We start from the raw sequence: 72,089 nt of genomic DNA on the forward strand, positions 1-72,089 counted from the left end.
AGGCAGACAGACTACAGGTGACATAGACATTACACTACTACACAGGCTAGGACACGGCTTGTCATAGTGTTTGTAGTATAAGGCAGACAGACTACAGGTGACATAGTCATTACACTACTACACAGGCTAGGACATGGCTTGTCACAGTGTTTGTAGTATAAGGCAGACAGACTACAGGTGACATAGTCATTACACTACTACACAGGCTAGGACATGGCTTGTCACAGTGTTTGCAGTATAAGGCAGACAGACTACAGGTGACATAGTCATTACACTACTACACAGGCTAGGACATGGCTTGTCACAGTGTTTGTCACCTGTAGTCTGTCTGCCTTATACTACAAACACTGTGACAAGCCATGTCCTAGCCTGTGTAATGTCTGTCTGTCTGCCTTATACTGCAAACACTGTGACAAGCCATGTCCTAGCCTGTGTAGTAGTGTAATGACTATGTCACCTGTAGTCTGTCTGCCTTATACTACATAGTCATTACACTACTACATGGGCTAGGACAAGGCTTGTCACAGTGTTTGTAGTATAAGGCAGACAGACTACAGGTGACATAGTCATTACACTACTACACAGGCTAGGACACGGCTTGTACAGTGTTTGTAGTATAAGGCAGACAGACTACAGGTGACATAGTCATTACACTTCTACACAGGCTAGGACAAGTCTTGTCATAGTGTTTGTAGTATAAGGCAGACAGACTACAGGTGACATAGTCATTACACTACTACACAGGCTAGGACACGGCTTGTCACAGTGTTTGTAGTGTAAGGCAGACAGACTACAGGTGACATAGTCATTACACTACTACACAGGCTAATGCACGTCTTGTCACAGTGTTTGTAGTATAAGGCAGACAGACTACAGGTGACATAGTACGTCACAGAAACAAGGGGATAGAGTAATGAGTTGAACACACTCACATTGTATATAAGCAGACCAAAAATGTTTATTTTGGCTATGTACATAAAGCTATTATGTTCTGCATCAAGAGAAGTATTATTCCAGGGAAACATGTCAAAATAATATTCAGTTAGAAATGAGAGACTCCAATTCCTGTGACATTTCCACATGATGCTGAAAGAAGCAAGACATTACATGGGCACTCCATGTGCAGTATAAGAGGCATGTCTTTCAGGTGAGGCCTAATGTAATGGAAACTCCAGTGAAATCTGAAAATAATAAAGCAGAATTATGTCCAATTGGTGGGAGGGCTGTAGCTGTTTTAGGGTATGACCTTAGGTAGTCAGTGAAGAAACTGATGAGTTAAAAGAATGAGAGGAAGGATATGCAGAGGAAAAGAGCTGAGGTTCTAACTACAAGCTGATTCACATACAACTTTTCATTACAATACATTAGAAGAGCTTAGCCAGCTCATGATGTTTTATAGCAAATGATATATGCCATATATTGCTGACAGACTGTATTATAGCTTCTAGGTACGGATAATAACTGTACACTTCTTCAGAATGCATAACGACAGTTTGTATAGTACAGAATAATATTGCTATTAGGAACACAGACGTTTGTACTGATTTACTTGACTAGAAAACAGGCCAATATTAGACATGCAACAGCTTGGATCACTGATACAAGCATTCCAATAGCTCCTAGATACAATAGCTTTCTCAGTGCAATGTTCTTAGCAAACTGACAAACAACAAAAAAGTTAACTCCTTTATGTAAATATATTTTAGATGGAGACTGCCATCCTTCCTTCCTTCCTAGAGCCTCCCATTGCATACTGTACATTTTTTTAGTCTGGGTTGTCTCACACCCTAGCTGCATGATTTGCTGATGTGATCAAGGCATTTTATCCTTAGGTATGCAAAAACTAATCTACACAAACACATACTTCCTTTTGGGAAAAGTCAATGTCCTTTTCTCCTCTTCACTAGAATGATAACAATTCTGTGCTACCTCACCCGTTTCCTTGCATTTTTGCAAATCAGTGTGCTGTTTTTCCTGTAAGCTATATTTGATTACAAAAATATATTATGTTGCTTTGCTTTTAAGTAAGTTAGGAGGAATTTAAATAATTATTTGTAAGATATGCATATATATATTTGCAGTTTCTTAAAATTAGGTGGAGCTGTAGTTAGGAATGTCTGAATCTTAGCAGCTATAACATATATTTGCTCCTGTAAAAAATGAATTTTTTTTCACAGTCTGCATTTAAACATAACTGAATATACTGATCTGGAGATGCAGTCTGAAAATGGATGTGACATTCTGTGGTGTCAGGCATGATTCTTCTGAAGAAGTATAAGATCAACAACAAATGCGATGTCTGACACCATTAGCCCATAACAGAATGGAAAATAAAGTGATTTTAGTGAGATTACACATAAGTACTTCAGAAAACAAATATATGAAGCATAATCTTGAACATAATGCAGAAGTCCTGGACACTAAGTGAAGCAGACACAGCTGCCCTCCCCAAGTTATGTCATCAGTGATAGTGCTATTGCCTTTAAGAAGCTCTGGGTGTTATAATCTTTATTATGTTGGAGGACATGCATAAATTGTTTGTGGCTCACAGTTAGTCTCCTCTTCTTCAGAGATGGAGGAAAGACAGCCCATATTCTAATTCTCAACTTGTCTACCCTGTTTTTTCCCAAGCGAGTACAGACATCAGTAATGGAAGATTTGAAATTCTTCTTCCTAATTGGCACCTCAGATGCCTGTGTCATGCTTTAACTTAATGTTTTGTGCACAGTAGAATTAAATAATTCAGAGCAAAAATATTCAAAAATGAAACTGAAAAAAAAAGGTGGGAACCTTGCAGTTTGCAGTTATTCTTGTGTGAAACTTTCAAGGGCTCAAAAAATGTACCAGTCAATGAAAGATCTTTTCCTTATGAGCCATTACCTCATCTTCCTTCAAAAATGCTAAGGCCACTAGATTTGTAGCAGCAAGATGAAAAGTAACAAATATTCCATACCGACTTGTTAATCCAAAATTTTGCACCTTACGCCATAGGTCCTGTTAAGTATGGAACAAACACATTTTCTAGGCAGCACAAAAAAATATTATTTTTAATACTTTTCATTGTGACTATTTCAAAGTTACATAAAATGGATTTAACACGTGCAACATAACTATTACTTGTAAGCAAATCAAATCTGCATTGCCATATGAAATTGTAGGATTTTAAATATTTTTAACCACACAACAACAAGCAAATCAGCCACTGAACTCAAAATTTGTCGAAGGATATGTTTAATACCAAAGATAGTTTAAAAACATCCACAGTTTAGCACTTTCATCTGTTACATTAAGACATCATCAGAACTATGAATGTACTGCTTCTGGAAGCCATTTTAAAATTTAAGTGCAGAAGACACACCTTTCATGTAAACCAATCACAACTTGTAGCTGAAATCAGTATGAAACAGAAAAAATAAAGTAACAACACTAACTAAAAATAAGTCAAAACTTTTAAAACCTGAACCAAAATACATAAATACAAACTAGGCAAAAATAACTAAACAAAAAATGTTTGTTGAAACACAAAATCATATTCTGCTGGCTCTCCTTTTCAGTTCACTGCTGATAGAAATACAAGCCAGCACCTCATTTTTTAAAGTTTCTTTGAATATGACCAGATTAATTGTCTTGACACTGACATCAGAAATGCAGTTAATTAGGAATCCACTACCAGGATTTACAGGAAGTCCACTTACTGTAACACATTTCTTTTTCTCACCAGTCGCCACCCCTTCCATCAGAAGAGTGAGGTGGTAAAAAGTCAATTTATCAGAACCTCTCAGTTGACATTAGATGATGTGGTGTGTCTTGAACAATTTGACATTCTAAGATCTGTGTTTTTGGACCATGGGTACCCCCCACCACTTCTGGATTCAATCAGAGATGAGATATAGGCAGAGAGAAACACTAAATATGCCCCCATCATCAAGAAAGGGCTAAATTAGCTTGACAAGAAAGACAATCAAACAGGTTTAATGGCCAAACTAATATGGTCCTGCATTATACTGTGGATGTCAAAGACATTGAATAGATTTTGAGGAAGAACTGGTTCATGCTACAGTGTGATGAAAGCATCAGTGAGTTTTTTCTGCACCATCTTTCACCTAGAAAAATGAATCTAACATAAAATCCATTATTGAAAAACCTATTGATCATCATAAGGGACTTTTATCTATTAGGAAATGTGGGCATTGTCATCTGTGCCCTTACATAAATACTTGTTACAATGGCACCTTGTTAAGTAGATTTGATTCTTCTGTGCTTGATGGAGCTTACAGTTGTTTTTCTCAAAGCGTTATTTACCTGGCTACATGTACATCTTGTCCTGCTTTCCATGTGGAAAAAACTAAGAGCACTTTAAATAAGCGCATCTATCAACATGTTTACAGTATTCAACGTAAGGACAGTATAAGTGCACTGGCCAGGCATTCCACTGTTTGTGACAAATTCACCAAGCTTACATTTCTAGTTCTTGAACAAATACAAAATTCTCCTTATGTAGGGGACTGGCAGAACAAACTGCTTCACCGGGAAATGTCATGGCAGCTTAAGCTGGATGGTATCAACTTTACCAGTTTAAATGACAGTATTTCTATCAGCAGTGAACTAAAAAGGAGAGCCAGCAGAATATGATAATGTGTTTCATCAAACATGTTTTTTAGTTATTTTTTGCCTAGTTTGTATTTATGTGTTTTGGTTCAGGTTTTAAAAGTTTTGACTTATTTTTAGTGTTGTTACTTTAGTTGTTTTCTGTTTCGCAATGATTTCAGCTACAACAAGCTGTGATTGGTTTACAAGGGAGGTGTGTCTTCTGCACTTAAGTTTTAAAATGTATTTATTTATTTATTTAACATTTGTTGACCGGGACAGTCCGACTGGACAGCAACTGTCCGTTTGCAGTGGAGGCCTGGGGAGCAAAGCTCCAACATCCAGAAATATCATATAACAGAAACAATGAATAGTATATGTAAGACAGTGTCACAAGAATATACGATGCAAAAGTTTAAGGAGAGTAGTTCTAAGAACAACAATGTGCAAAGGTGGTTAAGTACAGAGGAAGGGGGAAAAAAGCTATTTTACATTACTTACAAGTTTGTTAGAGAGAATCATAAGCAAGTAGTCGAGGTGATGGAGGAAAGATATGGTGAGTTAAGGGCAAGGAAGGATGATAGTAAGAATAATCAGGTTTGATACATGAGCAGATTCATGTTTTAGCTAGGTGAAGTTTCAGTTTGTTTCTGAAAAAGACCAAATTATTTTCAAGCCTTATTTCTTGGGAGAGGGAAATGGCTTCCACAAGCAGTACATTCATAGTTCTGATGATGACTTAGTGTTACAGACAAAACTGCTAAACTGTGGATGTTTTTAACCTACCTTTAGTATTAGACATATTCTTTGACAAGTTTTGAGTTTGGTGGCTGATTTGCTGGTTGTTTTGCTCTTATTACTTACTGTTTTCTTTCAATGCCAGAGCTGCACTCTTGTTTCTTCCAAAAGATTTTTAACCGTTAAATGGTATAGAAGTGTTATGGTCTCTGTTGTACAACAGTAACTGTCTAACCCCTGAATACTATAAAGTTGCCTGCATGGGTTACCTTTTGTTAAAAAAGTTCTGTTCATAAGACATATAGTGGTGAGACTTAGATCCTGAAGGCTATCATGTATTGTGAAAGCTAGTATGTGGTTATCTGACCGTATCCTCTAAAAATGGATATTATATTGAGAGAAAGTTATCCAATGTAATCTTCTGAACTAATTCTCTGTAGGGACACAGCCTAAGCTACACAATTTACCATTCATTTTGCCACACCCTATTGACTGTTGCAGTATGGCTTTCCTGCTAGCCAGGGAAGTAGCACGATCTAGGGAGGTCGCGGCCATAGCATTCTCTATAACTAAGCATAGTATGTCTCTGGATAATTCTGCTCTTTCTTTTATGTTTTGACAGGCCACATACCTATGAACTTCTGCAGGATCACTGACATAATTTTGGGCAACAGATGTGACAAGCTCCTCACCATTACTAACACATGTTATTTCTCACCCATTGCATTAATCCCTTAACTTAGTTTAAAAGTACAGTAATTAAGTGACTTACATGATTTCCCTAAATGGTGTATGCAACCATCCAGGACTAAGATTTCCTTTCCTTTTTATGACATCTTGGTCTGATACGTGGAACCATGGGACCCAGGAGTGTGTAGCATAATATCCAACATGATGTCAGAAAGCAGGTTCTGCTGTACAATATGAAAGTGAGTACTGATTCCTTATATATATGCAGACACTGGATACTGGCAATGTGTGTCTCATAGTGATCTGTTATGTGTAAACATAATTACTGAGACAGGAATATTAAGCACTACATAGCTATAACTGTTGCAAACATGTTTATATATATATATATATATATATATATATATATATATATATATATATATATATATATATATATATATATATACACACACACACACACACACACACACACACACACACACATAAATATATAAATATATAAATAAATAGATGAACATTTTTATATATATATATATATATATATATATATATATATATGCATCTATTTTATAACTTTTGTTTTACAGTTCTGTTGCTTGTTTTCCTTTGATCTTAGTTATGCCAAATACACGGCATGTATTCTTAAATCACCATGTTAAAGTTTAACTTGTTTGTATAATCCTAGCTTAAATTGTTTGTATTAATATGGAGCTTTTCTGCCCGGGCTTCTGCTGAAAAAGGGCTTCAGCTCAGTTGGACATTCCCAGTCAACAAATGTAAAATAAATAAAACAAAAAAAACCAAAAAAAATATATAAATATAAATATATATATATATATATATATATATATATATATATATATATATATATCATAATTTTATGCACATTAATTTGTTTATGACAAACTGGCAGTTACTTGACTTATGTATTATAGGTTTTGAGGGAGCCTCCAATGGTTCTTAAGCTGGTGAAAGAGATTATCTGTGCTGCGTATTTCTTATTGCTATCTTGCTTGTAATTTGATTATTAAATATTCAGTTTTATGTACATTTGAGCTAATTGTCTCAATATTTTCATACTCAATCTTTATATGTATATATATATATATATATATATATATATATATATATATATATATATACAGCAGTCTACATATAATGGACAAAATATCAATGCCTGTAAAGACAAAATCAAAAGCACGTGTTTTTGTGTGGGGGGGTGTCTTCTGAACTCCCCATACTCACTGCTAATTATCTATACTTACTCTAAGATTGTACAATCCCTGGAGCAGGTTCTAGTGGAACTTGACAAGGTGTAAAACACAGGCTCAGTGGACCCCAAAAATATCCTGGGATGCCTTCTAAATAGCTTGAAACATGGCCTGTGAGCACCACTTGGGTCACTTTTCAACTATAACCTCAAAAGAGGCTTTACACTATGAGAATGGAAGACTGCAACAGTTATTCCACTTCACAAGGGTGGCCCATCAACTGACCCTGGACACTACAGACCCATTACTGGTTTAATATGCAAAGCCATGGAACAAATTATCATGGAAATGATAAAAAAAAGATGTAGACAACCTTCAGACAATGGACACAGCCCAGTATGGCTTTGTCAAGGAAAGGTCATGCCTGGTAAACCTGGTGGACTTCTTTGGGAAGGTCACCAAAGCAATGGATGAGAAGCAATGGATGAGAGAAAAACAGGGCATACCACCATCCAGGACCTGGCTAACATGTTTGATACAATACACCACTGAGGTATAATTGACAAACTCACAGAATTAGCATAACCCCTGACATTACATGCTGGATTGCGAGCTGGCTCACAGAGTATGCAGAAAGTAGGTTTTATGAGACTACCTACACTAAAAAACTGCTCACCAACAGGGCACCTTGGAGCTCCATGCTGGGAATTCTCCTATTTGGCATCTACTTCTCAAAGGTAAAGGCTAATGTCAAGCGTCTTTTGCTGACCAAGTTTGTAGATGACTGCAAAGTAGGAGCTATCATAGATTACTCCATGACACAAACATTGTGCATGAGGGTCTAATATAGATAAATGACTGTTATCAAAGTCAAGCAACAAATGCATAATAGTGCCTTTTGGGGAAATGGCCAATTAGGTTAATTACTCCATCAATAAAACACCCATAAGAGTTGACCCAATAGTCAGGGATTTGGGAAAATATGTAGACAGTAATCTGGCCAAGGTAGTGAGGAAAATCATTCTATGTCTCCCAGCTCATAAGTAATGGCATGGCATCCAGGTCCAACTTTATATTCGGCCCTTATCAGACCCATCATTGAGTATAATGCTCTCTTCGGTATGTATCTGACCAGAAATATGCAACAGTTAGAATGCCTTCAAAGATTCCTTTACCAAAAGAATCCAGGATTTAAACACATCGCCCTGTATGGATCCCCTTAAAGCCCTATCTCTACACTTGATCTCCTACAGGCTACTGAGAAGTGAGCTATGTCTGGCATGCAAGGCATCCCTCAGAGCCATCTCTGAAAGACCTTTCACATATCTGGAAATTGAGCAGCATTAGAACCACTTGATCCAAAGATTTAAATGTTGCTTGTGACATAAATAGTACATGTTGTCAGACAGATATGTGTTTCAGAGGATCCCCAAACACTGCAACAGGATCCCAATCCATGTGAAGCAGGGTCCATCTCGTACCCTGTTTAAGCGTACCCTTGACCAATGCATTGGAAGTCAGAAATTCACTTGGGTCTAGCCCCCATGCCTCTGACAGACAGAGGCAAAAAGTAAACATGCACAAACTAACACCCCCAAACATAACATTTAGAGACTTCCTAAATAACATAACCCTCTCCTAATAAATACTTATGAAACATAGGGACACAACTGGGTTATGTTGTGTGGCTTGCCTTTTAACAGCCCTGGTAGTAATTAGCTCAGTATATACCTACAAATCCATGAGAAAAGGCATATTACCCTATTAGGGGATTGTCTATCTCTCACATGTTGAGCAACAAATGTCAAGTATTGAGAATTTCACTCAAATGTACTAAACTTTCCATGTTAGTTAAATATTTGCACAGCTCTATGACATAAAGGTTTGCACCATATTAGTTAAATATTTGCACCACTCTATGACAGAATGGTTTGCACTATATTAGTTAAATATTTGCACTGCTCCGTGACAGAATGGTTTGGACTATATTAGTTAAATCACATCAATTGAAAAACAAACACTGGTAAAGTCAAACCAAGGCAGCTCTCCGGAATCAGCAAACCTTTAATAGACCAGCATCAACAAATAACAGCACCAATACACTTAAACACTTAAACAAATAAAAACAAAATAATTGCGAGCTTTGAGAAGCATCCATATAAGTGAAAAACAACGGATTAACTTAGCGCTTTCACCCGTTAGTCAAGTCGGGCATCATCAGAGTAAACCAGCATAGTGCTCCTCAGTTACTAAAATAGTTTCAAGTACTATTCCTGCCCTCGTAATTAACCAATCACATTAGTTAAAAAAATGAATTGGAAACAATGTAACCAGTGTAAACAGTATACATTAAACATAGCCACATTAAAAAAAAAAAAAAAAACGCTGTCAATAAACAACATTCTACACCATACAATGTAAATAAAATTAATACAATAACAATAAAACATTAGATACTTAGTTTTGTTTTTTTTAAATCAAATAGATAATGATTTGTATTTTAAAATGCTAGACAAGGAAATATAGTCATTAATACCTGGAGGTTTTGAAGCATCTAACCTAAGTTGCCACATAGTCTCCCTCACCTCCAGCAAAATCTTGACATTACCCCCTCTGTCGTTATCAGGTATTCTATCTACAACAAAAAATATTTTTTTTAAAAATTAGAACAACTTATACTGTGCATATATAGGGCATTACTAGTCTTTTTATTTCTAATGTCCCTTAAGTGCTCTAGAATTCTTAACCTTAATTTTCTTATAGTTTTCCCCACATAAAAAGTGGGGCAACTTAAACAAGTAGCAACATACACTACCCTCCTGGTGTTGCAATTACAATATCCTGGACACTTAATAGTTTTGTAAAAATTGTGAACTACCACATATGGGATAAGGGACTTAATTTTGTTCCCGGGTTTTTTGTCTCTGAATATGCCCTTGCCCAGGATGTGGCGAATTTTTGTCGGATGTTAAATCTCAAGGTGTTTTTTGCCAACACTACTACCGACTTTGCTGGTACTTTCAAGTTTAAAAAATCCAGTTTTAATCCCCCTATGGTTCATTTAGTGGGTGTTTTCATGAAAAATATGTGCTTAATGATGTGCATTGTCATCTTAAGGATTTTTCACATTGTACAACAATTTGTCTAAGGATGAGATTTCCAGTTTGGAGGAACTGGTTAATAACAAGAATCTGGTTGTGATTTCAGCTGACAAGGGGGGAGCGGTGGTGGTCCTAGATGAGGCAGCTTATAATCAGGAGGCTATGAGACAATTGCGGGATGAAGACTATTATATGTACATGCCCCTGGATCCATCTCCACAATTTCACCATCAAATTGGTGAGTTTTTGACTCAAGCTGTGGAGGAGGGGATTATTACTACATATATTAAGGAACAACTTATGGTAACCTCCCCTAAAAAACAATATCTTTATCTTTTGCCTAAGATACATAAACATGCCACCAATCCACCGGGGAGACCCATTGTTTCTGGACATGGGTCTATTACTGAACCCCTTTCTGAATATCTCACTTTTCATCTTAAACCCCTGTTGTCACATATCAGATCAAGAATTCAAGACACAACCCAATTTTTAGACATTATTAACAACACACAACTTGAATCCAGTTGGTTATTATGTACTTTAGATATTACTTCTTTATACACTAATATACCACATTGGGCAGGCCTGCAGGCTTTGGATTATTGGCTTAATAGATCAGGGCTTTATAAACCAGGATTTAACACCTTTTTGATTTGTCTTACGGAATATGTGCTCACCAGCAATGTTTTCTATTTCCATGACCAATGTTTTTGGCAAAAGAAAGGGACGGCAATGGGTGCATCTTTTGCACCCATATATGCTGATCTCTTCATGGCCTTTATTGAGGAGATCATCATATATGATCCTAATCACAATATTTATATGTGTGAAATGGACATTTGGCGCCGTTATTTGGATGATTGTTGGTTGGTGTGGAGGGCAGATGAGGAGTATCTCAGGGAATTTCTTGATTATCTTAACAACAATGTATGGGGCATTGAATTTAAAATGTCTTTCCATAGATATAAAATATGTTTTTTGGATGTGGAAATCACCAGGAATTCTGATAATACATTGTCCACTTCCATCTTTAGAAAATTTCCTGAGTATAACTCCTTATTACATGCCTCTAGCCTCCACCCACAACATATCATCCAAAACATACCAAAATCACAATTTCTACGAGCCAAGAGGATTTGTTCCAATCAAGCTTCTTATATCAAAACTCGTGATGATTTGGCTTGTAGATTTTTAGATAGGGGCTATCGTCCGGGGATCATTAACCAGGCCAAACAATGGGTTGCCAACTTTAACAGGCCTGATTTATTACGATATAAACATCAGAATAATAATGAACATACACAGCCTTTACGCCTTGTCACTACTTATGGACGTAATACTCAGGGCTTCATAAATATCATTCAGAGACATTGGAATGTTTTGTTGGCTGAAGATAGATTAAATCCATTTCTTAGGGATAGGTGTCTTTTCTCGTTTAGAAAGGGTAGATCTATAGGGTCCAGACTTAGCCACTATAAAAAGCATGTTTGCATGTCCACAGGTAGCCATCAAGTCTCTTTGATGGGGGGGCCTTTAGTGGGTTGCTTTGCTTGTGGCCATTGTGCATATTGCATGCGGGTCTCCCATACTTCTGAATTTACCAGCAAAAACACCTCTGAGGTCTTTGAAATGAAGATATGGGCTAACTGTAGCACCAATTGGGTTATTTATTTGGTGACATGTACGTGTCTAGCATTTTATGTGGGACAAACTTCTCGCTTTAAGCGAGAATATGTGAACATTTAAGTGCCATCAAAAATAAACGTCCAAATAATGCATTATTTAAACACACTTTAAAGCACACTACTGCTAATTTTAAATTTATGGTTATTGATCACATTAGTGGGATTTGTAAAGACAAAGATGGTTGGCATGAGCTACTGAATTTTTTGGAAAGAAAATGGATAGTTAAACTGGGGGCTTTGTTTCCACCAGGTCTTAATGACCATTTTTAATGTTTTGGTGAATGGATTTTTATGTTTTCTTTTCTTTTGATTGGTTAATTGTTCTATATCAGGTGTGTAGATTCATATATAATGAGATGTTCCTTCAATGCATTGTTCTCATTTCTATTTGTATCCACTGAAGAAGGCTCTGTGGAGCCGAAACCGGTTTGGATGTATTGTATGTATACTATCTTGACATAACCCTGAGGTTGTTTCCTTTGGGTTTATTAAATGGTTTTGCCACCTTCTCATCTTGCTGGCTTTCATTTTTCTTGTTGGTTCCTGCTGCCGTGCAAGAGGGTTTCACGTGCATCTGTTTTTGCAGTTGGATTCTACCACATATGGACCATTATTAATAAACTTACAAACACTACATGGACCGCATTTTCTCATTTTAGAACTCTTGTAGGGTCCAGTGTTGTTGCTCTCTTTTTCCATCAGCTCCTTTAAATTCATACCCCTACTGTATGTAAATAGTGGCAAATTCCCTAATACACGTGTAGTGTCCTTATCTAAGATGCAATGCCATGTGTCCCTAACAATTTTAGTAATATAATCTGATTGCCCGTTGTAGGGTAAAATCATAGCTTGTTTTAAATGGCCCATGTCAGTGGGTAGAGTCAAGTTGTTCTCATCATGAACCTGTTTCAATAAACCACCTTTTAAAATTGGTCTAAAAACCAAATGTCTTTTAACCTCTGTCACTTTTCTTATCTTATTCAAAACATCAGTTGGATAGCCTCTTTCTAAAAACATGTTGACAAGACTTGTTAATTCCAAGTGAAACTTTTCGTCTTCACTAATTAACCTTGAGAGTCTTACCATTTGACCCTTTACGACATTCCTTTTCTGAAACTGGGGGTGACAACTTTGAAAATGTAAAAAATTATTTGAATATGTTTTACGGTAAATACTAGAATCCAATTTTATACCAACTTCAAATTCATTAGTGTATAGTAAGATGTCCAAAAAGTTACAAATATTACCGTGAACCTTGTATGTAAATTTAAGAAATGTTGTGCTGCTGTTAAGGTAGTCGACAAATAAAAATCTTTTAGTCGACTCACCCATGACCCCTCTATATTTGGAATACCTAAGATTCACAAAAATCAAAACGACCCACCTTTCCACCCTATAGTGTCTGCCAGGGGTTCTAAAACTAAAGAATGGCTTCATATGTGGACTTCCACTGCAAGAATATTACTAGAGATTTGGCACACATTTTAAGGGACTCATGGCATTGCCTAGAGGTGATTAGACAGACACACTTTGATGAGCCCTTTACAATGGTGAATATAGATGTTATCAATTTTTTTCAGTTATCCCACAGTCACAAGGGTTGGAAATGTTTAAAACATGTCTGGAGAAATTTAGCGGTTTTCATTCAGTTAAACGTTCACTATTGGCAGACCTTATGGATCTTATTTTGTCTAACAATTTTATAGGTTTTGAGGGAGAACTATATAGGCAAGTTACAGGGGTCGCCATGGGCGCCAAATGTGCACCAATATATGCTAACTTGGTTTTGGCACAATGGGAGACAGAGAAGGTGTTCCCTACAGAATATATGCACAACATTGCATTGTATCTACGTTTTCTTGACGATGTTTTCATTTTTTGGAAAGGGCCAATTGATGAGGTTCATAAATTTGTCGACTACCTTAACAACACCACAACATTTCTTAAATTTATATACAAGGTTCACGTAATGTTTGTAACTTTTTGGACATTTTACTATACACTAATGAATTTGAAGTTGGTAATAAATTGGATTCTAGTATTTACCGTAAAGAAACATATTTGAATAATTTTTTACATTTTCAAAGTTTTCACCCCCAATTTCAGAAAAGGAATGTCATAAAGGGTCAAATGGTAAGACTCTCAAGGTAAATCAGTGAAGACGAAAAGTTTCACTTGAAATTAACAAGTCTTGTCAACATATTTTTAGAAAGAGGCTATCCAATTGATGTTTTGAATAAGATAAGAAAAGAGATAGAGGTTAAAAGACATTTGGTTTTTAGACCAATTTTAAAAGGTGGTTTATTGAAACAGGTTCATGATGAGAACAACTTGACTCTACCCACTGACATGGGCCATTTAAAACGAGCTATGATTTTACCCTACAACGGGCAATCAGATTATATTACTAAAATCATTAGGGACACATGGCATTGCACCTTAGATAAGGACTCTACACGTGTAATAGGGAATTTGCCACTATTTACATACAGTAGGGGTATGAATTTAAAGGAGCTGATGGAAAAAGAGAACAACAACACTGGACCCTACAAGAGTTCTAAAATGAGCAAATATGGTCCATGTAGTGTTTGTAAGTTTATTAATAATGGCCCATATGTGGTGGTCCACAATGTTTACAAAACTATTAAGTGTCCAGGATATTGTAATTGCAACACCAGGAGGGTAGTGTATGTCGCTACTTGTTTAAGTTGCCCCACTTTTTATGTGGGGAAAACTATAAGAAAATTAAGGTTAAGAATTCTAGAGCACTTAAGGGACATTAGGAATAAAAAGACTAGTAATGTTATATATATGTACAGTATAAGTTGTTCTAATTTTAAAAAAAAATTATTTTTTGTTGTAAATAGAATACCTGATAACGACAGAGGGGGTAATGTCAAGATTTTGCTGGAGGTGAGGGAGACTATGTGGCAACTTAGGTTAGATGCTTCAAAACCTCCAGGTATTAATGACTATATTTCCTTGTCTAGTATTTTAAAATACAAATCATTATCTATTTGATTTAAAAAAACAAAACTAAGTATCTAATGTTTTATTGTTATTGTATTAATTTTATTTACATTGTATGGTGTAGAATGTTGTTTATTGACAGCGTTTTTTTTTTTTTTTAATGTGGCTATGTTTAATGTATACTGTTTACACTGGTTACATTGTTTCCAATTCAGTTTTTTAACTAATGTGATTGGTTAATTACGAGGGTGAAAGCGCTCAGTTAATCCATTGTTTTTCACTTATTTGGATGCTTCTCAAAGCTCACAATTATTTTGTTTTTGTTTGTTTAATTGTTTAAGTGTATTGGTGCTGCCATTCGTTGACGCTGGTCTATTAAAGATTTGCCGATTCCGGAGAGCTGCCTTGGTTTTATATTAGTTAAATATTTGCACCGCTCTGTGACAGAATGGTTTTAACTATATTAGTTAAATATTTGCACCACTCTAAGACAGAATGGTTTGCACTATATTAGTTAAACATTTGCACCGCTCTGTGAAAGAATGGCTTGCACTATATTAATTAAATATTTGCACTGCTCTGTGACAGAATGGCTTACACTATATTAGTTAAATATTTGAACTGCTCTGTGACAGAATGGTTTGCACTATATTAGTTAAATATTAGCACCGCTCTATGACAGAATGGTTTGGTGCTAATATTTAACTAATATAGTGCAAACCATTCTGTCATAGAGCGGTGCTAATATTTAACTAATATAGTGCAAACCATTCTGTCACAGAGCAGTTCGAATATTTAACTAATATAGTGTAAGCCATTCTATCACAGAGCGGTGCAAATATTTAATTAATATAGTGCAAACCATTCTTTCACAGAGCGGTGCAAATGTTTAACTAATATAGTGCAAACCATTCTGTCTTAGAGTGGTGCTAATATTTAACTAATATAGTGCACTCTATGACAGAATGGTTTGCACTATATTAGTTAAATATTTGCACCACTCTATGACAGAATGGTTTGCACTATATTAGTCAAATATTTGCACCGCTCTATGACAAAATGGTTTGCACTATATTAGTTAAATATTTGCACTGCTCTATGACAGAATGGTTTGCACTATATTAGTTAAATATTTACACTGCTCCATGACAGAATGGTTTGCACTATATTAGTTAAATATTTACACTGCTCTGTGACAGAATGGTTTACACTATATTAGTTAAATATTTGCACCACTCTATGACAGAATGGTTTGCACTATATTAGTTAAATATTTGCACTGCTCTATGACAGAATGGTTTGCACTATATTAGTTAAATATTTACACCGCTCCATGACAGAATGGTTTGCACTATATTAGTTAAATATTTGCATTGCTCTCTGACAGAATGGCTTGGACTATATTAGTTAAATATTTGCACCGCTCTGTGACAGAATGGTTTTCACTATATTAGTTAACTATTTGCACCGCTCAATGATAGAATGATTTGCACTATATTAGTTAAATATTAGCACCGCTCTGTGACAGAATGGTTTTCACTATATTAGTTAAATATTTGCTGTGACAGAATGGCTTGGACTATATTGGTTAAATATTTGCACCGCTCTGTGACAGTATGGTTTTCACTATATTAGTTAAATATTTGCACCGCTCTATGACAGAATGGTTTGCACTATATTAGTTAAATATTAGCACCGCTCTGTGACAGAATGGTTTTCACTATTTTAGTTAAATCTGCTCTAAGACAGAATGATTTGCACTTTATTAGTTAAATATTAGCACCACTCTGTGACAGACTGGTTTGCACTATATTAGTTAAATATTTGCACCGCTCTGTGACAGAATGGTTTACACTATATTAGTTAAATATTTGCACCACTCTGTGGCAGAATGGTTTGCACTATATTAGTTAAATATTAGCACCGCTCTATGACAGAATGGTTTGCACTATATTAGTTAAATATTTGCACCGCTCATAGACAGAATCGTTTGCACTATATTAGTTAAATATTTGCACCTCTATATGACAGAATGGTTTGCACTATATTAAATATAAGCACCGCTCTGTGACAGAATGATTTTCACTATATTAGTTAAATATTTGCACCGCTATATGACAGAATGGTTTGCACTATATTAGTTAAATATTTGCACCGCTCTGTGACAGAATGGTTTACACTACATTAGTTAAATATTTGCACCGCTCTGTGACAGAATGGTTTGCACTATATTAGTTAAATATTAGCACTGCTCTATGACAGGATGGTTTGCACTATATTAGTTAGATATTTGCACCGCTCTTAGACAGAATCGTTTGCACTATATTAGTTAAATATTTGCACCGCTCATTGACAAAATGGTTTGCACTATATTAGTTAAATATTTGTACCTCTATGACAGAATGGTTTGCACTATATTAGTTAAATATTTGCACCGCTCTATGACAGAATGGTCTGCACTATATTAGTTAAATATTTGCACCGCTCCATGACAGAATGGTTTGCACTATATTAGTTAAATATTTGCACCGCTGTATGAAAGAATGGTTTGCACTATATTAGTTAATTAAATATTTGCACAGCTCTATGACAGAATGGTTTGCACTATATTAGTTAATATTTGCACCGCTCTATGACAGAATGGTTTGCACTATATTATTTAAATATTTGCACCACTCTGTGACAGAATGGTTTGCACTATATTTGTTAAATATTTGCATCGCTCTATGACAGAATGGTTTGCACTATATTTGTTAAATATTTGCACCACTCTATGCTAAAATGGCTTGGACTATATTAGTTAAATATTTGCACCGCTCTGTGACAGAATGGTTTTCACTATATTAGTTAAACATTTGCACCACTCTGTGAAAGAATGATTTGCACTATATTAGTTAAATATTAGCACCGCTCTATGACAGAATAGATTGCACTATATTAGCTAAATATTTGCACTGCTCTATGCCAGAATGATTTGCAATATATTAGTTAAATATTTCCACCACTCTATGCCAGAATGGTTTGCACTATATTAGTTAAATATTTGCACCACTCTATGCCAGAATGGTTTGCACTATTTTAGTTAAATATTTGCACCGCTCTATGCCAGAATGGTCTGCACTATATTAGTTAAATATTTGCACCGCTCTATGCCAGAATGGTTTGCACTATATTAGTTAAATATTTGCACCGCTCTATGCCAGAATGGTTTGCACTATATTAGTTAAATATTTGCACCGCTCTATGACAGAATGGTCTGCACTATATTAGTTAAGTATTTGCACCGCTGTATGACAGAGTGGTTTGCACTATATTAGTTAAATATTTACACCGCTCTATGACAGAATGGTTTGCACTATATTAGTTAAATATTTGCTCCGGTCTCTGACAGAATGCTTTGCACTATATTTGTTAAATATTTGCACCCCTCTATGACAGAATGATTTGCACTAGATTAGTTAAATATTAGCACCACTCTATGACAGAATGGTTTGTACTATATTAGTTAAACATTTGCATGCTCTTTGACAGAATGGTTTGCACTATATTAGTTAAATAATTGCACCGCTCTATGACAGAATGGTTTGCATTATATTAGTTAAATGTTAGCACCACTCTATGACAGAATGGTTTGTACTATATTAGTTAAATGTTTGCACACTCTTTGACACAATGTTTGCACTATATTAGTTAAATATGTGCACCGCTGTATGCCAGAATAGTTTGCACTATATTAGTTAAATATGTGCACCGCTCTATGCCAGAATAGTTTGCACTATATTAGTTAAATATTTTCACTGCTCTATGCCAGAATGGTCTGCACTGTATTGGTGAACTATTTGCACCGTTCTGTGACAGAATGGTTTGCACTATATTAGTTAAATATTTGCACCGCTCCATGACAGAATGGTTTGCACTATATTAGTTAAATATTTGCACCACTCTATTGACAGAATGGTTTGCAGTGTATTAGTTAAATATTTGCACCGCTCTATAGCAGAATGGTTTGCACTATATTAGCTAAATATTTGCACCGCTCCATGACAGAATGGTTTGCACTATATTAGTTAAATATTTGCAATACTCTGTGACAGAATGGTTTGCACTATATTAGTTAAATATTTACACCGCTCTATGACAAAATGGTTTGCATTGTATTAGTTAAATATTTGCACCACTCTATGCCAGAATGGTCTGTGTTATATGAGTTAAATATTTTCACTGATGTATGCCAAAGTGGTCTGCACTATATTTGCACCACTATATGCCAGAATGATCTGCACTATATTAGTTAAATATTTGCACCACTATATGCCAGAATGGTCTGCACTATATTAGTTAAATATTTGCACCGCTCTATGCTCTATATAAGTTAAATATTTGCACCGCTCTATGACAGAAAGGTCTGCACTGTATTAGTTAAATATTTGCACCGCTCTATGACAAAATGGTTTGCACTATATTAGTTAAATATTTTCACCGCTTTATGACAGAATGGTTTGCAATATATTTGTTAAATATTTGCACCACTCTCTGACAGAATTGTTTGCACTATATTAGTTAAATATTTGCACCGCTCTATGACAGAATGGTTTGCACTATAGTAGTTAAATATCTGCACCACTCCATGACAGAATAGTTTGCACTATATTAGTTTAATATTCGCACTGCTTTGTGACTGAATCATTTGCACTATATTAGTTAAATATTTACACCACTCTATGACAGAATTGTTTGCACTATATTAGTTAAATATTTGCACCGCTCTACCTATGACAGAATGGTTTGCACTGAGGAAGAGCTCAGTATCTGTGAACATCAGATATCTGAGGATACCAAGTACTAACAGGTTGGCCGCAGATGGGAAACATGTAAAGTGACCTTTCATTTTTGTCTTGTGATTTGAGGAATTTAGTTAATAAGTGCTTCATCATCACCATCCCCATGGTATTGTATCAACTGTCACCATCTCTCTTTATTCAGTGTCACTCTTCTACCTTCTTTCACACTCATCCATGAATGTTGCAGGTCTTCTCTCACACACTACATCCACCTCTTTGCTGGGTACCCTCGTTTTGTCTTGCTTTCTTCCTGTCTGGCCCAAATCTTCTTCATATTATATTTTGCCTTTCTGCACATGTGCCCAAACCACCATAATCTAGTCTTTTTGACCTTTTCTACAACTGGAGCTACTTTGGCTTCTGCTCTTATGCCATCATTTCATCTGTCCCACAGTCTGCATCCTACCACCCTTAGTCACTTTATTTCCATAAACTCTAGCTTTCTCAGTTACTCTGCTTTTACTGCCCAGGTTTCTGTACTGTACTATGCAGTAGTTCTTGGTCATACCACTGTCTTGCACATCTTATTTTTCAACTTAATTAGCATTCTTTGCCTACACTACCCCTGGCACTCTGTGTCAGTTGGCTGCAACCCCTCTGATTCTAGCTTTGACCTTTTCCTTCAGACTTCACTTCTCCTCAACCACCCTCCTAGGTACTTGAAGCTTACAACCTGTTCCACTATTTTCCCTTCTATTTCATTTCTCAGCTTCTTCTGATTTCTCCCATTTTCTGCCAGTACAGTTGTCTTATCTTTACTTAGTTTCATGCCATTTGCCTTCAGTTTTACATTCCATTCCTATCTTTTGCTGAAGTTCTTGCTCAGAGTCTAACTGTAATATCACATCGCCTGCATACAGCAAATTTGGTGACCTGTCCCTATTGATCTATTTGCTAATGTAATCCATCACCAGTATGAACAGCAGTGGGCTCAGAGCTGAACCCTGATACACAATCACTCCCACTGGGAACCCCTCTGTGAGACCGAACACTGTTTGTACTTGAGACACTGAGTCCTTGTATATAGCCTGTACTAATTTTACCAAAGTTTCTGGGAATTCAAACCATCACATGACTGCCCAAATCAGCTATCTTGGGACCTTGCCATATGCTTTTTTTAAATCTAGGAATGCCCAGTTTAACTCCTTCCTCATCTCTTGCTTCTTCTCAACTATCTGTCTCTCTGCAAATACCAGGTCAGTTGTACTGCGTCCTGATCTGAATCCAAACTGCTCATCTCTCATCTTAACTTTCTATTACTTTGTGTATTCATTTATCAATCAGCCTCTCCAGAATTTTCATGCCAGTGCAACAGGTGCTTTGTACCTCTGTGCTTCCCACAGTTGTGAATGTCCCCTTTGCTCTTGAACACTGGTACTAGTGTGCTTATTTTCCCATCATCTGGGATACACCTTTATCTCTCCATACTGGAGCCATTTCTCCACTATCTTACCCAACATCTTTATCATATCTGCTGTGACTTCATATGAGTCTGCTGCTTTCCTTATCTTCATTTTCTTTAGTGCTGTTCTTATTTCTAGAGGAGACTCCTCCTGTTTTACTGTAGGCTGTGCCTGGGGCAATACAACTTCTGCGGTGTTTTCTTCATTCAGAAACTGCCAGAAATACTCCTTCCATCAACCTTTGATGTCCTGCGGACTAGTGAGCAGGTTGTCACTGGCATACCTTATGAAGAGTGCCTGACTATCTTCTTTATCTTTCTGTCTTTGCCTTGCAATCTGATATAGTTTCTTTATGCCATCCACCGAGAAGCTGGTAGAGTGCCCCTGATGCCCTCTTCTTTGCTATTGTAACTCCTCTCATAGCCTCTTTGTTAGGCCACCAGCATTCCTTCCTAGCCTGACTTTTCTGTCTCCTACTTCTTGTTGCACTCCTTTCTTTTGATGACTTCCTGGACTTCTACATTTCACCACCAGCTTTCCATATGTACCTTATTTACATATCTGTCTCAGCCACATATCTGTTCTGTAGTCCTCACATACGCTGTTTTGAGAGCTGCTTCCAGGTCTTCACCCTAGTCTATGTTGACCTTAGAGCTTTCTCTGACTGGTGCTGGCAGCTGATTGTGGTAACCGGGGTTTATGCTGTGGGCCAGCTGTTTCACTAGGGATGACTCTGCACTTTAGCAAGTACACAGAACAGACTATATGTAGCTATGTGCACTAGTTTGTGGAGGCATGCAAATAAGTGGTTTATCTTAAGTGTTACTCAGTGTATCCATGCATAAGTGTATGCAGCTAAATTATAAGATCTGAGAAGGAAAAGACAATCTAGAATATTAATTAAAAGTAAAGAAGATTAAATTTATGGAGCAGTCATGGCTTGCATCGCTCTGTGCAAACTGTAAAAGGAAAAACTTCAAAGACCAATGCACGTTAGGTTCAAGAAAGGTACCCTTTATTACTTGCAGCAAGGAGACAAAGCATGTTGGTACAGGATTTGTCTGGCTTTTCGATGATCAGTATATTATTCTTGTACAGTTCTCTTCATGTCACACAGAAAATGTTACTATTCTATTGCTGACGTAGTTGGACACAGCTTTCTGTATGTTTCATAGAAAATGTTACCAGACTTATTGCTGACATGGTTGGATTATTTGCTGTCTTGCAAAAACATTTTGAGAAAAACAACCTGGCCTTGGGCTTATTTTAGCCCACCTTAACTTTTCAATTCTTCAGTTGTACAGTTCTAATACATGTGTTACATTTTGTCTAGATTCAAGGTACATTTCTAGCTTTAGTACAAGTAATGCTGACTATGGTTTATACTTTCAAGCATCTATTGTTTTCTTTATCAAAGCTTCTAGCAGCTGCATATTTTCTCATGGTATAAGCAGAAATGAAATATCTATTTGTTAAGTTTCATGACATTAGCAGAAATGAAATGTATCTTGTTATTTTCATGACATTAGCAGAAATGAAATGTCTCTTGTTAAGTTTCTAATAGCTGTGCAGATTCATGCAGTGTGAACAGAATAAATGTATTAACCCTTTTAAACCTCAAATGCACTAAGCATGCATATTACTATGATATAATTTTCTAACATTTCCCCTTTTAATACTTTTATTCTACTTTCAAGGTAAGCATAAACAGTTTTTTTCTTCTCCTAACCTCTTCCTGCTCAGGATTTGCAGTTAAGAGAGTCATTTAGTTTAAGCTCATGAAAGCATTTTCAGTTTTTTAGCAATTCTTCAAGTTCAGCATCTTGGTATAAGTTTTTTGAAAGTGAAATGTCTATAAAAATTGTAATCAGTCTTTTTATGCAGGGGATGCAGCAGCACACACATACCACCAGTAGGATTATTCCTACACAGATGGCAATCAGAATGTTCATCAGGATGCTGCCCCAACTCCCAAACAATTTCTGGAAAAAGTCCGTCAATGGGTTTGGTCCTGGTTTGGTCATGGCTGACACCTGCTGAATCACCTCAAGATGGTTGTCTATCTCATGTTTGTGGTCAGGAATATATGAACAGCACTCCTCCTGGATTAAAGTGCATGCACTTCCTCTCATCGCTACGGTGAAGTCAGGTCTGGTTTGAAAGCTATCCTTATGGCCAATCTCAGTTGTCAAATGGATAAATAAATTCTTCTCCTTCCTTTCTCTATCAATTGGGGTTCCCCAAGGATCCATCCTTAGGCCACCCATTTTTAGCATCTTGAAAATTACCTTTACAAGGCTATTAAACATTCCACCATACTCTCCTGTGCTTTGCCATGAACTTAAAGTGCAACAAATCTGACAGGAATCATTTATATCTACTGAAATTTGTCTCTCTAATGCTCAATTCTTTATTTACCCAGAATAATGAAAATTAATGCTATTCACTCCCTAAACAGCATACCAAACAAAAAATACTATTTGATCTAACCTTCCAAAATAGTACACAGACTAAACATGTGGTATGTATAAAGCTACTTGGAGTCACTACTGACGAAAACCTAAATTTTGATATCCACATAAGCAAAGTCTTAAAAAAAAACTCATCACAAACCTGGAGCACTGTAATGAAAAAAAAAAAAAAAAAAAAAAAAAAAAAAACATAACTCACTACAGCTACTAGAAAATATGTGGTCTTTACATTCCTATTCCCAACTTTTTTCTATGCTCACCCAGTACTGGTCAGCCTACAATCCACCCTGTCCAAGAGCTTAGATTAATGCTAAAACAAAATTGCTAAATTTGACAATAATATGCAAAACAAATACCACCATCACCTGGCCCTAAAACAGCTATCATGGCTAGAATAACTCTACTCCTTATATCTTTCCCAGCTAGTATCTACACACAAGCTCATAAACAGAGCTGCACTGTGCCCACAACTGTACTCCCCAAGCAGGTCATTACTCTGCTTGGATAGGACCCTTCTTCTAATCTCTAAATCACATCTGTAGAACATCTGTGCAACTCCCTGCCTTGTGACTTCAAACTGATTCACAACTAAAGGAGCTTCAAATTCCAACTTAAGCAATATTTCCAAGACTGTTGGCTCTGCTCCTGCTCTGTTCCTGCTGGAGGTCCTTTCTCTCACTAGTTCTTCTTCTTTATATCCCTCCACTACTGTTTTCTTAACTATTCCACTATATTCTTCTTACCAGTGTACTCAGGCTATCCCATTTGGATTCTCCTACTCCACCACAGTTTAAATCTGTGCTAGATAAAAAATATGTACTTGTTGATTGATATATATATATATATATATATATATATATAGTTCCACTTGAAAACATCGAAATTCTAAACCATCGAAATTCATATGGTTGAGACCATATCATCTAATGTTTAGAACATAGATGTTGTCAAGGGGAAAAAAAGGTAAGTAAAAAAGGTAAAAAGCTAGTGTTTCTACAGGGCAGCAAGGTGCCCTGCACACTGTATCTGTGAATGTGCTATCTCTGTGATGGCACTGCAGACAGGGTACGGGGAATCTCCCGTTTAGCACTTCTGCATATAGCGCTAAAATGGAGATTTCCCTTTACCCCACTGTAGTGCGATCTCGGAGTTGGTATATTAAAGTTGGGGGTGGGGGTGAAGTCTCCCTGCATAAAATAGTTTTTAGAGGTTTTTTCTTTTTTTTACGTTCCCTTTGAATCTTCGATGGTTTGAAACTCGATGTTCTGGTCTCGATGATCAGAAATTCAATGTCTGAAGCTTTTGATGATTCAAAGTGGAACAATATATATATATATATATATATATATATATATATATATATATACATATACACATATACATATGCGGTTTCTGACTTCTAAAATTCCAAATGTATCCACTGTATGTACTATCACTGCTATGTGTTGGTGTGCTTCTTTCTACTTTATTATGTACTGACATGACCATAATTATTAAATCTATTTCTGTATAATCTACGTATGTTTTGTGTGGAGCTTTTCTACTCAGGCCTTTGTTGAAAACGGGGTCACTTCATGTGCCCAGTCAGACTATCCCTGAAAATAAATTCTAATAAATAAATATCACCTGCATGTCACTATTATCATCAGGTTTGACCCCTCTATCAGTGGGACCTGAAATATATGACATCAGTTGAGATGGCTGAGGTATGGTTGTATTGCAAAGTGCGACACATGCTAAACATTGGTATACAAAGTTATCTTCCTAAGCAGTATGTTGTGCTTGCAAACCAGAGGATCCTGCAAGACAGAAGCATAGTTAACCAACAGTCATATCTGCTTCATGCATATATATGTGGCATACAGTGTATTAAGGTCAATATTAACTGTGTAAAGCCTGCAGACCCATGGGCAGTAGGTAACAGGCCTGCACCCATATCTAAGCCACCATCTGATATGAGATACTCCTCCTCCTTTTTGGTAGACATCTAACAATTATTTATTCTATGTCAGATGCTTTAATGTTGGTGGTCCATTCTCTGGAGGTGTCCTGTACACAATGATGACCTGAGCTTTCTGCTTTGTATAAGACAACATATTTCAAACTCTCTTTCATATCAGTTTTAGGAAGCCATTATGAGCTCTTCTGGCATTCACAAACCAAATTATGCTTTGGTGTATCTGTTCCCTGACCTGCTGAATTGGACCAACTTTGGTTAATAGACACAAGCAAAGCATGCATAGGGCCTGAAATAGCACATCATTTTCCTTTCTTGTGAAGGTCCCCAAGCATCTCCCTTTCCCAAGTGATAATAGTCATACCCATATACCTGCACACAAAATATTTCATTTATTGGGTGAATGTGCTGAAATATACCATGCATATGTATCTATCAGGGTATCACCTGCAGTTACCATGTTTGATTTTCCTATGTGGTATTTTATCCGGCAGTTATGGATGATTATGGAAATCCTCCACTTTATCTTTACCATTAAATCCCAAGTAATATCCTATTATCCCTGCTTCCTCCCAGAAGTATACACAACAATGCTGTATAACTCTGTGGTGGCTTGGCATGTGACAATTGAGGGGAGTCTGGGTACCCCTGTACCTATATGATTTCACATGACTGTCTGCAGTGTTTCCACCAGTATGTGGTAGAAATAGGGGCCACCCTTGTATATGTCAGTTACATGAACTATACAATTGCCCTTCACCCCCCGATAGGCTCTAAAAGCTCTACAGGCACTACAGTGCTGTAATACAGCAGCTGCATTACCGTTGCTCTCTTTCCTTCTATCTACATATGTATACATCTGCAGCATTTTGCAGAGTACTTAATATAGATAGTGTTGACGTTTGTGAATTGCTTAGTCAGTGCACCATATTACCCATTTATAGCAGCATGAGACATGCATTTATAATGCAGCATGAGACATGGTATCTGTGCAAGTCCACCAGGCCAGAAAGAATGCATAGCACTACATCACAATGCAGAACTAAGTTGTGTGATATGTGACTAAGCAACATATTGCTACTCTGTTAGACAAAGTGAGTGGCCATGGTGGCTTCTTCCTTCAGGAAGCACAGGGATCCTGCTTGATGTGTCAGAAAGAGCATCATTTTCATATTTTTCCTGATCTGATGAGGGATTTAAAGGAGCACATTCTAGGGCAGTATAATTGTCCCTTTAAGAAGGCAGATGGCTTGACTTAGTACTGGTGTCGTCTGATGGCACGGGCATGAACCATGAAGAGAAATGACACAGGCACGAACTATGCAGAGAAACAGTGCAGGTATTACTGTGATGATTTGAGATGGCATACCCCTGACCTGCTGTGCTAGTGGGACCAAGGGTTCTGGAGATGTGGCCAGATATTTGTGTGTGTGTGTGTGTGTGTGTGTGTGTGTGTGTATATATATATATATATATATATATATATATATATATATATATATATATATATACACCTGAAGCAATCCTTCTTTACTTTTCTGTTTTACCATTTTTAATTGTGAAAATGTAATTTATCCCATAAAAAAGTTGTTCTTCCCAAATGCTGTTTTTTATTGCTCAACTCTCCTTTCTCACATTCCTACCTACTCCCTTTCCTCCATATTTATACTGAGGCCAGGTTGGATACTTTGGCAGGCACATGCACATTGCTGTTCCAGCACAATGCTGTGGTGTGCTGCCTTACCTACAGCAGTAAGCCACAGTCTGGCACTAGCTATGTTGGTACTATACAGTGCACACACACTGCTTTAAGTACAGAGTGGCAGCTCTATTACATTATCCATGAGACCTGTGCAAATTATGGCAACACTGTTCCCCCAGTATCCTGCTACGGCAATGCACTACCTGTTAATGTTGCCCATCTGCTTTATTATGTGGCTTTATGTTTGTAATGTTCGTATTATTTTTTGTCGGTTATAACCATAATTAGCTTTTGCGTGTTTAATTTAGTAACATCCGCTGCATACATATGTTAACTTCAGTGTAATTTTTTTCTTAATTTCTGATATAAGAACATTCACCATATTCGATGGAACAGTCTCCTGCGTAAAAGATATATATATATATATATATATATATATATATATATATATATATGTGGACACGATGGGATGGTCATTCTCCTCTCTGAAAAGCCATACAATTGATGAAACCTGGAATCTTGTTGCCATACCAAAATATGAATGCTGGACTGATTCGAATTAAAAAGAAACCTAAAACTTCAAATTAATTTCATTTTACCTTTCACTGGGAAAAGGATGTGTACATATATGAATATATGTTTATAAATAAGCATATGCAATCCCTTTATATATTAGTTTATATTTTCAAAGAGCGTCTATGTGTTGATCATATGATTTACTTGTTAATTTTCACTTTTGCTTTGCAGTATTATCTGACTCTAATGGGGATACAGACTCAGATTTTGTACATAATAATAAGGTGAGAATATTTTTTTCAATTTAAAAAGGGGATTGGAGAATAAAATAAAGAAGATGATGCTTTGCTTTGTTTTTCATTATTTCTCCTCACATTTACAGTATTTTATTAAAAAACATATATTAGCATTATTTCATTGTTTAGTTTAAAATTAATAAGATTTTTCACATATTGCATGAAATTAATGACAATTCACAGGAATAGTCAAATAAATATGAAAACTCACTCATAATTTATGATATTGTGAGTCCCCTTAACTCAGATATGAGTTATAAGTGGGAAATTTCCTAGCATTACATATCTGAAGCAGATTTTACTATCTTACCATATTGCTTTCACCATTAATTTGTGACCGTTTCAACTCTGAAACATGTCCATGGCAATAACCAGTGTCATACTTAACACAGTTATGTCTTTTATGTTTTTTGAAGACTAAGTTTACAGGATCTATATTCATTTTTATCAGGTTGTCATTTAACTCCTTGGAGTGCTTTATTTACATATGTTGTCATGATTCCAGTCATGATGTTTTCTCAGCCTAGGAGGTCTCTCCCTTTTTGAATTTCTCTAAATCTTTTGGGTTTCTAATACCATGACTGGAATGGACTCCATTCCTAAGTCAAAGTATGATTAAAATTCATGAAATTAGTATTGTTTCACTCTTTGATGTCAGCCAAAAGTGCTCTTTGCAGCACCCGCAATGTGCCCAGTAATGGCTCCTTCTACAATTTGTATGGAGTTACATGGATTGGTAACATATCTAAATACAATTGTAGATTTTTTTTTATAAGACCCATTGCTCCTACTACTATTGGAGCTGTCTAGGTATCTTTCTTTCACTTTTCTCTCATTTCTGCCTGCAGATCCTGGTATTTTATGACTTTGGGTTTCTCTGTACGCAAGACATTGTAGTCATTGGGTGTGGCAATTTCATTGATCAATTCTACATTTGCCTTCTTTTCTTGGACCACTATATCTGTTTTTCTAGCATCTATCTTTTGAACTGTTGGTAATGGGTGATCCCATGTGATATAAACTTCATCATTTTCTATGATGCTTTGCAGTTCATGTTTGCAGTGTTTTGTTAGCCACGTCTGTAGCATAATATTTGCACAATCCCCAGTGCAACAGTCTCGCCACATTATTATGCATTTCAGTATACAGTCAGTCCTTCTGTCATTAGTGTGTTTCAACCAACAATAAGGTATGTGACTGTTTCCAATTAAGTTTTACAAAACCTACATTTGTCAGTTTCTCCCACATGTTCAATGGACTTTGTAAACATGCGTGTACGTAGCCCACTATCTTGGACTGCCAATATTAACCTTTCATTTCTTGGTTTGAATTCGCAACTCCTTAACCATTCCTTCATTCTTTCCTGATCAACCATTCCTGCATTCCTTCCTGATCAACATGAGGTTCTTTTAGACGTTTTCTATATTTGTAACTTTAGTTATGATTTTTCCACATTTCTTGCCTTTTCATCTGATCCTTCACCTTGTATTCTTCCTTTTGTTTTTTGGCACATTCAGTTGCTGCCTGGTTTTTATCTACTTCTGGTTTAGTTTCCATTCCTGCTTGATGTCGATATGCTTCTGATAAATTAAGCAGAGAAGTCATCTTAGATTTATTCTCCTCATGTTTCAAAACTTTCACTACATTTTGGTCTCGTGAGGTCAGTAGATATGTGTGGAGTCCCACGATTGCAGATCTATACATGTAATCAGTTTCAAGGAGGCCCATTCCTCCTTCAGAAAGGGAATATATAATCTTGGTATACAATGATTTTATAGATCATTTGGTGAGCATGAAGCATCCTTCTTGTTTTAATATCTAATCTATCCAACACTTTTTGGGGCCAGTCAATCACTCCAAAACTGTAAGTTGGGACAGGAAGAGCAAAGTGATTTATAGCTTGAATCTTGTTCCTAGATGTCAATGCTGTTCTCAGGATTAATTTAAGTCTTCTGAAGTATTCCTTACTGAGATTTATTTGCATTTGTTCCTGTTTTTTGCTGATCCTTCATCAATTCCCAAATATTTATACACTCCCTCTTGCTCAAGTTCTTTTATTTCACATTCTTGTCCCAAACTGATGTTTTCCTGGTGCTGCAGTTTTTCTGCTTTAAAGGTTGCTTTTGCACATTTATGAAGACCAGATGACATTCTAATATCATCTGAAAAAGGTTGTGACAACCTGTAGCTGTGCTTTCAGTTCCTCATCTGATGAGCTATACAGTTTTAAATTACAAAAATCAGACCAGCAGACTGTGCAAGCAAACAAAATTTAATGTAGTTAAATGAATGCACTGAAGAAGGCTGTTTTTATTTAAGCCAAAACTGGTCTATTTATTGTTCTCTTTTGTATGTGCTTATCAGCACTACATTAAATTTTGTTTGCTTGCCACAGTCTGCTGGTCTGATTTTTGTAATTTGATTTTGACTTGGGACCGTGCAGTTGCCGTACATGCAGGGGTGTTCTTTTTGTAGTCTATACAGTTTTAAATCATCAACAAAGAGAAGATGAGAAGTCTTTACACTTTGTTATTTTCTAGGAACCAAATTGTAGCCATGGCCTAAGCTGTTAAGTAAACAGCTTAATGGGTTAAGGGCAAGGCAGAATAGCAACTGTGACAGAGTCACCCTGGAATATCCTCCTTTGAATTTTTATCCCTGAGATAATAATCTGTCTTTTATCATGGCTTAATTGCAAAGTGTTCTACAGGTATATGCGAGCGGGTGTTGTGCAAGATTTGGGTATGGCAGAAGAGGCTGTGTTTTGCTTTGCATTATCAGAATTGGTGCTGCACCAGGTGCAGCTAAATACAATTATGTATGCGGTTAATGGTGTATTTGTTTGTCTAGGGCTGTTGTGTCTTCACATTATACAATGACCCCCCCCCATTAATATTCCAAAACGTGCACGCTGATTGTCCAGCGTGCCTATTGTGAATCCCACAATATACCAATGGAAAAAGGTCCGGTCGCCCAGACTTTTTTCCATTGGTATAAAGTGCTTAAAACATTTTTTTTAACAAATAAAAAAAAAAGTGAAGCAATGCAGACTTTCTTTTCTTAGTTGCTTCCGTTTCAAAGCAGTGATGTACTGGGTATGCATGGGACGCAAGTCCCATACGTATGCTCAGTACATCAAAATAAGGAAGCAGTGTACCACAACCAGCAGAACAGTAATGCACCGTTATACAAAGACATTATTTAAGAAAAGTATTTTTTTCTTAAATAATGTCATTGTATAATAGCAATAACCGACTCCGTCGTTGTGGTATATTGAAATTTACCCATGGTTGGCTTTATTTAATCACTTGGGCTTCACCCTTGTGATTAAACCACACCAACCATGGATAAATCTTCAATATACTGCACCACATCGTCGGTTACTGCTTAATTATTTGCTATGAGCAGACTGGTGACCCATGACAGATGTTGCTACTGATTGCCAATGTTTCATACTGGACAGGATATGGATTGTATAAATTCAGGTCATTGACCAAAGGAAAGTTTGTTTTTTTCTGTCCTCAGGCTTAGCAATTCCCCATTCCATTCTTTATTGATGATCAAAGACCAAGAGCTGTAGTTCACTATGGTGTGCAAGCAGTTCCACAGTCAGGTGGTGAGGTGTCAAGCTGTAATAACTGACGTCTTTTCAACTACTACTGCAGTTTTATGTGACTCAAAAGAAATACCATCATTCCTTTCCTGCTGATGCATTCTGTCACAAGGAAGAAACATGGAAGAAACCTACATGCCTGCTGAGGACTGATATCTTGGAAGGTGATTGTATATTGAACTCATTTACGCAGAAAGGATTGTAGTCATTTTTACAGCAAGTTACTTATGGTGAGTTCCTCTGTGGATTACTACTTCAGGCATTGGGTGTATTTGCTGATTTTAGAGATCATTTAATATGAATGAAAAAGTTTGCTTGTGATACTAAATAATACTCTGAGCAGTTTGGTTGTTTAAATTTCCTTCAGCTTGTAAGAGTAATGGATCATAATATATTTATAATATAGTCATGGAATGATGTTCAGAAAAGTTCTTCATGGATGTATAATGTTTTTCAACTTTAGTTTTAATCTTTAGTACTTTTCAGTATAGTAATAAAGTGATGTTGGTTCTTTAGATCCATGTTTTAATATGGGCCTTACTCTCACTGTGATTGAACCTTATTGCTCATAAACAAGCTTTGAACTAATATACAAGGTATTGTAAGCTTTGCCATTTGGTGTGATAGAAGAAAGATACAGCTTTAATTCCTAGTGATAACATCCACTGGATAATAGTTTTGGAGAAACAATACCTTAAAGATACACTCTATTAAGATTATATAACTAGATTTAGACGTACGGGGATTTTAGCTGCATCTGCATGTGAGATCTGACTATTTAATTTCTATCTCTTGTTCTTTACCAAGGTTAGATCTTCTCACCTGACAGAAGTCACCACTGTTATTTATTACATATGAGGTAGTTGGAGGGTTGGCCTTTGGACAGCTGGTGTCCTATGCTAAAGGGTTCCACAGCATCCCACCCCCCCCCCCACATCACCTGGTGCTCCCATCCTGGTCTACCTACACCACCCAGAAGAATTTTTTTTCTTCATTTTTCTCATGGATTGTCTTACTTTTCAGTTTTTCCTGTATTCATTCAACACATTTTAAAGAAACCATTTCTTTACTACAAAAAATAAACACATAAACACTAGAAAAGCACCTCTGATAGAGCGGTGCCCTATGCGGCCTCCTAGTTGGCCTACGCCTGAGGCCGACTATGAGTTGTTGCTTTCGGCATGGCTTGTAGCACATTAGGAATGTTGGATACATTTCAGTGTGGTCTCTTTGGACTCAACTAATATTCAACAAGATATATGTTCGATATATTGTATGGTGATACACTGTTTAATAAACTGCTTAGATCTTATCTGTGTTCCAGATTGTAATTCTCTAATGGGTTATTAGGGTTTAGACTTTATTCAAAATTCCAATTATTAGAGGAAGATCTTTCCTCTGTGACAGACATTCATAAACCAAATAAAGTAAACTATTCTTTTAAAGCTTATATCAGATTACTTTTCAGTAAACTTAAAAGATGTTCCCACTCAGCCGATAACTTGCCTCCTCTCTTCCTTAAACTGGCTGCAAATTCTATCACTTATCCCATCGCCATAATAATCACAGTTCCTGATATCTGGAAAAAATTCTATGTTATACCCTTACACAAAGGAGGTAACTCTACTGACCCCTCTAATTTCAGGCCAATAGCCATTCTGTCACCATTGTCCAAGATCCTCGAAAAGTGTATCTACATGCAGCTGCTAGATCACCTTATTCAAGAAAATCTCCTTACACCCACTCAACATGGCTTTTGCCCTAACCATAGTACCTCAACAGCACTAATATATTTTATTCAGGCTATCTCTAGATATCGTGATAACAACAAATTAGTCTCTTGCCTATTCTTTGACCTCTCAATAGCCTTCAACACTGTCTCCCATACCCTAATGTCAGTTTCTCAAACTCTTCTGTTTCCTGGTTCTCTAGCCATCTCTCCAACAGATTTCAGTCTTTAAAATGTCTCTCTGCACTCTCTCCCTTCCTTCCTGGCAAAACAGAGGTTCCCCAAGGCTCCTTTCTTGGAACCCTACTTTTTAACATTTTCATCAATGACCTACACTATTCCTGCTCACACTCTTCTTCAATATGCCGATGTCTCCACTATAATTTCCTCCTCTGACAATCTAGCCAACCTCCTCATTCTTACCCAAGACTCAGTCCACTCAGTCGAAAAATGGCTTACATCTAACTCCTGCTTAACTCTAAAAAACAAAAGTACTCTTCTTCCTCCCACAATCTCTGCAACACAACAAAACTACCTTCTCTGTCTCCTCCCTAAACAATACATCTAGTAATGTAGAAGCACAAATAAATCTACTAGGAGTTATAATAGATGACCTATTAAAATGTGATCTTCATATCCAAAACTGTATCAAAAAGACCCATCAAAAATTTGGCCTGCTCCATAGAAATAAAACATCTCTCTCTAACGAAGCTAAACCCTCTCTTGCTCAAGTCTACCTACTCCCTCCCTTACTATGTGCTGCCCCAGTCCTTACTAATCTCTAAGCCACACTCTTGTCCAAACTTGAACTAACATACAATAAAATCGACAGATTCACAGCAAATCAATCCTATTGCTGTCATCACTACATATCTCTAAACATCCTACAGTGGCTCGAATTTCAACATCAACTCCTTCTTCCTCAACTACATCTGACCCACTCCTATCTATACCAACCTAACTTCTGTGCTGCACTATCTGATCTCATCTCCCCCTATACACCTACTCGCACACTCCGTAGTTCTGAACAACACCTCCTGGAAATCTACAATCCCAGAAAAAAACATTAGCAAACTCCTCTGTAATCACTCAATCTCCTAGGCAAAACAAACTGCCCCTAAGCTTAAGATCTATTTCTAACCCAAATTGCTTCAAGAAAACTCTAAAAGAGCACCTATTAAAATTCAGGGCATCGACCCAGTCAGACAACCCAGTCAACAAATGTCAAATAAATAAATAAATAAAGCATATAATTATTATCTGGGTAGGCATTATATTTGTCGTTTTATTTAAAACATATCTGTAACCACTGACTGAGATCAAAAAGTGACAGTATATTTTTAAAGTAGTACGTTCTAGATTACATAAATAGTTTACAGTAGTTTGGTTTTAGTTATTATTGTTTGCAGTTTTATAAGACAAAATATACTGGAAAAAAACTGTTGACATTTATCAGACCTCTGACAAGCAAAACAGATCACAAAATGTTTTTCTTACATATTCAGGTAATATTTCCTTTCTTTCTTTTTTTATGTGGAATTTTACTGCCTGATAGAACTATTTATAGTTCTTTAATATTATAATTGTGATTTTGTACAGAAATGTATTATCAACAAAAAGTTTAGGAAATTAAAGATGCATATTGCTAGGACAATTTATGCAACAAGATTATTATTATGTACTCAGAGGAAAATGTTTATTTTAATATGATAAGTGGTTAATTAATGCATTTTTATATATACGCTATTTATAGATTGTCAGTATTTGAAATGCTGCCTTTGTGTTTGGCGTTACTTTGGCAGTTCTGATGAGTCATACATAAACAAATAGCCCCTTAAAAATGTATTTTCATCACGGAACAATATAGAAGATAGACAGTAACCAGTAAGCATGGAAACAAACACTACTTCTAATGATATTGATGATTATTCTTTGAATATATGACTGCAAATACTGAACGAACAGCGAATAAACAATAGCAATAATATTGGTGCATACTGTGTACACATGGAACGTTTCAACAAAGTGATCAAGATGATGAGCTTAGAATTATACTAGATAGATGTTTTATAATTACTTGCCTTCTTTTTCATTTACTTTTATCTTTTAAGGAATTTGTTACATAAACAGAATACATTTATTAGACCGAGTCTTGTTCTTCTATTCTATAACTTATAGACAGAATAAATTTATGAGACAGAGTCTTGTTCTTGTATTTTTGAACTTATTTTATATATACTTTATTTTCTGCATAATATTTTTCATACTGATTTCTGATGGCAAAACATTGATAACATACGTTATTTAAGAATGTCTCATAAGATTATATTTACAGATTTTTATAAGTGTCAGGTGAAGTATATACCTGTCACATCAACACCAGTGGGAGGGAAAACCACGAAGAAACTCCTGAAGAGATTTTGTAGCATTTATGAGGACAGGACAGGATCAGGGCTAGAAGGAGCTATTAAACAAACCTAGTCCAACTGTAAAAATGAGTTTCCAGATCAACTGACATGGAAGTAACAAGAGACCTCATCTACCTGGACTTTGCCAAGGCTTTAGACTTGTCCTGAACAGGATAGTGATAGGAAAACTGAAAGGGTTGACTGGGGAAAGACCAAAACCGAATAAATGGATTGCTGAATTACTAAATGATAGAACAACAAAACGATGCCTCCCCCCCCCCCAGGTACTGGGAAGACAGCAGACCCAATCAACTCCCTTTCTCCAAAATGAGTAAGCTAATGCAAGCTGTTACTTTCAGCCTTCCCTGCCCACATCTTATAGGTACATAGGTACTTACTGGATAGTGATCTGTGATGATTTTAAGAAGCCTAACCTTCCATTCCTATGGCAGTTTGTAGCCTTTATATTTTGCATGAGTAACCCAGAGATGAGCTGAACAAGGATTTGTTGGGACATTTACATGTTTCTTCTATCCAGGAGTGACAAGGGAGCTGAATAAGGGGAGAATTTGGATTTACCCATCCATTCATTCAAATTACATTTGAATAGGGTAAGAGAAGCACTTTGCTTTATGTGAATTGGAAGGCATTTCCATAGAAGCTGTATTCTCTGTGATACAAAACTACCCATACAACATTGAATGGGTTCTAAATGACACCATTAGATTTATGAATGTGTAATAAGTCTGGCAGAACTGGGGCTGTAGAAGCTCATTCCATGAGACAGAGGTCACCTCTAAATAGTCTATGTGAAACTGAGAAGATGATAATGCTTTCAAATGGTCTGCATAGTTTTTACAATTTAGGCCCTGGATTTGTAGTGAGAAAGCATTATGATCATTCCATCTGTGACAAGTGTTTGGAAAGGTATTTACCAAAAGGGGCATTATATTCAATGACTGGCCTAATGAGTGATGAGTCCAGTGGAATGATTATATCCCTGGATCTGGATTAAATACTTTTTGATATATGCTGTGCGATGACATGCGATTTCTTTACAACAGTGGATACATGGTGATCAAAGGACAGTTCATTATTGACATAGGTTCTCAGATGCCTTACTAGGGGATAACGTTTCATGGTTGAGTTGTTAATGGGGTAGTTACAGTGGCAGCCATGCTTGCTGAAGGATACAACTGTACACTTTTGGCATTTAGTATTAGTCCATAGTTTTGACACTGACTATTTTTCGGGAGAGGCTTTATTGGAGGATCATGGTGTTCTCTGGGGGAAGGGTATGATTTCATCACGTTTGCAGTCATCTGCAAACTTAGTCAGCCACAACCACTTAACATTGGCCTTGGGATCTGAGAAATAAATGCCAAAGAGGAGTGGTCCAAGGACTGAACCCTCTGGTAAGCTACTAGCTACAAGTCTTTTGGAGAAGGTAGACCTGCCCACACTATCTTTCTGGGTTATATTTGTCAACCAATTTGCTATTCAATTACTTGCTTAGGGATGGACATTTAGCTGGTGAGTTTGTCTATGACACTTGAATGTGAGAGGATGTTGAATGACTTTGCAAGGTCAAGATATCTGATCTGTACTATTTTACCTTGTCCATTGCTTCATTGCTTCAGTAACTTTTTTTGAAGAACTCGACTACCCAAGGAACTAATTAATCTCAAGTCAGGTGGCCCATAGCTAGGGTTTTATCCTCTTTTGCTGTAGCCATAGTCAATTTATTAACATGTTGATATGTGTTCCAGTATGTAGTGTTGTATTCCCCATAACAAAGAAAGCTGAATAACAGTGATCATGGAGACAGCTAAGCTTACAATAGTGCAGCAAGGAAATAATTCAAGCCAAAACTAATTCAAAGGAAAATACCGGAAATAATTCAAGCCAAAACTAATTCAAAGGAAAATACTGGAAATAATTCAAGCCAAAACTAATTCAAAGGAAAATACCGGAAATAATTCAAGCCAAAACTAATTCAAAGGAAAATACTGGAAATAATTCAAGCCAAAACTAATTCAAAGGAAAATACCGGAAATAATTCAAGCCAAAACTAATTCAAAGGAAAATACCGGAAATAATTCAAGCCAAAACTAATTCAAAGGAAAATACCAGAAATAATTCAAGCTAAAACTAATTCAAAGGAAAATACCGGAAATAATTCAAGCCAAAACTAATTCAAAGGAAAATACCGGAAATAATTCAAGCCAAAACTAATTCAAAGGAAAATACCGGAAATAATTCAAGCCAAAACTAATTCAAAGGAAAATACCACAAGTAAAACCCAAGTGACTAAAGTGAAATCATCTAAAGTAGAAAATATCAAAAGAATATTAACCAATTTTAAAACCACTGAAGTAGTGGGTTTAATCTGGTATAATTTCAAACTATCATGTGACAAAACTTAAATGTTCAGTATATATTCATACTTAATCTGAGTAGGACGGCTCCTGTTTATCAGACCCAAACAATAAGATCGTCTTTATTGGTCTTACTTATTTGAACTCCAGTTATCCACATTTCCATTTTAGTTGAAACTAATATAAAACAAAGAAACTGGCCAAATTTCACTTTCACTTCTTTAATATTACATACCAGATTTGTGCTTTCATAATTGGTAATCTTGTGCTGTATTAAACTTTGTTTCAGTGAATATAATGTACAAGTTAAATTAATTACATGTTATAATCCAATTACTTACAAAATGCAATTAAAAATGCTTGACTAGAATATCTTGTTTCCAAGTTGTAAATCTGTGTTTTTTCTGCTCAGACTGATTTACAAGTATTATATAAAAACATACTGTAGATAATGCAGACAATACAGAAGTAAATCAGCAAGCAAAATAATCTACTAAATGACTGAACTTCAAAATCCCTTTAACAGTGCCATCTGACTGAGTCCTGTTTCAGTATTCCTGATTTCCAGATGTTATGTTTCTTCAGCAGTGTTTCCCTGCATACAATGCAAATGCTATATATCAGTTTTCACTGCTGTAGGATGTTTCTTTTTCTCTATGGATATGATACAATGGAGTCAGTATATTTAACTAAGGCAGACATGAAGGAGAAGGCCAACATACCTGGGGTTAAAGGAACTTTAACTCTTGCAAAAGTGTTATATTGTGGGGAATGATGTTTAAGAGAGTTGTGTTGCTCACTGGGTGTGATTGACCACCTGGGGCTTTAGAAAGCCAGTACTTAGTCACACACACAGTAAGCATTTGGAGGTTTTCTAAATTCATGTGAAACTGGCATACTTTGCAGTATGGTATTGAAAGGTGTATGCTAGAAGCAACAAATACTTTGCCCTCTACACTTTGGTGAGTAGGGGTACAGTGCACTAAATATTCTGCAATATCCATATTCATATTGCACTTATTACTTAAAACTTCACAACCAAAAAGCTAATAAACACCTTCACAGACTGAAAACCACAAAAACGAGCACCATCAGCCAAATCCAAAGCTCACGAAGTTTAATAGATAACGTAAGCACCAAAAATGCTTTCGGAGAGCTCAATGTCCCTCCTTTCTTATTACTTAAAACTGCCATTGTGTGGTCCTCAAGTGTTTTATGCACATAAGACAAACTCCCTTCATGTTACATACACAGCAGAGTCATGTGTATTGAAGTTCACAATATTTTTTATGGACGGCATCAAAACAACATTTATGCTTTCATGAAGTTATATATTAGAGCTAATTATTAATGACAACAAGCCCTGCTACAGCTGGATAATGGCTAGCAATGTAACTTGCTGTTTTCCCCTCCCCCAGAGGGTTAACAAATGAGTTTTGTTTCAAAAAAGATCTGCCAACATACGCATCATGTCCAAGTATTGGCCAGTACTAACAGGGAACAATGTAGTGCTTCTATGATTGCTTTAATTAAGGCATTTTCTGTGAAATATGCTGGCTAAAGCCTAGAGTGAGTCAAAGCAGGAGACCATGCAAATGGGCTGTGTGCTGAAATGGGTTAGAAAATCACTAACTCACTTGCAACAACAGAAAGAAACTGACTGCTGCAAATACTTATGGCGACTATGAATATCTCTGCAACTAAACAAGTGATTAAAGGTTGATGCCAGTGAGGCAGTGTCTGACTCACTCAGACTTACATTTCATCTCTTCTCATTACCAAAGTGTCAGAACTCAAAATATGACTAGAGGGATAATGAGGAATCAGAAGATGATGATGTAAATTACATCCAGCAGAAAGGCAGATGAACATTCAGGCATTCAGAATATGTATACTTTAGATGAAACATGATCTGATGTTGAGCAGCTGTATCTTCTAAAGTAGCTATTCTAACATTCATAGCCAGTGTTAATAAGAAAAAAATGGGTCCCGACATTTCAGATGTTTACCAAAAATGCAAAAAAAAAAAAAAAAAAAAAAAAAAAGCTGTCAAACACAACTCAGAACAGGCCTATTTTGCATGCTGTCAAAGAAGTACATTTATTTGATTCACATTTGTGTGCACTATGAATTTTAATGAAATAGAATTACACCTTTACAAAGTGAGAATTAAGTGCACTTAGCTAGGAGTCAAGTTCAAATGCTTACATATATTTTGACAGCACTACTGTTTGAAAACCTGTCTTAAATATAGACAGCTTCTCCTGTTTATCAATGTGAACAGCAGTGCTTATTCAATAGATAAGAAGAGTTAGTTAGAAGAGATTTACAGTGGTACTGATGTTTAGTAATCGAGCATTCCTGACCTGAACTCAAGCCTAAAGTACAGCCACTTCGGCAAATTGAAACCGTACTTGTCAAACTTGATGAACTGTTCCCATGCTGGTTGTTTACTAGAGGTTACAGTTTGCATCAATCTGCAAGGTTTTATTCATCTGGATTTGTGAAAAAGAAAGCACACATCCTGGATACCACATAACATTACTTCATTCCTTTGTCAGAGGAAAGTGCCTTTGAAAGTTTGGCTTTAAGACTTTTTGACAACTAATAGGTTGTCCAAAATACTTCCAATCATTGTAACTGAGGTGCTCACAGAGTGTTACAGAAATTGAAAGCATGTCTTCTATATCTTGCAAGCTTTGCACATTATCTAGCATAAAAGACAACAATTCTATCAAACACTTTGCACAGATGACACAAACATTTTTAAGTAACCTTTCTTGTTTAATATTACAGTCTCTGCTTGTACTGCAAAACAAAGACTGGTTTTACAACTTCTTTTAGTAACAGCATGTAAAATGATAAATTGTAAGACAGAAATCATTCACACTTTATTTGTAATTGTCAGCAAGGTGACAGCTCATGATTTAGCACCATGAAGAAGAAGAAAAACAGTTAAACCAATTACTTTGACCTGAATTTGAAGTGATGTTGTTAAGGCACTGTCACTTTCATAATATTCTCATGTGAAGCAATACCTTGGTAATACTACTTACAGTAACTGATTTGGATAATTTTATAAAGCTGAAGTATAAGAAGAACTGGGCTTGTCTAAGTCCTGCTGCCGAGGACTATTTACAGCTAGTATAATCAAGACAGCTTTCCCAGTTGTTGGAATTTGTCTGCAAATGTTCCACATGATATCCCTGTATGAAAACAATTTACAGATTTGTTTATTCTAGAAGGAAAATAAATATTTCCACATGAAAGAAAAAGAGAGCTGGCACCAAATGCTAAAAGATAGCCATGATTACCAAGATATATTATATATCATATTACAGCATAGTGGGTATTAATATATTTTTATCTCATTTTAATTAATTTACATGTAGTACATGGATCACTTAAATTATGCTCCAAAATCAGGGGTAAAACAGGCTTATCAAGCACTATTCTGACATCAGAAAGAAAGAAACATGCATAATAATGTTTCCGCTTAGCATCCCTTGCTGCTGTTAAGCTGTATGTTTTCTTGCAAAAGATTAACAGCAGTCAGTGGCCACCATAGAAGAGCATTGGGAAACACTTAAATACTTCTCTTGGACTTAAAAAGTCCAAATGAAGAGGTTGCCAGATTTCTGCCACTCTTCTGTATTCACCTCTCTCCCTCTGTGGCAGTAACAAGTACGTTAACAGATTTCAGAGCTATACAATGTTTAGTGCTGCTATATTTATTCTCCAACTTTTGTAAATCATGGTAAGAAGTAAAGCTAAACTCTATGCATTACAAAGCATTATGATCAAGTTTGTCTTATCATAATCCAGGCTTTGTGTTCTCAACATGGATATCAAGATTCATAGATTAATACTAGGCTAACTACTCTGATGGGCCATTTTATGTCTAGCCAAAAATCCAAGGTCAGAATCAAACCATGTGTTTATGAGGTGAAGGCCTTACCCACTATGTCAAACCCACCCCTTGCAAATTTCTTAACCAAACGGCAAGAATCAAACCATGTACCTTGTGTGTATAAGTTAAACACCTTAACCACTATGCAAACCCCAAAGTTCAGCTTAGCTTTCAAGGTGAATTCCTTGACATCCATGTTGACAACACACAACAATGTGGTTATGATCAGAGATGTGATTATAATCCTCTATGTTAAAAGGGTTACTGGAATGTTCATTCATGACCCGGCCCAATGTGGTAAGTATAAATACAACATACACATGGACAATTTAGGTAGCAAATCCACAGGCATGATTTTGGGAGTTAGGAAGAAACTGGAATACTCACATAAAACCTATGCAGATACAAGGATAATGATAAACTCTACACAGGCAGTATTCAGAAGCTAGGCTTGAACTTGAATTCTAAAGATGTACAACAGAGCTGTTACTGCTCAGCCATCATGATGTCCTACATACCATGAACAAAAGTGTCCGAATATGCAACTCACTCAGAAGGTTAATAGCATACAGGTCTTTAGAAAGTGGCTTGTTGAAATCAGATATCTCCTGGTACACAGGTTCACAAGGACAATGACAACTGTGCAGTTGACAAGTAATTGTCTAGTTAACATTTTATTCTGTGTTAGTCTGCTACACTAAAAAAAAAGTAAATTCATATTCTTCCCTGGTTTCAGTAAATTTACATTTTGATACCTGATCATTTTTATACCGGACAATCTGTAAATACTCAGTCTTTCAAGAATCGGAAAATAAACTTAAAATTTCCATTACTTTAACTATTGTTGCATGAATTAATCATGGTATAATAATTCTCACATCTGGCTGATACTGTGGCTATGTTATATATATATTCCCTGTCCAGTCTGGAGTAAGTTCCTGCATGATGTCCACCATCAGGATTGTCATCATTTTAGAGGTGTAAAATGTGACATTTTTATAGAAACATGAACTTTTGTAGGACAAACCATACCTACTTATTAGTGCAAAGGGTTAGATTTTAGTTTATTACCAAAACTAAAGTTGTTACTGTTGATTTATATCATATTAAGGTGTTTCAGATTTAAAAGTTGAACTGTAGCTGGTAGTCAACTGACTGAAAACATTTAGAAAAAAATAAAAAACAATTACCGAAACCAGTGCAGTTAACCGTTTATTGCAATCCGAAGTACTTGCAATTCAAACTACTAAGCGCTTTTGCCAGGTAATCCAAAGGCATCTTCAGAGTTGTTTAAACATTGTCCCCAAACAGGTTAAATAGTAACAGATACTGTTTGTAACTACACAAGCACCCACCCACAATTTGTCCCACCCAAACATTTAAAAAGACAGTACATCTATCAAATGCTTATTCTTCTTAAAAAATATACTCCAAAATTAAAAAGTTTAAAAGTCGCCTGCAAAAATAAGAAAAAAAAATAAAACATTTTTTGTCTTTAAATTGCAGAACATCTCTTGTTTAACAGTACTCAAAATGAAGCGCTGTAAATTGATGGCCAATGAAGTATGATTGTCTTGAGAAATAAGTAGCGTAATTAAATGATATAAAACTTATAAAAGTGCAGCATATATATAAAGACTTGCATGAATTTCCAATGCTTCAATTAAATGACATGAAGATTTTAATATTTTTTTTCTACAATAAAAGGATTTTAACTGCCACTAAAGCCAGAAGCTCTTATTTGAACTGTTTGAACTGTTAAGTTGTAATTACAGTTTGCTACAGTTTTACAGCACCTACTACATCTTCAGTGTGGATACTTTGTATATCAGACTTGAAAGACTGGATACCTTGAAATCATCATTTTGCTACAGTGTAACTGCATTCACAGCATGGATATCTTGTAAGTGCATTTAACCACTTCAGGCTGTATGTTCGTATCTGTTTATCTGTAGCTATAGTTACCTATCTTTATCAATTTATCTGTTTAAATGTGTATTACCATGGTAGAGGACTGATTAGAAGTGACCCACTTCAGCCACAGACCATTGCATCACAATGCCAAGTAACCAGAAAATAACTTGTATAGTACTTTGTTAGGAGCACACAGCTAAGGTTACTTAATAGTACATCCAAGTATACAAACTAGTTAGTACATATTAGTACATCATTATTTAGCATAAATTATTTATTATAATAGGTGAATTTGTACTGATTGACAACAAGCACTTTAATATGTGGAGTAATATGTTTTGTAGATGTCCTTCTATATCACTGTTACAGTAACCAAAACAGAAGGGATCTCCTGCCCAGGACAGCCTGATGCTTGACCAGTATACAGAAGAGTCTAATGATCTTGTATGTGCAGTACATCACATTTATGGTTCCCACATAGAATGTAGGGCATAAAAGGAACATACAGATGCAACTACCCAGAACTTCTTTGCTGCCAGTTTGAACACTACTTGCTAGTTGGTCTGAACGCCTTGTTGTTGTACTGAAAATGTAGCCACCTGATAAGAGCCTTGTTGTGTTTATTTTTTTCTTGGTCTTGTATGTTATTTTGCTACCTAGAGTTCATGTCATCCAAGGAGGGGAATTGTTAGTGTAGGATCATTATGAGCAGTGTCTTTTTTGTTTGGTGCTTCCCAAGACCATATGTCTTGTACTATCTGCAAGGCATTTGTGCCTAAGACACTCAGAAGATGTATGTCTTTCCTGGCCATTTATCTTGAAAACCAATGGCTTAAACAATTGCACAGGGTATCATGGCAGAATCCTTTAACCCCGAGATACTCCTACTAGGTAAGAAGAAGGCCAAGAAGTCTCAGCAGGAGTATTTAGCTGTCCAGCCTCCACTGTGTGTCCCTCTAGAAGTGGATAATAGCTTTGTAGGTCATTCAGCATCTAAGTCAGATTCCTCTGCTATGACCCCTTTGGAAGCCAGCATGGATCCATCCTTCCACACATCGTTTGATGCTTTGAAGACATCTTCTCCGGATGTTGGGGATCAGAGGATCCTGGAGGGATTCCACAGATATTCATCAGGGAGGAGGTTCTGGGTTCTCATATTTAATCTTGTCGAGGATCAGAATCTCCAGTATTTCTTAAGACTGATGTCCCTTCCAGTAAAAGATAAAAAACAAATCCTGTTTTGGTCCATCCTAAGGATCTTCAAAGGGAATGGCAGGATTTTACTTAAAGGATATCAGTACCTGCCACTCCTTGGACCTCTACCCTTCTAAACAGCTTGGGGAGGTGGATTCCTTAGATGAGGATTCAGTGTCTGATGACAGGTCTTTGTCCTATTCTTCACAGATGCCTTCACCTTTGGATTATGGTTCTGATGAAGAGGAGTTTGTTAGCCATGAGCCTCCTTTTGAAGAATTGCCCTTTGGGGACAAATTGCTAGGATGATGGCATACCTTAAGTGGAGTTCTTCCCAAGTGTCTGATATTCAGAGAAGATGTTATGAGTTGCTTCAGATGGATACTCCTAAACCACTGGCAGTTCCTCCTGTGTTGGCTGTCTTTTTAGATACTTTCATTGCTGCGTCCAAGTCTCCTGATTCTCATCCTCCTCCTTCTAAGAAACCTGATAGGTTCTATAAGGTTCCTGATGATTGTCAGTTTTTTATTTAAATGTCCTTCTGCTGATCCTGCTTTGATGTCCGTCTCTTCTGACAAATATTCTAAGCTTTTGCTCTTTTACAATCTTTTGCCTTCTGATAAGGATTGTAGGGTGATGGAGAAGATTGGTAAGAAAGTTTACATTGTTTTGACTCTGGCATTTAGGGCTGTTAATTACCAGACCCACATGACCAGGTATGCTCTGGCCTTGATTGCTCAGGTTTGTCAGGTTATTTCTGACCTCCCTGATTCTGAAGGCATATCCTCTGTCTTATATTTTTTGGGTTCTCCTTCTCAAGAGGCTCACCACTCTAAAGTGTAGCTATGATGCTGCTGATGCCTTTTCTAAGACTGCAGCTTTTGGGCCTGTCGTGAAGCATCATTCTGGGCTTCATCTTCAGTCTCTGCCTGAGGACATTAAGGCCAAGTTGTTGGATACTCTTTTGGATAATAAACATCTTTTTGGGACTGCTTCTACTGATATGTTTAAGTCTCTTCAAGAGAAAGGCAAAGCCTTGCAGGACCTTAAACATATTTTTGTCTCTCCTATCTCTAAGTTCCAGAGGAATTATACTTCTAGACTTGCTTTTGCTTGTAGGCAACTCTGCCATGCCTTCAAGGCAGGAAGAGTGGGAGGTGGGCCCCTCTGCTAAGGCTTTTCAGATTCCAGAAGCCTCCTTTATCTGAAAATCTTGCTTCTCTTTGACATTTTATCCCCCCTTCTTTTAGACCAGGTTCCTTTGTCCTTTCAGCTTTCCCTTTATCTTCTAATTTGATATCTCATCACTTTAGACTTTTAGATTCTTTCTATCATCTTAAAAAGCACACAATAATACTTGCTGGAGCAAAAATCACGAAATGTAACAGTTCCAATGGTAAAGCCAATGCACGGACTAGGGTGGTGTAATAAGCTTTAATGTATTAAATCAAAATAGTACAAAGCCAGCCTTATTGAGCCCCTTCATCCACTACTTTGTGGACTTCACTGATGAAGTCCACAATTTAGTGGATGAAAGCGCTAAACGAGGCTGGCTTTGTACTATTTTGATTTAATACATTAAAGCTTATTATACCACCCTAGTCCATGCATTGGCTTTACCATTGGAACTTTTACATTTCATTATTTTTGCTCCAGCAAGTATTATTGTGTGCTTTTTATGTTATTGTATGCTGGTCTGCATATTGTTATCTTTCTATCATCTATCAGGGTTGCTTCATGGTATGGAAGTCTCTATCTTCTTTTTCAGGGACACCTCAACCTCGTCTGGAGCAACTTCCTCATTTCATTAAGATTCTAGGGTCCCTGGTGAACCAAGTAACCATTCAACCTGTCTCCCTTTCCTAAGTGGGAAAGGGTTTTTATTCTAAGATGTTCCTGGTTCTTCAAAAGAGGCACTTGGAGACCTATTCTGGATCTGTCTCAGCTCAACACCTTTCACAAGGTCCCTTCTTTTCATATGCTTACTCTTCAAACCCTGTTTCCTCTTTTATTACCTCAGGCTTTTCTGGTGTCCTTGGATCTGAAAGGTGCTTACCTTCATATCCTTATTTACCTTCTTTGCAGGAAGTTTTTAAGTTTCTCTGTGTCTTCCTTTCATTTTCAGTTCTCTGCTTTGCCCTTTGGCCTCTCTACTGCTCCAAAGGTATTCACAAAATGCCTAGCTGCTGTCATTGCTTTCCACAGGCTTCAAGGCATGCAGATGTTTCCTTATCTAGTTGACCTAGTTGCTTCAGACACCTTCTCTCAGTCACTTGTTAAAGAATCTGAACTTCACCATCTCCCTTCTTCAAAGTCTGGTGTTTACTATCACACTCCAAAAGTCTGTCCTGACTGCCTATTAGGATCCTGTGTATCTGGGATGCAGGAATCAGACAGTGCCAATGTTGGCTTCTCTTCCACCTCCAAAATTGTCATTGACAACCTTCTTTCAGTCTCTTCTTCCCCTGACTGTCATGCTAGCCAGGGAGTTCCTTTGGGCCATGGGGTTCATGGCTTCTTCTCTTCCAATGCTACCTCTTGCCAGACTGCATAAGCAGAAGCTTCAATGGTACTACAAGTCAGTTTGAAATCCAGAGGGTGACATTGCTGCAGCCAGTGAAACTCTTCTTCACTGTCTAAAGAAGGAATTTGAGTGGTAGATTCAACAGTTTGCTCTCAACTCTGGCCAGCCCTTTCAGCCTCCAGTAATGCCTCAGACATGGGATGGTGGGGGGGGGGGGGGCTTCTTTTGGTTTACTGAAAGTTCAGGGTCTCTGGCCTCCCCATTAGCAGTCAGACCATGTGAACATTAAAGAGATGAGAGATTTGATTCTGGCCCTTCAAGCTTTTCACATCAAGTTCTCTCCAGACTCATTTACGGTGTACAAAGACAGCACTACAGTGATGTTGTATGTTAACAAACAGAGAGGCACAAAATCTGACCTCCTGTGCAGTATGGCTCTTCAGTCTTGGGAGGTTGCTCTCAGTTATCAGCTAACTCTTCAGGCAGTGTATATCCTTCATAGCACAATCTAGTGTTAGACTCTCTGAGCAGGTCCAAAACACAGGCTCATGAATGGATGCTTCACAGAGACATGTTTCTGGACATTATCCATTGGTGGGTATTCCTCAAGTAGATCTTTTTGCTTCCCCTCTTCTGTTCCAGAGTGCCATGCCATCTGGCATGGAAGACAGATTCTTTTCCTTGGAAGAGGATGTTCCTTTATGCTTTCCTTCCTCTTCCTCTGCTTCCAAGAGTCCTACAGAAGATTCGGGTCTATATCACAAAATCGAACTTCCAAAATGTCGAACACCGTAAGTTCAAACTTGGAAGATTGAATTTGGACAACATCAACCTTTAAAACAGTGAATTTTTCCCCAGGGAAAAAATTTGCTGTTCTGAAAAATACACACATAACACAATCACACCAAGCACCTTCAAAACCTACACTAAACCTAACATACACCACTATCTATGCACTATCCTTAACCCAGCCCTAACCCCTAAAGTCCGTCACTACCACACACTTACCTGACCCGCGGCCTAACCCTAAAGTCCGTCAATACCCATTCGTCCACTTACCTTGACCTGGTCCAAAAATGCCGAAGCCACAGAAATGTCCAACCAAATTCTTTCCCTGGGAAAGAATTCAGGTTTCTGCAGCTTCAACATTATCACCCTTCGAACTACCAAGTTCGGCCTTTCAGTATTCTGCATTCTCAACATTCAATTTCGTGATAGGAACCTGAAGATTCAGTTGGACTCACCGAAACTCTTGCTAGTGACTCCCTTTTGACAAAGACAGCACTGGTTCCCCCTCTTAATGCATCTGGTCAGGGGCAATCACCACAAGTTACGCCACTGGTTGGATCCCCTGACACAGGACAATAGGTCTCTCATCCATCCACTTATCCACTATTCAGCTGACATTGTGGGTGACAGGCTTTTGATCCCTTTCGGGCACCTCTTTTCTGAGGATGCACTCAGGGTTTTACAGGAGGCAAGGAAACCTTATATGTCCAAATAGAAAAGATGTTCTGTCTGGTGCCATACTCACAGCCAGGACCCTTTTTCAATGGGGGTCCCTCTGGTCATCTCTTATTTGTGTGTGTTGCTCCAGTCTGGCCTGGCATATTCTTCTGTGAAGGCCCATTTGTCAGCCATTTCTGCTTGTTTGCCCTTGAATCCTCATTTGACCTGTGATTTTGAGATCAAACAATTTATTAAAGGCATCCTGCATATTAGGCCTCCAAGAAGACCTGTTCCTACTCCTTGGGACCTTAATTTTGTTTTGGAAATATTAACTCAGGCTCCATATGAGCCTGCAGATTCTGCTTCATTGCAACTTTGTACCTGGAAGACTATTTTGCTGCTGGCTCTTACTTCTTCTTGGATGGTTTCTGAGCTCCAAGCCCTTATGATCATTCCTCTTTTTATGTTTTTCACAGGGACAGGGTGTCCTTTTGCACTAATCCTTCTTTTATGCCCAAGGTAGTAAATGAGTTGTCCTTGAGTCAGTCTGTATAGCTCCCTTTCTTCTTCCCTTTTCTTCAGTCTGCTAGTGAGAGTGTCCTGCATACTGTAGATTTGCCCAGACCTGACGGGTATTATTTGGATAAAAACTAAGACCATTCATAAAGTCTGATCAACTTTTTGTTTCATTTCATCCCAGTACATTGGAGTTGCCTATTTCTTAGCAAACCACCTCTTCCTGGATATCTAAGGCCAGTTCCTTGTTTTATTCTTTTCATGGCAAATCTCTGTGTACTTCTGTTAGAGCTCATTCCACTAGGGCCTCTTCTTGTGCCTTCTTCCAAGGGTTGGACACATATTTCATCATTGAAGCTGCTGCTTGGTCTTCAGTGAATACCTTTACTAAGCATTATAAGTTGGATATGGTTTTGAGTGCTAGAGCAGGTATTTGCTGAAACCATTTTATGTGCTTTTGTTGAGGGCTTTTCTCAGCCTTCCACCTCCCATTCTGTTTCTTGAGCTTTTTTACTTTCCCCTTCTGTTTTGGATACTGCAACAGTGACATAGAAGGACATAGTACCATTGTGTAAAATCTTACATAACACTGGATGATCTTCTCTTCACTGTTGCAGTATTAGCTCACTCCCTCCAACCCACTCTTTTTTCTGTTTTCTGTTTTAGATTCCCTTCTTGCTGAGTTTCCCCTTTTTCTTCTGCATTTTTTCCTTCTGGATGTACATGGACTTCTTTGTCCTATGGAGACTGTTCTCTTCTGGGGCAAATCAGTTCTGGATAGTTGTGTCCATATGTCCTTTGATGCCCTACTTTCTGTGCAGGGAGCACAAATATGACATAGAGGGCATACAAGATCATTAGGCATTTGTATACCAGCTGAGAGTCGGGTTGCCTTGGGTAGGAGATGCCTTCTGTTTTAGATACAGCAACATTGATATAGAAGGGTATGGTATGGTAAAATTTTACACAACTGTACTTTCTATATTAGCATCATAAATGCATTCAGAATTCAAAAAGGTGAGTAGTACATAGCCACTGAGTGTTTGGCTGAAAGAATAACAGAAAATATTAGTTATGTAAGAATTTGTTTACAGAATCTGTGGGACTGAGTTTACATTTTATTGAAATTCAGGTTATAGACAAAGATGTTCACAATTTTCAGGGATTAATAACTATAAGAAAACATCTGCTATTTTAAGACTAGAATATAAAACTGCATGAATAATCTGTACAATTTCAAACAAAAATCATGTTCTAAAGTTCTACAAAGTTTGTAAAGACCAAAGATAAACATCAGACAGATGTATATAATGGAGGCAGATAATTAATTCATCTGAAAGAGGGGTGGAAAGTAAAACACAATTTCATTAGGAGAAATTCGAAGAGGAAGAGTTAAGTTACTGCAAAGTTTTGGATACCTTGTTTTAATTAAATAAGACCCATAATTCTGAGTTCTGAAATTACACACACACACACACACACACACACACAAATGCAGAACTACAGGAGAACAGTTAATGTTGACAACTACTGTTCTCTATTTTTGCAAAGTGGTTGTACCCCCCCCCCAACACAGATAGATACCTACTGCATATGTGTACTATCTCCAGATAAAAAGTGAATTCTCCCAGACGCCTTGATTTTGGACTTAGTATGGATAAGTCCCCATGTTAATATGTTCAGTTTGATCATGGCTCTTGAACTTGCACTTATGAGTACCAGAATTTAAAACTGCTACCCCTGCTTATTCACAACCAAAGCATATGTACACAAGCATAGAGTAGAAGGTATTCCTTCTAAGAAAAAAAAGAAATACTTCCAAGCAAGAAAAATACCTGATTTAATCTGCTTCAGTACTTGAAACAGGTGTCAGTATTAAATAAGTTAAACTGTGAAATAAAACATCTTAGTGTTTTTTATAAGTATCACCTGATTCTATAAGAACAAATTTAGTAGAAAAGGTAACAATAGTACTGAGCTGTACTGGAAAAGTGTATATGAGATGTCCTATAAAATCCACTGTGTTGAACAGCATAAAGAAATATAACCAGATGTTTCCTAAATATACTCTGATTTACACATGCATAAAACCCACAAGGAAAAACCCTATGTGACCTTACACAAAGCCATATGAGAAGTATTACCTAAAGTACTATTTCAGGTTGTGGTAGCTATTATGCACCTGATGTCTATTGTATAAGTATGGTAGCAGCACTGGTAGTTATGGCGATAAACTGTGGCCTTTGCTTTTATCTCAGGATTAAAGCGGGGGGCTTTCATTAGCTGCATTTCCGGCTGTATGCATTCAAACAACATAGCTCCATCTTTTTAACAGAGATGCTTGTAGATGACACTGAACTCTTAACAACACCTCAGTTTATGAGGGAGAATAATTACAGGCTGCATATCATGATATGCAAGTAAATGCATCATTGTCTGAACCCCATCTTCTAACACAGGTAGCATTACATTATTCATCATTTACTCAAGTTACATATGGTATGCGTTTTCATTTAAATTCACATTTACTATAGTAACATTTGGTTATAGAAATTGTCATGGTATTTGAGTAATGAGACCTAGAGGCAAAGGTAATGTTCACATTGTGAAAATGTTGCTGTAACTGATACAAGTCAGAGACAAGACCATGTGGCATGCACCTTTCTACAGTTACTTCCATTTCTTAAAGCTATAATACACATATACACTACATCTTCTATTATTTTATGTATATTTCTGCTATATATGCTAATAATAAATACATTGAGGTAGTCATGATTTAGAATAGATCAAAAGTAATGTCCTTTTCTACTACAAAGTGGCGTGTTGCATGCAGCTGCAGTAATTGGCAAGAAAATATCAAAATTAACATTAAGTATTTATTAGTTCTTAGTATCTTCAGCTATGATATTTATTTGATATATAGAGTCACCAAATCTCAATTGTTTCCTTATGGCCCTTCCATATCTGAAAGCATGTACTCTTTCTGAAGTTACAACAGTTGTTAGTTTTGGCTGTGCTGCAGCTGCAAATTCACTCAATTCTGTTATTTTCTAATTGGTCTGATGTTTTCATTTTCCTCACTTCTACCTCTATAGGACCCTGCTCAGTGGCTCTCCTACCTGCAAGCATCCTGTGCATTTGTTGTTTGAGGTGGGAGCCAAGTATTCCTGTGCTTACGGAGAGCCCTATGCCCCATCCAGTTCCTTGCAGCAATAGTTTGTAAGGAGTGGGCCAGCTTGCTTATCCTGAGTAGTGGCCTATCCAACCACTTTTGGGCTCCCTCATCTTTTGCAGTCGCTCAGCGTTCCACTATGTGTTGAATGCTGCAGGAGGCATACATTTGCATGCTGACTTCTCTATTTCATTCACTTGCACAGTATCAGGGTGTGCAGGACAGGTCCAGACTCCATGGGTGCAGCACACAGTGTGCCTGCCCTCTCAGTTACATAAAAGTGGCAAACCAGAGCCACATCCCTCCCCCCATAGGATGGGAAAGCTGCCAACATCAGATCATGATCTTACTCACTTGGCCAGTTCTTCCAATGCCTGATACAATAATCAAACCCGGCTCATTTTCAAGCTCTAGCTCTCTATGGCACAGAGCCAGGACAATAGATTTGAGATAGTCTTGTTCTCAGCTTCTGCAAATTTCCATTCAAGCAGAGAATGAAACAAAATTGTCTTAATTTCTATTGCTGACATTCTGATTCATCATTTTCTAGTAGTGATGCACATACATGAACATGTGAGTATGATTTCATGTCCTATGTTGGCAATTTAACTCTGTTCTGCAAATATGCCTACTATTTCTTCTATAAATATGGATGTTGTTTCATGAAACATAACAGGAGCTTGGTTCTCTGCACTGATGCCTACTATTTTTTCTATAAATATGGATGTCGTTTCATGAAACATAATAGGAGCTTGGTTCTCGTATCCTGGAAACTCTAGGGGCTTGTCCTTTAACAATATTTGAAAAAACATGATGCGGATGCATGCTGCTATGTGTCAAAAAATGAAATATTAAAAACTCGAAAAAACCAAAAAACAACAAAAGAAAGTGGTTCCAACAAATTACGCCAGTCTTGTATAAAATCCAAAATACTTTTACTTGTTAGCGCTTTCATGCAATACAATAAATGCACTTCTTCAGACAAAGTTTTAGTCATAGAAAAAAGCGTTTATATACGCACATGTACAAATAACTAATTACATTCAGCCCTACGTAGTTGATTGTTTGATCCAAGTCTATCAATTAAATATGCCTAATTAAAAACAACTACGGATACATCCTAAATGAAAAGGAACAAATTCTAAATTCTAATACCAATTTTATAGATTATTAATTAATTCTATAAAATTCATAATATTTATAAAACATATATTAACCCAGCGAGTGATCGAACATAAGATTTACCTAACTACAATAAAGGAATTAATCTATTAAAACGCCAAATAAATAATAATATATTAAATAGTGATAATAATTAAATATTAAATATGCAAACTATTATATTTCCATCAAGTAAATTATTACCTATCAAGGGCTTTTAGTTTAAAGAGACATTTGATGGAACACATCTCATTTATTCCCGGGTGTACGTAGGCATTAGTTTTGAGTTGCCACAGCAACTCACACTCTTCCAATTTTAGATGCCATGGTCCACCTCTTGGGTTCTTGTTAATTTTCTGAACAACAGTGAACAAAAAGCTATGTGTTTTATTTTCTATAACATGTTTCGCAAGGGCATTCAATGCCACACCTTTAGAAATAGCATACATATGCTCATATATACGCTGCTTAAGCTGGCGTTCTGTTTTGCCCAAATAAAATACAGAACATACTTTGCAGGTGGCTAGATAGACTACACCTTGACTTTGACAGTCACATTTATCATTGATATAATATTTGACTCCTCTAATTGAAAAGGTAGCACCAAGTTTGATAAACTTGCAGTAATTACAATGGCCACATTTGTGCATACCTTTATTCATTCTATATCCTTTAATAGGGAGCTCTAACAAGGTTTTCAAAGAAGGTGCTTTCTTAAATACCACTAGGGTTTTTGATCCTAAAGTGGTACTGAAATGTGGATCTTGTGAAATAAAGTCCCAATTGTTGTTGAGAATATGTCTAAATTGCACCGTCAATTCATTAAACTGAGTCAGAAGGCTGGTATTATAGTTAACTCTTCTGTTGTCCATATTAGTAACTATGTCTACTTTATTAGTAATATTTACGTTATCAGAGGTAGAAGTATTATAACCTACTGTGAGAATTGGTCCTAAAGAGCCATTTTGTCTCTTTTGCTTTACTTCCCAAATAACAGAATTAATTAGTTTACTAGGATAACCTCTGTTGAAGAACATCACTGCTAACTTATGACATTCCTCTTCAAAGTTATTTTCATTGGAACACATATGGGATGCTCGTACTAGCTGGCCTTTCACCACCCCTTTCTTTTGAAAAAAGGGGTGGCAACTGGAAAAGTGTAAAAAAGAATTACTATAATGAGGTTTTCTATAGATACTAGTACAAAACCTTCCATTTTCCAAGTCTTTCCGGATCACTATATCCAAAAAATTAATGGATACTTCATCAAGATTGTAAGTAAAATCCAGAAATGAAGTAAAGGAGTTCATAGCTTCAACTAGTTTGATGGCTTCTTCATTACTACCTTTAATTATCATTAAGATTTCGTCTTGGTATCATGTATACCAAATGACCACATCTTTATAAAGCTGATGCGGAAACAAAAAAGTACACTCCCAAAAGGCCATGACAGAGTCAGCAAAGCTGTCCCCACATGGGGAGCCCATTGCCACACCAGTCAACTGTAAATAAAGATCATTCTTGAACATAAAAAAATTGTTGTTTAATACTAATTCTAGTAGATTAATAACTAGATCAATGTCATGACCTGGAAGGCGTTTACTTAACAAGAAATCCCTGACCCAGTCAACCCCTATATGTTGTGGGATTACTGTATATAAATCTCTGACGTCAGCTGTCAGAAATTTGAGGCTGGTGTCAAATGGAATGTTGTTAAGATTTTCTAAGATGTGCCATGAATCCTTACAAATTTGTGGTTCTGTTTTAAGAACCTCTTTTAACCTATTATCCACCCATTTGGCACATGGATAGGTAATAGATTGGCGACCGTCAATAATGGGTCTAAGGGGGGGGGGGCATCGAATATTCTTATGTAACTTCGGAATTCCAAAGATGACTGGAACTAATGGGGCTGGCATAGTTAGGTAGTGATATAATTCCATAGTAATACTACCCTCTATGAACAAATCACTTAAAATATTTTTAATTCTCTGATATGATTGGTTTAGTTCATTTTTAGAAACCTTGCTATAATTAATAGATGACAACATATTGTTCATCTTAGTTTCATAGTCATCTTCGTACATAAGAATTGCCCCCCCACCTTTGTCCGGTTTCATGACACGTATATTATGTGTCAAAAAATGATTTTTCCAACAAGGCTTCCTGTAAACAGATGCAGTGATCTCCGCATCTCCCTTCCTACACAGCTTGACATGAAGAAAATCTGTTACTGTTCAGACAGTCAATATAGTGGGTGTATGGGACAAAACCTTAGAGTTTTCAGGCTATGCACAGAGGAGGATGTTTTTCAAAGAAAGACCGATATGTCGTTGCCTATTTAAAAAAACAATGGATATAAAGAAGAGGAGTTGCATGCTGCTGTTGTTGATGCCAGTCACTTGAGAGCTACTTGGGGTAGACCTTGGTTTAACAGAGGTACACTGTTCACAAATCAATATTCCCCCAAGAACTAATATTTCTCAGCATCTGAAGGATACCTTGAAGTATAGCAGTGACAAACAATATATGTAATATTATCAAGGACAATTGGAAGATCCTTTTGATTGATCATGATATTAGACAGATTGTAAGAATAATATGAATTGGAAGATGAAGGATGTTGTGTAAAGACGCTTTGAAACATGTGATAAAGCAACCCTCGAAGATCGGTACATTTCTGTGCAAGTACTGTAAAGCTTGTCCACATAGTAGCAAAGAGAACCGGTTTGTACATCCAAACACAAGGAAGTTATATTGTCCTCATTTGCATGCAGATTGCTCTACCAAAAATGTTGTGTATCTAGCTAGTTGTGAGCAATGCCCCTCGTTTTATGTGGGCAAAATGAATAGGTTGCTTAAGGATGACATTTTGCAGCATATAAGTGATATTACTGCTCAATATCGGAGTTGTTTGCTTCTGCTACATACCTACAATCAACTGCATTACTAGCCGAGTTAAGTACAAACTTGCAGTGTTAAAGATTGTACTGTGTTTTATTTTTTTGCCTATTTAATTGATTCATTGAATATTGTGGTCTGTGTCTCTCTGAAGTTATTTATTTTTCTATTTGTTTCATAAAATACTGTGGTCTCTCTCTGTCTCTGCAGTTAGTTTCCCACCCAGCCTCCCTGTTCTTGTTGTTGCATTTATCTTTGTGGCTTTGGAATTGTCCACTCCTCTTGTAAATTTGTGTTTGAAAACTCCTCCTTGGTTTATCTCATTTGCTCACTCAAAAGAGTACAGTGAGCTCATACTTTGACTTCAGACACTTCTACCAGTCCTATCTGTTCAGCTCTATCCCAGCTCTATTCCAGTCTAGTGTCACTAGCTCATTCTACCTAATACAGAGAGAACATTTGTGAAGGGCAAGCCACTTAAGTCCTTAATTTTGAATTATCTTCTGTTTCTCCATTCTCCCTTCCCACTTTCCAAAAAAAAAAACTCTTAAGCTTGTTTCCTGCCTTTTCTGTAACTAAATAGAAATAAAAAGGCACCAAAGTTACACACTGGGAACTATATTCAATGACTTTATTACAAAGATAAGAACAAAGAGGTGAGCGCTTTCACAACTTAACATTGCTTCATCAGACAATGTTAATGCAAATAATATCTGTTTAAATACTTAAGCAATTAGCATAACATCAAAGCCTTAAAGCAGTAACATCAAATAAAAGACAATACCTCAACTAAATACATAACTAAAGCAGTCTTTAAAACCACTTTCCAGTTCTTTTCTAGGGGATATTTGAACTTTAAAAAAAGTCCTTTAAATTAGTATAAAAAATTAAAAGTTTTTAAAAAATTCATCTGCGTAGATGTATATGTCTTCAACAAATACATGTGGACCATAGTAAGGTATTAGAACCATGCACACTATTAATGCTTCAAAGGTCTTGCCTTAAGGCAGGGAACCAATGAGGTACAACCATTTAAACCAGGGTATCTGTCTGCATTCAGCCTAATAATCCATTTTTGTTCTAATTCTTTGGTGTAATTTTCTATATCTCCTCCCCTATTTGTCCTTTGTATTTGTTGTAAAACTAAAAATTTAAAAGTGTGAGTACAATCTGTATTTAAAACATGATTAACTAAGGCATTCGACTGCTTCTGGTTTCGTATATCCCTTATGTGCTCTAATATCCTATCTTTAAAGATCCTGTTCGTCTTACCTACATAATAGGCATGACATGTTTGGCAAAAGCAGAAATAAATGACATCAGCACTCTTACAGTCATAATAGTTATTTGTGTACAGTCTGAACTGTCTGATAGGATGAATATATTTATTCTTAGTATAAATATATTGGCAAGCTGTACAATTCCTACAAGGAAAGGTACCTTGTCTACTAGATAAATTATTCTTCAGAGACTTGTGTTCTTTATTACAAAGATGTTGCTTCAGTGATACGTTATTCTTAAAGCTAAAATTTGGAGTAACACCAATGGTAGAGACAAGGCCTGGTATTTCCTGTAGTAGGTGCCAATTTTTCTGTATGATATCTGTATACTTGTTTATGTCACTTGCAAATCGAAAAACTACTCTAAACTTGTTCATATCAAAGTCTATTTCTTCAGATGTTCTTAAATCAGTATCATCAGGACTCATATAGGGTTTGCATCTCGTTGACCTAAGTTTCCATGCATCTGCTATCACATTTGTGATTTCCAAGCTGGAATAACCTCTTGTTAAAAATTCTGTTTGTAATTTATCTAAAGCAAATGCAGCATCTTCATCACTATTATGCAGATGTAAGGTTCTATACACTTGTCCTTTAAGGACATTTCTGGGTATGTGTCTCGGATGCATGATTGATTTGTGTAGGCAAGCATTAGTTCTTGTGAGCTTATGGTAAATATTCGTCTTTATCTGCTTTAAGTCAGTTTTCGAGACACTAACATCCAAAAAATCAATGCATGTATCAGAAAAAGTAAAAGTAAATCTCAAAAAATCTGTAGTACTGTGCAAATAGTTAATAAAACTACTATTGTTTAAACCTTGCCTTTTCCACAAGACAAAAACGTCATCTACAAATCTTACATACCAAAGGATATAATCATAAAAGGGATTCAACGCTGACAAAATATATTGTTCTTCCCAACGTACCAGTGATAGATTGGCGTAGCTATTTGCACACGAAGTGCCCATAGCCACGCCAACCTGTTGGAGAAAAAAATGTTCTTCAAAAGTCACAACATTATTCTCAAGTATAATCTCTAGCAACGCACATATCAACAAAATCTTATTCGTAGTAAGCCTCTTATCAATATTAAGAAATTCCTTATTTTCTCAATCCCCCATGCATTAGGGATTTTTGTAAACAGAGATTCAATATCCATAGTAAGGAACACAAATTCTTCATCGTGATTAATAGTTTCCAACCTATTAAATAACCACTGCAAAAACATTTTTGTATCTCTAAGTACTGTATGACAGCCACTCAATAATTCATGTAACATACCTTCTACATAGCTAGATAAAGGTTCAGTACACCATCCTGCTCCTGATATGATGGGACGCATAGGAGGGGCAGTGGGATGTTTATGAATCTTGTGTAGGCCATATATCCTTGGAATCAAGGGTTTCTGCACTGAAAAGTAATTACATAGGGGCTCATCAATTAATCCTGTAATCAATAGATCAAAGACCAGGAACGACACTTTGTCAATGATCGCATTCACAGCTGGTTTAGTCAGCGCTTGATAAGCTGATAAAGGGGGTAGAATTGTCCTAATGGACAGAGACTTGTATATTAACCAGATGAATATTTTGTTATTGGATACTTGTACTTGTTTTATAATTAAAGAATGTAAACTCTGCAATTCATTTAAAGCTCTATATTCTTCCACAGTTAAATTATGAAAATAATGACTATTCATGTTAAGGGCATATACTTCTTTAAATGCATGCTCACATATACCAAAAAATCTTTGTACACTTGGAGGGGTGGGAGGAATGTAAGTACCAGGTTTCTTATATATGTTTATGTTAGCATCAGTATTATTTCGAAAAATACATTTTAAAGACAAGTTTCTACCAAGTAGCTTTAAATCTATGATCATATCAGTTAAATCTGCCTTTTTGGCAGGGATAAATGACAAACCCTTATTAAGCAAGTTACTTTGCTCATTAGTCAAAGCAAAGGGAGAAATGTTCACAATAAGGTTTGTTGTTACATTCTCCTTCTCTTCGAAAAATGTACTGTTTTGTCTGTTTGTTGTTCCCTCATTATCTTCCCTGCAGTCGGGTTGCTTTTGGTTCGAGCTTTGAATGGAAGCGCTGTTTTCAAAGTGAATTCTCCTACTTCCGAATTGTCTAAAAAAATGCTGGTATCTCTAGCGTTTACTTGTGTATTGTCTATTAAAGTCTTACCTGCATCATTCCTTCGCTGTTCATTGTGCTCGTTTTTCTCTGAGCTCGATGTTAAGGTATCTCCATTTACAGCTGAGGCAAAGGATGGAAATTTTGGAATGGGGATGGTAGCCTCAACCCGTTCTCTTCCCGTTTGTGTAGCTGATGCTGCCATGCTTTCGCTCGAATTGCCTGAGCGGAAACCGGAAGTAGAAGGCTGTGTTGCAGAAATCGATGTCCTGCTAGCCTCTGCATTGACGCTAACAGGATTCTGTGAGGTAGATCTATTTATAGAGTCCTTCGGCCATGAAAGACATTATTATTCTTAAAATCTAATTTATCTCTGTTCAATTTGGACAATTTGGTATTTTGAAGCTTCCTCTCATATGCGCTAATATTTTCATGCAACTGGCCCATTTTATTTAAAGTAATAGCAGCAGGATAGGTCTCAGTTATCTAATTTTCTAAGGCTACAATCTCAATTTTCAAATCAGTCTATAGTGGAGAAAAAAACTTTATAAGAAGTTCCATGTACTCAGAACTAAAAGACAAGTTCAATTCTTGCCACTTACGTAGGAGATCCAGATATGTATTTCCGTATGTAGGCATATTTAATATGCGTGAGCCACGAGGAATCACTTTAGCTTCCAATGAAGCCTGTAGATGTAATCTTTGCCATTGTAGCCTTTTGTACTTATATAAAATATTTTCCAGTCCTCTATATTGTACTTGAAACTCTAGCATCTGCTCCATACCAGAAGCAATGTCTATTGTATTAGTCTGTACTTCAGTGTTAAGCAATGGATTGACTGGAACATCCAAAAGTTTCAGAAATCGGCGATGTTCATTCGATAATTCTAGGTTACTGTCCATATCCATAGTATTTTCCATACACAGTGTGCCCTTAGCCGAATAAAAAGCAAAACCAAAAATCCAAAACCGGCTTCAAGGTATACAGAGGTGCCCAAATAAATAATAATCAAATAGAAATAAAAAGGCACCAAAGTTACACACTGGGAACTATATTCAATGACTTTATTACAAAGATAAGAACAAAGAAGTGAGCGCTTTCACAACTTAACGTTGCTTCATTAGACAATGTTAATGCAAATAATACCTGTTTAAATACTTAAGCAATCAGCATAACATCAAAGCCTTAAAGCAGTAACATCAAATAAAAGACAATACCTCAACTAAATACATAACTAAAGCAGTCTTTAAAACCACTTTCCAGTTCTTTTCTAGAGGATATTTGAACTTTAAAAAAAGTCCTTTAAATTAGTATAAAAAATTAAAAGTTTTTAAAAAAATCATCTGTTATGTATTTAGTTGAGGTATTGTCTTTTATTTGATGTTACTGCTTTAAGGCTTTGATGTTATGCTAATTGCTTAAGTATTTAAACAGGTATTATTTGCATTAACATTGTCTGATGAAGCAACGTTAAGTTGTGAAAGCGCTCACCTCTTTGTTCTTATCTTTGTAATAAAGTCATTGAATATAGTTCCCAGTGTGTAACTTTGGTGTCTTTTTATTTCTATTTTATTATTATTTATTTGGGAACCTCTGTATACCTGAAGCCGGTTTTGGATTTTTGGCTTTCCTGTAACTAGTCTAGTCCATATACAGATTTGCTGTAACCAGGACTGTTTGTAAGCTTCTGAGCCCCCAAATCCTTTCTGTGCTGGAGGGAAGCCTTCTAGTTTATCAGTGGGAGTGGTAAGCACTAGTAGCCTGTCTACCACAAGAGTGGTTTCTGGCCCAGAAATTGTAGTTTATTGGCCGTTTGGGCAGTTTTTCCATCTCTTTCAACTTTCTGGTTTAAAAGCCTGTGTTTGCACTTGTTTCCCACCTTACCTGTAACTAGTCTAGTCCAGATACGGATTTGCTGTATGCAGGACTGCTTGTAAGCTTCTAAGCCCCCAAAGCCTTTCTGTGTTGGAGGGAAGCCTTCTAGCTTATCCATGGGAGTGGTAAGCACTAGGTAGCCTATCTACCACAAGAGTGGTTTCTAGCCCAGAAATTGTAGTTTATTGGCCATTTGGGCGGTTTTTCCATCTCCTTCGACCTTCTGGTTTAAAAGCCAGCATTTACACTTGTTTCCCACCTTTCTTGTAACTAGTCTAGCCAAGATACAGATTTGCTGTATCCAGGATGTTTGTAAGCTTCTGAGCCCCCCAAGCCTTTCTGTGTTGGAGGGAAGCTTATCAGTGGGTGTGGTAAGCACTAGGTAGCCTATATCTACCACAAGATCCAGGTACAGATTCTTAGTTTTAGCACTTGAATTTGCTTATTTGTAGTCAGCACTTGTTCAGAACTCATTGTTAGCACTAAATAAACTACAAAGTAATACAGCACTCAGCCCTCCTCTTTACCTAGAAGAAAACAGTTTTTGTACTTACTTTCTTCACTTGCTTAGAGAAAAACAGCTCTTATACTCACTTTCCTCACTTGTCTAGAGGAAAGTAATTTTTTTTTCAGGCATGTCCAAGGGTCAGCTCCCAGTGTTCCCTCCTGTCTATCTGATGAATCTGGGCATCTTGGGGCAATGTAGCAATTGCCTCATGTATATAGACAACCCTCTCCTCCTACCACCCAACACCACAACCTGTGAGAGATGCACTTATCTAGTCAAACTAGAGGCAAAGCTCTCTCCAACCAAGACTGAACTTGACAGCCAAGAAGAGAAGGTAAATACTTGCACCACACCACACTCATCACATAGTCCCACTAAACCTACACCACCAAAATCCATATATAGAAACACAAAAACATTCACAGAGGCTCCCAATAATAATCTGCTCAAGCAACAAAGACCTCCAAAGCAGAAATGCAAGCAACCTTCACCCCTCAACACAACCCAAATGACACACAGCCCACAGACTCAGTATGCTAATAAGCCAAAGCCCATAAGGCAAAACAACATACCCAACACACTAGTCATAGGTGACTCTATAGTCAGGCACACTGATGTCCCACTCACCAGGCTAAACAAGGAGAAGGTTACTGACAGCTGCCTGTCAGGTGCCAGGATCTGCCACATAACCCACGCACTCAGCTCACTCCACAACTAGTACAAATATGACTTTGTCATTGTCCATGTTGGTGTGAATGACCTGAGATGTACCTCCCTGGACTACATGAAAAGAGACATGAAAGAGCTCTCTAATCTTGTAGTCCAGGCAGGTATGACCCTAGACCTGAGTAACATCTTGCCATCACCCAGAATGATACCGCAGTATAAGGACAAAATGTTTGACTTCAACAATTGGCTAAGCTTCTGGTGTCATTTAAAGGGGATCCAGTATCTGTCTGCCTGGGACAACATGGTCGACAGACCACGATGCTTTGACAAAGATGGCCTGCACCAGTCACCCCTGGGATTCTGGATACTGGCAAAGGGAATTGCCACCCCTATAGTGCCTTTTTAGGCAAGGTTCAAATGACAAATTCGTCACTGTAACAGGAAAAGGCAAGCAAAAACTGAGGGTAATGCTACGCAATGCTAGAAGTCTAAATCTCAAAATGCACTCACTCGAGGCACTCCTTAAAATGGAGAACATTGATATCTGTGCAGTGACTGAGACCTGGTTCAAGGCTTTAGAGAGCACCCCTGCATTACCAGGCTATAACTCATACCACACATTTCAGCCATCTAACCTGGACCAGAACACCAAAGGCAGAGGTGTGTCCAAATTCATTAAGGATATCCACACCTCCAGACTAGTTGCACAACATAATGCATCCGAGGCTATCCAAGTGCAACTAACTCTGGGCAAAACTGCAATCCAAATTGTAGCTTGCTACAGATCCTCCACCATGCCCAGGATTCCCACTCTTCTTTTCTTGATATACTGGAAAATATTAGGGTTCAACCAAACACCCTAATAATGGGTGAGTTCAGCTACCCCACCATTAACTGGGAAAACTACTCATGTACCAACTCCTTCACTCAATGCTTTCTGGAATTCATAAATTCCAATGCCCTGGATCAACTTATCCACACCCACACAAGGGCAACAACATCCTAGACCTAGTCATTACCAACATGAGTGACTGGTGTTCCACACCTAAAGTCAACTCTTCGTTTGTCAGATCCGACCATAAGCTAATCACCCTAGATATCCGCATTCCACCCCCACCCACCATTAAGGAAACCATGGTAAAAAATTTCTCCAAAACCCACTTCATGCTTCTTAAGACAGAAGTGGAGAACTTCATGACACTCATGCAGATGGACAATTCATTTATGACTGCTGAATCCTACACAAATGCACTCTATAAGCATTTAGACGAGTGCATGGATCATGCTATCCCAAACAGAACCAAGATTCTATCTTCCAAAAAAAGGAAGCAAATCTGCTGGTCCCCTGCCATAAACAACAGAAGGAAGAAACTGTTGCAAAAGAGAGTAAAATCCCATGAGTGGAGGAGCTCCCTGGTCAGCCTCAGTAAGAAGCTGAGATCCCTTATAAGATCCTCCAAAGCTAGTTATGAAAACAAAATCTCCACTGATTCTAAGGGCAACCACAAAGCATTCTATAGCTATGTCAAGAATCTCAATGGCAACACCCAGATCTGCTCTGAGTTACAGCACAACGGCATGAAAATTACAGAACCAGCTGATATTGCCAACATCTTTGCAGATAGGTTCAGTGCTAACTTTACCCCACTCTCACCCTCTAAAGGGCCCATATCTATACAGGAAGACTGCAGAGTCCCTGTAATCACATCTATGCAGTTAAAAGCTGCACTCTCTAAAACCAAAAACACAGCATCCATGGGACCAGACAACATCCCAGGCTGCATTTTACATGAACCTCAGAACGAACTGGCTCTCCACCTAAGCACCACGTTCAATCATAGTCTCACGTCAGGCTTTGTGCCCTCTGAATGGCACACAACAACAGTCATCGCACTCCACAAAGGGGGAGCCACTATTGATCCTGGGAACTATCCCCCTATTAGCCTCACTAGCCTGGTGTGCAAGGCCATGGAACATATCATCACGGAACTCATAAACAAAGACATTGGTAACCTCCAAATTCTGGACCCCAACCAGTTTGGGTTTGTGAAAGGCAAATCATGCCTTCTGAACCTGATTGACTTTTTTGAGGCAGTCACCAAAGCTGTAGATCTTGATAAGGTGGTTCACACAGCCTATCTTGACCTCGCCAAGGCTTTCGACAACATCCCCCATTCTGGAATTATATCTAAACTCACTAAACTACGTATAAATCCCTGCATCACAATATGGGTTGCCAGCTGGCTCACTGACAGAACCCACACTATAAAAGTTGCAGACTCCAAATCTGACTTCAAACCAGTGACAAGTGGAGCACCACAGGGTTCAGTCCTGGGACCTCTCCTGTTTGGTATCTACTTCTCTGAAGTACAGGATAACACAGAAGGCCTCTGGCTAATGAAGTTCGCAGATGACTGCAAACTAGGAGCCATAGTCGAGTCCCCAAATGATGTGGACATCCTACAGAAGGGCCTCGCTGAGACAGATGCCTGGTGTCAGAGGCATGGCCTCAAGTTCAATGCCAAAAAGTGCATTGTCATCCCCTTTGGTAAAAACTCTGTACCCATGAACTACCACATAAACGGCAGTCTACTTAATGCTGAATGTGTGATAAGAGACCTTGGGACCCAGGTGGACAGTAGTCTCTCCTTTGATAATCACATTGCCACAGTAGTCAGGAAATCCTTCTATGTGGCACACCTCATCACAAAAGGGTTCTCATCCAAAAAAAAAGAGGTCATTGTTCCCCTCAACTCGGCACTCATTAGACCCATTATAGGGTACAATGCCCCTTTTGGAATGTACCTCACAAGACATCTGTAGCAGCTGGAAAGGCCACAGAAGTACCTCACAAAGAGGATTACTGGCCTCAAACAGATGCCCTACACTGACCGCCTCAAAAAACTCCAGCTTTACTCTGTAACATATCGCCTACTCCGAGGAGATCTCTGCCTAACATATAAACCTATGTTAAAACCAGAGCTGTTGGACATGTTACACCTAAAGAAACCCCAATACCTCCGAGCTACATGCTCGATAGACCTAAACCTTGTCATCACAATAAACAGGACATGCTGGAGGGAATAGATTCCTGTCCCAGAGACGTCCTGTACTCTGGAACAAGCTACCCATCTATGTCAAGCAAAGTTCCTCATTAGCACTCTTCAAGAAAAATCTTGATGATTGGATGGGAAATAAGAAATACACCCTGGGGATCCCTTCTGTGGCTCTGCTCATCAGGGGCACAGGAAATTAAATTTCTTGGATGGTGTAAGCCAGGGAACCTTGTTGGCTAGGCTTACTTAGGCCCTTGAGCCAATAGCCTAGTACCAACCTATGAACCTATAAGAGTGAAATTGAAGCTTAATGATTTAGCACAGCATATATTGTTAAACGTTAATCACCCATTCATGTTTATGATGTTACAAAAGAATGTGGCAAATGTGAGGGATGGTAATTTAGTGAATAGTACTGAAACAATGGAATCCAATTGGATAGCCAAATTACAGGCTGACAAATCATCTGGATTGAATTATGTGCTTCCTATTAAGATGATTCTGAAAGGGCAGAGACCCTTTCATTGATTGGCTGCTTTCTCCTTTATGTGAGGAATACTGAGTACTGAATGGATGGATCTGAAGAAGGAGTTGTACCCGAAAGCGCTTGTCCATTTTTACATGGGTGTTTTTATAAGCTTTGGTTTTATGTTTGTTTTTTATTAAAGAGTTTGTTTATATAGGGACAGCTTAGTGATCTACCTGGTTTTGTTTATTGAAAGATATCAGTAAGCACATGATGCTATGGCTATACATTTTAACCAGAAAATGATCTAGCAACTACTTCGAGAAAATTACAAGATGTGGTTACTTTATTTCACTCAGTTATTATTATTAGGCCAATATTGCAAGTTTTTTTGCTGTCAATCATTTGTGTTGATTAAAATGTGTTATTATGGCATGTGGTTCATGTCTGTTATAAATGAACAAAAGGAAAACTGGCAGACTGACTTGTCAATGTATAGTTATTATGACTTATGCATTCTTTTCTTATTTAGAGCTCGCAAGATTCCTTATGGTTTTTCGGTTTACAATGTAAGTGCAGTAATAAATGCAGGGCAAAATCAACTATTCATGAAATACTCACCGATTTTGCTAACCAAAAGAATGATACTTCAGATACTTCAGTTTGGTGTCATATTCATTTTAAGGGGGTTTGCTTTTGTTTTTCCCAGGTTGGTACACTTAGTTTTGCAAATGGCTACTACAGAACTTATTGGGATCATGTTCTGAGGGAACAGAGTGGCAAGTATGAATTACTTGGGTTTTCAGTGATACATTTATAATATGATACAGGTATGAATGCACTAACATCCAACATAAAATTAAATATTCCCCATCTAGCAGTGTAATCAGGTAGGATTTTTCTATTTAACTTCTCTTTTGTATACATCTTGCGTATACCAGAACAATTTTTGGAGATGCCTGAATAAATTACACAGTCTTGGAATCTACATGGCATATAAGTGACTTCTGAGAGTAAAGTATGTTGGCATATATTTTACAGTTTAAAATTTAATATACAATTCATGCAAAAACAGCATATTTGTGCCTTACAGATTAATATCTATAGAAAAAAATGAATACCTTTGAATGTCCTGTAAGTCACCCTATAGGTGTGGAAATGGCAATTCTAATGGAAAAAGACTTTTCTTTCAAGACAGTGCATGCTAAAGAAGCCATAGAAGGTGACTCGTTATCTTTGGAGAAACACTGAGAGTGACGGTATGTGTGTTGTTTTTTCTGAGTGCCTTTGGGTTTGTTGAGACATAGCTTTGACAACAGGGATCCTAGACAATTTTTGTTGTTTAGAAAGATTGCTTTTAAGTATCTCATTATATGTTAGTCTATGTGTATGCTGTATGCCATGTGAGGTGGGTGTTGTGTGCATAGTCTTCACAACCTCATGTCCGCTTATTTGTGAAAGGTTCATCTCCAGTGTTATTGTGTAAGTACACCTTTCACATACTATCTGCTTTTTTAAGGATTAAGTGGTTGTCACTAAACATTAGACAGTTGCTACATTGTCTCAAGATACCCATATCCACCAAGCTGACTTACAGAGAAGTTAGGAAATCGCATGTCCATACTGTCTATTCCTTTGATTAGTGCGCTGCAAGGGTGTGGCTCTCATTGGGGTTAGAAGACCATTAAGGGTGCTTTACTAGGGAAAATTATGCTAAAAGGTAGTACATTCTACTAATTTAATGTTTGTACAATACTGAATTCTACTAAATCTGTCCAGTTAGCTGCTCTAAGTATGGCTGCACACAAGGTATTTGCTTTATATATTGTTGCTTTATAGGGTATAATTTTCTGGACCATTCTATGGGGAAAATTTGCTTTCTAGGTGTTTGCTACTGTACAGGGAACTGCTAACCCATGCAAATGTACAACATTTATAGCAGCACTAACTAAAGAGCTCTCTAGCCAATAAAATGATTACACTGTGAATCATTTTGTGTACTTCTCAACTCAGACAGACCAGGCAAACAGCTCCTGCCACAAGATGAATAAGTCCAGTTCTCTTAATGTGATGGCACAATAGAAGAGACCCACAAGAGCAACGCTACTACAAACCAATTATACAGTTAGCTGGAAATCCCTTGCTGAAGTCAGTTTCAAGATACTCTTACAGCAATAAGAGTGGCATGAACAGCAATTTGTTTGCAAAATTTTAGTGAAATGCACACAAAAAACAATAGCAATCACTCAAAATAACTAAGCAAGTGCAATTTAGCAATTAAAGATACTTTGCCTGGATGGCACTGGATACATGTAAAACACTTCTAGAATGCAGGCTAGGACTCCAAACCTTGCTGAGCTCTAGAAAAGTGAGCAGGAGATAATATGTAGTAATGGAGGTTTGCCCAAGAGCAATGCTGGTTTGGTACGTGGGCACTCAGTTGTCATGGATCTGTGGAAAACAATGGGTGGGAAGAATACATAAATAGTTTATACAACAGACAATAGCAATGAAAGAGTGGAAGCAAGGACTTTGGAAGTCAGATCACCCTAATGGGTGGATGCCAGAAATACAGCCTTATAAAACTACCACAGCAAAAGGGTGGGAGGCTTTGGAAAATGTTTCAGGGAACAAGCAAGCTAACTGGAGAGGCATCCAATCAAATAATGGCAATATTGGTGCTTTCAGAAATTGTAGCTCATTGTGTAAGTTGAAAATTTGCCACAGACAGAATACAACTTTAAGCAGGTAAATGTTAAGCAGAATATAAAAGCACTGAAGCACAAACTAGAGCAGAAACATTTCTCTCACTATTGAACTTATAGTACTGCTTAAGGCACCAGACTATGGAGAAATTTACAAGTAACACTGCTTATGGAAAAAAATGCAGTGATAAATTACTACACAAATATAGTAGCAGTCATAGTAGAACACAGTTCTGCCACAACTGTGAATTAAACTACAAGACTACAGCCCAGCATGGTTTAAAATAGGTTTTACAGGATAATATTCCTGATGAATACTGAAGCTCGTCTGCAATTACTAGAGGGCTTAAAGGTGTGATAGTAGCAGGACTCTCGCACATAGGATATGCTGTCATTATGCTTGAATCGTATCTCGGTGACGACACAAACATGGATCTGTTCAAGGTACAGACATTCCTCTAGATTGTACTGTACATTGATAAAACCTCTGGGGGTGGGCAGGATCACCTTGATGTTGTTTAATTTATGACTTGATTGGTCGGTTAGGTTGTGATGTTCATTAGATGAATTCTACATAAAAAAGATACAATGGGGAAAGCAAAGGTATTAGCAAGTACACATAACCCCCCTGAATGAGGTATAAACCATCCTTCCCAAATTAAGTTAGATTATCAATCATCTCCTTTCCAAATGAAATTAGATTATCAATCATCTTATCCCATGGAGACCTATATGGATTCCCATAGAATGACACCTACTACAAACCAGTTATGCTTTCATTGAATCTAGGCAGCATTTTCAGTGAGGAAGGGATAACACACAAAATCAGACTCTTACCTCTGATTAAAGCATGCATGTTCTAGCAAGTACTTCAGCATGTCCTTCATATGTTTCCATGTGAGATCATTCACTTTCTCATGGACTACAGTTATATTATAGTTACACTTACTGGTAGGGAGGATTCTGGGGGCTCCTGATATTTCAGAAATTTTGTCTTCTGAGAGACCGCTAGCTGTAACCCTGTCCTTGTTCAACCTAGTGAGTATTCTGTCAGTAATTACTAGGATATTTCAGGAAGCTGCTTTATTCTGGTTAGGCAATGACATGTTATGTTACTGCTGACATGTTAATGAAGGGGTGCATGCAGTAGATGTATTCTTCATGGGTTACACGGATGCCTAGTTTTAAGAGTTCAAGGAGACATTTCTAGTAATTACTTTATTGCATCAGTGTATGATGGCTTAGTGTGATTAATATGAGGATGCTGCATATGTGTAGATTGGGGTGAAACTCTGTGAGAAGTCCCATGCACTCAGTGAGCAGCACAGAGTCAGTTTGCTTATGGAAGAATTCACTTTCAGTGAGCATGAGGCAGTTTTACTGCCTACAGATACCAACTACTAAATGACTGTCAATAGAAGCAGAGGCAGTGGAGTCTTCTAAGACCCCATGCTGTCCAGTGCTACTAGTCATAGGAACTTGGAAGGGGAAATACACAGTCATAATGGATGAATATGAAATAGCAATGCACAATCTTTTGCAGCTGGTAGAAAGTCTGCACAGGCTCAAGCCCACATCAGACTAGAGACAGTCACCCATAGGATGAAGGGAGTAGGATGAATGCAGTGAAGATTTAGGGAAAACATCATTGTCCAGCTACCATGGTGGGGTCCATAGATAATCTCAGTACACAGCAAACATTAAAAGGTAAAAGACCAGTAGAAAGCAGCTATAAATTCAACCACTGGTTACCCAGAAATAGCAGCAGTTAATGTACTCCTAAGACAAAAATTATTATTATCTTAGCTTGGTTCTGGCCTGGTGTGGGAACCATCTTAAGTGTAAACAGTGCAAAAAGTGACTTAAATGACATGTAAAGCAGAAAAGACAATTGAAATTTGACAAAAATAACAAAACAACTTTAATCTATCCATCTGCAGCCACCTTTTCACATTTTTGCAACTGGGGTTGGGGGTTGTCATTTCAACAGTAGTAATCATTTAGAGTCAAGGTTTACACTGCCAGGTCGCTAGTCATGCCACAGTAGTTCTTCCATGCCACACACTCTCATGCACACTCATACCTATTGCCAATTTTGAGTGTCCAATCCACCTACTGCATGTCTTTGGAATGTGGGAGGAAACCAGAGCACCCAGAGGAAATCCACATGAACACAGAGAGGATATGCAGACTCCACAGAGAAGGCACCTCAGCTGAGAATCTGACCAGGGAACCTCTTGCTGTGAAGCAACAATGCAAAACAACTTTAACTGCAGTAGAAAATGGAAATTAAAAAATTGAATAATTCTGAATTATTTGCAGTGTATCATGTTCAAAAACTT

This window comes from Protopterus annectens, chromosome 3.part1 (assembly GCF_019279795.1).
Source record: "Protopterus annectens isolate FY-2018-M chromosome 3.part1, PAN1.0, whole genome shotgun sequence".
In the NCBI taxonomy this organism is placed as follows: domain Eukaryota; kingdom Metazoa; phylum Chordata; order Ceratodontiformes; family Protopteridae; genus Protopterus; species Protopterus annectens.